Source organism: Mesoplodon bidens (genome assembly GCF_964165515.1).
Source record: "Mesoplodon bidens genome assembly, chromosome: 15".
In the NCBI taxonomy this organism is placed as follows: Eukaryota; Metazoa; Chordata; class Mammalia; order Artiodactyla; family Ziphiidae; genus Mesoplodon; species Mesoplodon bidens.
Window position 1 is genome coordinate 27,191,108 of NC_138171.1, and position 71,126 is coordinate 27,262,233.

A 71,126-nucleotide genomic window follows, 5' to 3' on the forward strand; every position below is an offset into this window, starting at 1 on the left:
AAAATAAATTAGAATAAGTCTCAGTATAGCTTTGTAACCCTTTTTTTTTACAAAGTGTTATGTTTTGAGCATTTTTCCCCATCTTTAAATATGTGTGAATTTAACCCATTTAAAGTATCACCCTATTTACTGAATCCTCAGTTTTAATTTTTCTTTCCTGTGTTATAAATAACCTAGTATAAACATCTCTGTGGATAAAATTTGGTTTCATTTCACTTCTTTTCTTAAATTCAATTCCAATCAAAGATTATTTTTCAATGATCTTTCCAGAGCTATTTTTAAGGCTCTTGATAAATATTGCAAAGTTCCCTTCCCCAAAGGCTCTATCTTCCCCAAATATAAATCTCTTCACGTCCTTTCTGTTCAAAAAGCCTGGTTGGCTCCTCCAGTGCCTATTTAGTGTCCTGCACACGCAGATACATGTTTACATTCAGTCTCCTTTGCTACCATTCCCTCTTAGCCATCCCATCTGGACTCTCCTGTTAACTCTCCATGCCTTTGCTGAGGCAGTGCCTTACACCTAAAATACCTCTCACACCTCTTCTCTCTCCTGGGCTCCCAAAGCACATCAGAGACTTCCATGATAAAAGTTTCCAGTGCTTCCCTGGTGGCATAGTGGTTAAGAATCTGCCTGCCAGTGCAAAGGACACAGGTTCGAGCCCTGGCCTGGGAAAATCCCACATGCTGTGGAGCAACTAAGCCTGTGCGCCACAACTACTGAGACTGAGCTCTAGAGCCCGCAAGCCACAACTATTGAGCCCATGTGCCACAACAACTGAAGGCTGAGCGCCTAGAGCCCGTGCTCCGCAACAAGAGAAGCCACAACAATGAGAAGCCTGCACACCACAATGAAGAGTAGCCCTGGCTCACTGCAACTAGAGAAAGCCCACGCACAGCAGCGACGACCCAACACAGTCAAAAGTAAATAAATAAATTTATTCTTTTTTAATTTCCACATTGAAGTGATTGTGACACCACAGGTTTTAAAAATGGAAATCAGGGCTTCCCTGGTGGCGCAGTGGTTGAGAGTCCGCCTGCCAATGCAGGGCACACGGGTTCGTGCCCCAGTCCGGGAGGATCCCGCGTGCCGCGGAGCGGCTGTGCCCGTGAGCCATGGCCGCTGAGCCTGCGCTTCCGGAGCCTGTGCTCCGCAGCGGGAGAGGCCACAACAGTGAGAGGCCCGCGTACCGAAAAAAAAAAAAAAAAAAAAATGGAAATCAGATCATGTCCTGTACCAGTTTAAAACCTTCCCATGGGGACTTCCCTGGTGGCACAGTGGTTAGGAATCCGCCTGCCAGTACAGGGGACACGGGTCCGAGCCCTGGCCCGGGAAGATCCCACATGCCACGGAGCAACTAAGCCCATGAGCCACAACTACTGAGCCTGCACTCTAGAGCCCGTGAGCCACAACTGCTGAGCCCACGTGCCACAACTACTGAAGCCCACACACCTAGAGCCCATGCTCCGCAACAAGAGAAGCCACCGCTATGAGAAGCCCGCGCACCACAATGAAGAGTAGCTCCTGCTCACCGCAACTAGAGAAAGCCTGCCTGCAGCAATGAAGACCTAACGCAGCCAAAAAAAAAAAAAAAAAAAAAGTTTCCATGGAACATAAAAAATTCAGAAATTGACACAAATATACTTGGGAATATAGATTATGGTAATGGAGACATTTCAAGTGAGTTGGAAAAGATGATGATATTGGGATAATTGGGTAGTTATTTAGAAAAAATTTATGGATTCTTGCCTCACATCTTACACTGAAGGGAATTTATGATGGAACAAAGATTGAAATGTAAAATATGAAACCAAGTAGAAGAAAACAGAGAATTATTTTTATGATATCAAACGGAGAAGGTCTTCATAAGAATGACATAGAACCTGGAAACCACAAAGGAAAAAGACTTATACATTAAAATACATAGAAAATAAAAGTTTTTCCATAATAATAAATAATAAGCTGGAAAACTATTTATGACTTATATGTAGAAAAAAAAGGATAAACATTCTACAAATCAATGAGAAAAAAGTTCAACAGAAAGACCAACTGAAAAAAGGGCAAATGAAATGAATAGAGAATTCATCAGAACAAGACTTTCCCCCCAGAAAAGACTCATAAATATGAAAAATTGCTCAACTTCACTCTTAATAAAAAGAAATCAAAATAAGAGTGTCTCTCAGTTTTTATCTGATTGGTGAGGATAAAAAGGTTTGATAACACACTGTGTAGCTCAGGATGTGAGGAAATAGGCAGTCTCATACTTTACTGATGGGAGGACAAACTGGTACAGCTGCTATGTAGAGCACATTGCCAGTATGCATTCAAATGAAACAAAAAACGGGGCTTCCCTGGTGGCGCAGTGGTTGAGAGTCTGCCTGCTGATGCAAGGGACACGGGTTCGTGCCCCGGTCCGGGAGGATCCCACATGCCGTGGAGCGGCTATGCCCGTGAGCCATGGCCGCTGGGCCTGCGTGTCCAGAGCCTGTGCTCTGCGATGGGAGAGGCCGCAGCAGTGAGAGGCCCGCGTACCGCAAAAAAAAAAAAAAAAGAAACAAAAAACAAATTCATATACTCAGTTACTGGTAATTCCACTTTCAGGAATTTACTTAACAGATAAACTCCCACATATGCAAAATAACAAATGGATAAGTTATAGTTTTATTTATAATAAGATAGGACTGGAAACTACCTAAGTGTTCTCAAATAGGGGATTGGGCAAGTAAATTATGGCATATCTTTATAAAGTTGTGTGTTAATTTAAAAAATGAAGGCCGACTAAAAACATAGAGCTCAGCAAAAAAAAGCAAGATGTAGAAGTGTCTATAGCAAGCGACTGGTTGTGTAAAAACATTTATACATATAAATTTGCTTGTGAATACAGTGACCATCTCTGAAAGACTACGGAGGAAAGGGCTTAAGAGTGATGACCTCTGTGAGGGGAACTAGGGGTTGGAAAGCAGGTGTGGGAAGAGGACTTAATTCTATGCTCTTTGGTGTATTTTTAATATCCTATTTTTTTTTTTTTTTTTTTTGCGGTATGCGGGCCTCTCACTGCTGTGGCCTCTCCCCATTGCGGAGCACAGGCTCCGGACGCGCAGGCTCAACGGCCATGGCCCACGGGCCCAGCCGCTCCGCGGCACGCGGGATCTTCCCAGACCGGGGCACGAACCCGCGTCCCCCGCAGCGGCAGGCGGACCCCCAACCACTGCGCCACCAGGGAAGCCCTAATATCCTATTTTTAATCAATTAAATTACCACAAAATAAAACACCTTTGAATGTTTAGAATCAAGTCTAACTCACTTCCATGGTCAACTTTTCAACCTCCTCTCAACCCACATTTGCCCTCCCTCAGTCACACTGCCTCTCCTTCAGTTTCTGGGACATGCCAAGATCTTACTGCCTCAGGACACTTGGCATAAGCCAGTCCCTCTGCCAAGGTTGATGTTCTCTAAACTCTTCCGATGAGTTGGCATCTTCCTACACTTCAGGTCTTGGGTCCTATGTCATCTCTTCAAAGAGGCCGTCTCTGGCACCCTACACAAACAATCGAAACAGTTGAAAAAATGCCTCTCTTCCTCACTGGGCAGGGAGGACTAGGCTTACATCTCTGACCACCCACTCTAAAGGAGCACCTCTTCCTTCACCCTCTTTATGACAATACCCTTATTTGCTTTCTTAAGAGCACTAGTCATTATTTGAAATTACCATGTTCGTTTTCTTAGTTGCTTACTGTCTCTCTTCATCTCAAGGGTTTAAGTCTCTATGAAAGCACGGACCATGTCTTGTCTTGTTCCTAACTCTAACTTCAGCAATCCAAACAATAAAAATTTGCTGAGAGAAATTATGCAGCGTATACTAGGGACTTCACAAATAACAACTTTTTTAATCATCACAATAACTCAATGAGGGAGGTTGGTTTTTACTCATTTTACAGTTAAGGATAATTGAGGCACGCAGCAGTTGAGTAACTTGCCCAACCGGCAAAGCTGGAATCCCAGACACAAGGTTCTTAGCCACAACGCGATGCTTTTTCGATATATAAATTGACGGGTGGATGTAACTGGCTAAATGAATGAATAATGGAAATGTGAACGTAAACATTGATTTTTTTTTCCTTGCGTCTCCGGGTTCCCCAGCTCTACCGCAAGGGGGCGCTCTCGCCCAGTTCTTGACGCCGGTCGTCAAGGCGCGCACTCCCCTTGCGTCTCGGGCTCGCGCGCGCTGCCGCGGCACCGGAAGTGACTGAGCTTGCAAGTTCTCCCGGTCTCTTCAGGGGAAACTGAGGCCGACTCGTTCGGAAGAGACAGCGCGAGCCTTCAGCCAGGTAGGCCGGCCCAGGTCCACGGCGCGGAACTTGGCCGCGAAGAGCGCTCGCGTCCGAAAACGACCTGGCCCATGAAGGGGGTATGTGGCCCCCCACGGTTCGCGGGGCTCGCAGGTGAGAGCGCCGCCTCCCCTGTGCGTGGCAGGCCCTGCGCCCAATGGGAGCCCTCGCCGTCCTGCTTGCGTGCTAGCTGGACTCGCTGATTGGTTACGCCGGGGCGGGCCGCCGGGGGGAGACCCCTCCTCCCAGAAAGGTCTAGGGGGCGCCCCTGAGGGAGAGCAGTTGCCTAGCAACGGGGCGGTGGCCGGGCGGGTACCCGGCCCAACGCGCGGAGGAAGCTGCGAGGCCGCAGCCCACCCACCCCGGGCTCCGGAGAGGTGCAGCCCCCGGCCCCCAAGCCCTCCCGGGGGCGCCAGGAAGCCGCCTGTCCCCAGGAAAACGTGGTCTCAGCTGTGGGGGGTCTCGAGCTGGCCTCGACCCCTCTCTCTGACACGAGAAGAGGCCCGGCGCCTCACCCTCGCCCGGTCTTTGTGCAGGGCGCCGGCGGCCATTGTGTCCGTGCGGGGAATGGAGGACCCGGCAATCCCGCACCGCCACCGCCACGTCCAGGGCCTTTGGGGAATTCAGAGAAAACCAGCGGCGTTTCTGGGGGGTCCCCGGCTTTCAGCCTCCCAGAAAGGCCCGGGGATGGCCTTTCCACAGTCAGAGCGCAGATCCGAGGCAGTTTTTCCCTCTCTCCGCCCCTCATCGAAACCTTGAGCCCCATTGAGAAGTCCCCTCAGGGTTTCTTCGGAAGCCTCACCTTGGGCTGGTACTTAAATAGAAAAAACCAAAAACTAAACCTCACACCAGCCATCTCCGAGAGAGTTCTCCTGGCTCCCAGTAGGAGGCGGAGAGCCAAGGGGCGTACAAGAGCGAGGGGGCTGGGCTCCCGGGTGGCTGGAGGCCGCGGCTGCTGAGCGGCCGCCCTCGATCTGGGCGATGGAGGAGGAAGCAAGCGAGGGGGCCGGTTCTTGAGCTTCGTAATTCCTGTGTCGCCTTCTGAGCTCTCAGTCCGCCGGGTCGCATGATCCCTCCAGCCGGAGCTGCTTTTATTGCCAGCCGCCGCGAGGCCGGTTGAGTTACCGGCATCCCGGCTGCCACCTCCTAGCCCGACCTATGATACAAAAGATTTTCCGGGGGCTGCACCTGCCTGCCGTTGCCCGAGACATTTGAATGTAGGTGGTGCGGGGGTGGGGTTGGGGGGCAGACTGCCCATTGGGGTGACTTTCTGAGGAAGACATTTTGGGGAAAATGGGATGGTTGAGGTAAAAAAAAAAAAAAAAAAAAGCCGGTGTGATGATTCAGAGCCCACTGGTGCTTTCAATTTGACTTCATTGAAGTCCCTTGGAAGCTAGACCCAGACCTTCATAAGAGCCGCAAAGAACCCAGTGCTGGTACCTGGAGGGGGAATGGGATGTTGTAGGGTAAATGGCATGCATATTAATTTTTTTTTCCTGAAGCTCTTTCTCTCCCTTCAGAACCTTATCTTGGCTTTGGATCTCAGAAGAGAACCACTAAGCAGAGACCAGACTCAGTGAGTGAGCAGGTGTTCTGGACAATGGACTGGTGGAGCCCATCCCTACTATAAAAATGTCTCAGAGCAATCGGGAGCTGGTGGTTGACTTTCTCTCGTACAAGCTTTCCCAGAAAGGATACAGCTGGAGTCAGTTTAGTGATGTGGACGAGAACAGAACTGAGGCCCCAGAAGGGACTGAATCAGACATGGAAACCCCCAGTGCCATCAATGGCAACCCATCCTGGCACCTGGCGGACAGCCCTGCGGTGAATGGAGCCACTGGCCACAGCAGCAGCTTGGATGCCCGGGAGGTGATCCCCATGGCAGCGGTGAAGCAAGCGCTGAGGGAGGCAGGCGATGAGTTTGAACTGAGGTACCGGCGGGCATTCAGCGACCTGACATCCCAGCTCCACATCACCCCAGGGACGGCATATCAGAGCTTTGAGCAGGTAGTGAACGAACTCTTCCGGGATGGGGTGAACTGGGGTCGCATTGTGGCCTTTTTCTCCTTCGGTGGGGCACTGTGCGTGGAAAGCGTAGACAAGGAGATGCAGGTATTGGTGAGTCGGATTGCAGCTTGGATGGCCACTTACCTGAATGACCACCTAGAGCCTTGGATCCAGGAGAACGGCGGCTGGGTAAGGACCACGCCCCTTGTGTGTCCCTTTTCCTTGGCCTCTGATCAGATTCCCAACAGCCTTTCCCCTATGTCTCTTTCTCTTGTGCTGGGTGATTATTGGAGACGTTTGCTAAGGAGATGTGACTGGCCTCATTGCACCACAAGAGGTTAACTGTTCTGAAATACAGATGACCTAGTTCTGCAAGGACCAGACATCTTCATTCTGGTCATCCTCATGACCATACTCTTTCATACTTGTGTTCCAGTTTCTCTGCAGAGGAAAACATAGCCTGTGTGTTCATTTGGCCCCAAACCCTTGAGAGTGGGAAGTTAGTCCAGTGTTCCCCTCACCCTGACATAATGGCTCACCATGCTAAGGGGTGATGAGTGTAATGCTTGGAGACGATAGTGAGTATCAGTGACCCACAAGCCCCTTCAATCTTACTCCCCTGGGATGTCAATCCTGCCCCGGGCCTCCCTCCCCCAAATCAAGTTCCCTTTATTTTAGAGTTTGCATGACCAGACTTTGCATCCCACTGGCTTGGATGGCTGAGGATTGTCTGATTTTAGGGTGTAAGCTGTGCCTGTGGGCCAATTGTGTTTGTGCTGCGCCCCTATGTTCGTTGGCTCTAAAGTGTGCAACTTTCTGTGTGGTTGGCCAGTTTGCGGAGCTCTTGCTGTGTCACTCATTAAGCCCAGGGACTTTGCACCTCACTGCCTGGGGTCGGTTGGGGAGCTCCAGCTGTTACGCCTGTTGCTTTCCGGCCGGGGCCCTGGGGCCTCTTCACTGAGCACTGTTTGCTGGCAAAGCAAGAACCTGGTCTGTGGGGCTCCTTGGAACACTGAGATTCAGTGACAGACTTCAGAATCAAACTGACACAGGTGTGAGTTCCAGCCCTGTCACGTAACTAGCCGTGTGACCTTGGACAGGCCAGTTTACCTTGAGCCTCAGCTTCTTCCACTAAAAGAATGTGGCAAGCCCTCCTTGCCTTGCAGTCCTTGGAGCTAATGTGAGCACAGTGATGGACACCAGCAAGTTTGCTGTAGTAGTTGTCGTTGGTCCCAGGTACACTTTCTGGGCCCAGCAGTTGTGCCTCGTTCCTTTGCCAGGAAAGAGAATTCCCTTGCCCGTCACCAAGTCAGGATGAGCTAGTGGTGAGAGATTCTTTACTGGTGGTCATTGTAGGCAGTTTTTGCTTTTCTGCAGTGAGCTCAGTTCTATCTCCTTGCTTATCTCCCTGCCTCGGGGAGGGGCAGGGCTTCTGAGAGGTATTTTGTCCCCTCAGGAAACCCAGAAAATCAAGCAACCTGTGGAAAATAAGTCATTGATTGAAGGAGCTGAGGTGGAAAGGGCCATGCATCATGGACACAGGAATGTTAAGAATGCAATTATCCAGAGGCTGGGCCTAGGGTGTGGTAGGCACTTCAGTTTACCACAGAGCAAGGGACCTCCTGGAACCCCACCCCCTGTCTTATTTCCCATTTCTTTGCAACTTCATCAACTCTTCCTAGTGCCAGTTCTTGTAAAAGGCAAAGGGGTCAAGTCAGTAGAGGTCCGAAGACTGGGGTGGGGTTGCGGAAGGTAAAGGTGGAGGGCTTTCTTTAGCTAAGGCTGACCAGACTTGAAAGCTTTTCTGTAAATGAACTCCCTGGGGGGATAAATGATTAAATAGTTCCTGTTGATTTGTGGGATGACCTCTCTTATTCCCTCCTGCTTTGATTCTCTTTGGGGGCAAGTATTTGTTTAACTTATTACAGGAGGGGCAGGATTCCAGCATTTCTGACACACCCTCTGAGGCATCTCCAAGTAGAGACTTGGGCCATTTGCCCACTTTGCCTGACTGTTGTCTTTGGCCGGTGGTCCTAATACAGGTGGGTTGTTGCCAGCTATTAACAAAAGGCAATGTGGTAGAGGTTCCTGGCCTGCCAGACAGCCTCTGAGAGGACCAGAGAATTGCTAGTCACCCAGTATTGCACGTAGAAAGAGGTTTTAGACACAGCAGCACTGGGCAAGTTCGTTAGATCACCACTGGATTGAAATTCCATCTTCTGTCTCTTTGCTCAAGAATTATCAGAGCCCGTTGGACAGCATACCATATGTTACTTCCTCTTGGTGAACAGAGGGGATGTGTGCAGAAGAGCCAGTTATGTCAGAACCATTTCTGGGCACGCATTCTCCCTGAGGCCAGGAGGTAAAGAACATGTGACATGGGATCCTTTGGGTAGAAGGTACCCGCCCACGCCCCTCTCAGGGACCATCCTGTTTGACTTACCGACTGGCTACTGCAGTGGCATCTCATAACCTTTCTGGAGGCTGTGGCTGGGGGATCCATGAGTGTAGGAGTTACGGGCCATTCCACCCTAGGATATGCTCTAAATTTAGCATCCCTACAGGAAAGGAAAAGGAAATGAGCCTTTACAGAGTACATTTTATGCATGAGGCATTATGTTAGGTGTTTTACTTATGCAACCAAAATTCACTGAGCATCTACTATGAGGCAGGCATGTGCTAGGTGCTGGCCATAAGCAAAACATGGTACTTTCTTTCATGGAAATGACATGCTATTTCATGTACTCCACACAGTAACCTTCTAAGGTAGGTGGGTTTATTCCCAGTTTACATAGGAAGCTCCTGGTAGCTAAGTGACTGGCCCCAGGTATTCCTCAGCCAGTTAAGTGACTGAGTGAGAACTTACACCTAGGTGGGCCTGACTCCAAAGCCTAAACTCTTTCCCTCCATTTCAGGTTGTCCTAGGAGTAATAATGTGAGCCAGAGGTGCTGTAGGGCCAAGCACAACATGCCTGTGGAGGTGCTCACTCAAGTCTGTGGTGCTGGCCTTGTTCAGGCGTTGCAGGAAGAACAGCACCTTTGTTGGCAGTAGCGGGCTGCCAAAGGCATGTGTGTAGCCTCCACACATTCTGGCACTGGTAAAACTCAAGTGGGTATCAGGGTTTTGCCCAGTGAGAGTGGGCTTCTTGTTAATTTTTCATTGTTAAAACTTTCTCAAGCCCTACCAGTAGGTAAGAATTGTGTGCATAAAGGGAGAAGATGGCCTGCTCCAGGTATGTCTACTTAATTGTGGGTGATGCTCCAAGGACTGGAATTCCACACATATAACCACACCACCGCCTACCTGGAGTCACCTGCCAAGATGCTGAACCTGTTTATCTCTCTTGTCCATCCATCTCTCCCACCTGTAAAATGAAATAATGATAGCCACCATAGCTTGACTCTAGTAAAGGATCTAGAACAAAGGCTGTCTTTGGGCCTTAATTGTAGGATGGAGGCACCTCTTTTAATGAATGGGCTATCTGCCTATGAAAACTGAACTTTGCCCCCAGAGTTTCTTGAGAAACAAAGCCAGCCGCTGAGATGTTCACTAGAATGATAGGGACAGAGTGTTTCTGGGGCTTTCCAATGGGAATGTGGACAGTTATGTGGTGGGGACCCAGGTGGGCCAGGCCATTTTGTTATCACTGTCCCTGGGAAACCCCTTAGCTTGATGGAAACACCATTGTTGAAAGCAATGAACAGTTGTTCGGGGCGGGGCGGGGGGAGCGGAGAAACCATAATTTGGCCTTTCCCAGGCTGCATAGCTCTGTGGTCTTCTAGTTTCTGTAGGTTTCTTCTTGCCTGTTCTGTCTTCTTTGGCACTGATGTATGCTTCGCTGAAGCACCTCAGCGACTTTTGCAGATCTCAGCAGCTGTTCACAATTCTGTGGTTTTCTTGGGGAAACCCCATTAGAAACCCCAAACGTGGAAATTTTTAGTAATCTCGTTCAGGTCCCAAAGTGAGGTAGAAATGTCTCAGGGGCTCCCCCTCAAAACACCCGGTTCTTCTGGATGTACATTTGAAGTTGCCCTTAAAACACCATCACCATCACAGGGTTTTCCAGGCTTCCTGAGACTGATTTCCCCAGTAGCCCCACAGAGCCCTTCAGCTTCTGGTAGAAAATACCCAAGTATTTTTTCAGGGGGCCCCAACGGAACCTAGAGGGTTTTCTTGGCTTTTGTGTGGGTAGTCACCAGATTTCTCTGGGCTACAGGAAGCAGCATTTGTTACTTGTCCCTTCCCCAGCAGGTATCTGTCCTGAGGTCAGTGGCTTGAGCGTCCTCCCTGGTTTTTCCAGTGCCCTCAGCCTTCCATTACAGGGCTTTATTTTAGCAGCCATGGTTTTGTCTGGGTTTAGCATGGATAGATTTAGGGGTAATTCCCAGTGAACTGCTCTTCTACAGAAACATAATCTCCTACTACCTAATGAGCAGGGCTCTGTCCCCACCCCCAACCTTCAACCTAATTCCATGGAGTTCCTCCCCAAGGACTCCCTCTCTTTTCTTTGAAGGAGCCACTCTGCTCCTGGATCCGCTTCTCTTCTGTCTCTCCAGCCGACAGTCTGTCTTCCCCGTTCCCAGTTGGCAGATCTGAGTCAGACAATCCCACTGGGTCTTTTTGTTTAGCCTGGGGAAGAGAAGACCCAGGAGACCACTGTCACTGGTTTCAAATATCTGCAGGAAGAGGGGCTAAGCCTTTTTATTGGTATAGTAGCCAGAAGAACTTGGATAGGTAAATCACAGTGGTAGAGTTTAAATTAGTATAAAGAAGACATCTAACACTACCATACCTCTACCAGGTTTAGGAACTTCCTGAGGGTGGAGTCTACATCTTGTCCATACTTGTTTAGTCAGCACTGAGCAGAGGTCTTAGGCGTAGCAGGTACCTAATGAAAGAGAAGCCTTCTAAATTTCTGAAGAAACAGACACTTATCAAACCAGAATAATAGTAATAGGAATTGCCCTTTATCTAATCATTCATTCATTTTTTTAAAAATTTATTTTTGGCTGCGTTGAGTCTTCATTGCTGCGCGTGGGCTTCTCTAGTTGTGGAGAGCAGGGGCTACTTTTCATTGGGTGTGCGGGCTTCTCACTATGGTGGCTCCTCTTGTTGCGGGGCACAGGCTCTAGGCGTGCGGGCTTCAGTAGTTGTGGCTCACGGGCTCTAGAGCACAGGCTCAATAGTTGTGGCACACGGGCTTACATGCTCCGTGGCACGTGGGATCTTCCTGGACCAAGGCTCGAACCCGTGTCCCCTGTATTGGCAGGCAGATTCTCAACCACTGTGCCACCAGGGAAGTCCCTAAACATTCATTCATTGATTCAGATAATATTAATTGAGCTCCTACTGTGTGTCAGGCTGTCCTAGGCACTAGCAGTACAGCATTAAATAAAATTAACTTTCTGCATTGTGGAGCTTACATTCTAGTGGGGAGAAACAGACAGCGTGTAATTACATATATACATAACGTGTATCAGGTGATACTAAGTGCTATGAAGAAAATGAAGCACATTGAGGCATAGGGCATGCCTAGCAAAGGAGGTAAGGCTGCAATTTTAAAAGAGTGCATAGAGAAGGCATCACCAGAAGGTAATATTTGAGCCAAGGCCTGAAGAAGGTAAGGTGGTGGTCGATGTGGGTACCTGTAGAAAGAGTGTTATAAGCAGAGGGATGGACTCAGGAGGGAGTGTGCTTGGCATGCTCAAGGATGAGCAAGAAGGTCAGTGTAGCTGGAGAAGAAACAGTAAGAGAGCGGTAGGAGGTGAGAGGGGAGAGTGGTTGGGATTGAGGGGGGAGAGGTAGCCAGGGGCCCAATCACATGGCCCTTTACAGGTGATGGTGAGGACTTGGCTTTGGTAGAATGAGAGAGAGGCCAGGAGAAGATTAGAAGCAGGGGTGAAATGATCTGAATTCTGCAAGGGTGGCAGCCAGGAGCCCAGTGAAGAGGCTGGTGAAAGCTGTCAAGTGAGAAAGAAGAGTGGCTTGGATCAGGAGGTAGAGGTGGAAATGGTGAAAAGGGACCAAGACCAGGCTTGCACATGGCATATTGATGGGTCTGGCCACCTTGAAAGCCACATTTTTTAACCACTTGGAGATCATAGAATCAGGGCTAAATAAGCTAGATATTCTTCTGGGATAGTCTCTTCAAATGTGGTGTCCTGAATGGTCCTCCTCCACTCTAGCGCTATTTCTGTGTGAATAACTGCACCATGTCTGGGTTGAGGTCCCACATCACCCATGTCTAGCTCTGTGACCTTGGGGGCAAGCTCCTTGAACTCTCTGAACCTTGGGGCAAATATTACCTGCCTCACAAGTCCATGGCGAAGACCTAACGAGATCTGCCGGAGATGCATAGAGCCCGGCATGGGTTGGTATCATAATTCTGATCATCTTTGCCACAGAACTCGTGTTGGAGACCCATTCACAGAATCTACAGCGTCTGTTCTCCCTTGTTTGGACTTCGTAGTAACCTTTGGGCACATCCTTAGGGCAGGCAGGCCCTAGCAGTGTTCCTGTCCTGCCAGGAGCTCCGTAGCGTTCCTCTGCATGGTCGTCAAGCACTGGTCTTAGTCAGGATCCCAGTTCTAGTCTCAAATCTGCCTTGACTCACTGTCTCACTTCGGCCAAGTCATTTTACCCCTAGGCCCCAGTTTCCCCATCTGTAAGATGGAGGATTGAAGTTGAGTCTAGGAATCCTGCTTCTCATGACCCTAGGCCTTGTGGATTCCATCATTATGGCATATTTCACGATAGTTATGCTTTAGGATGGCTCTTTCCTATCAACAGCTGCAGCACTTTAATTGCTAAAAATTAACTAATCCCAGTGTTAATGTAGGGTAGTTTATCACTGACCCCACAATATTTCTACTTCACGTTTATGTAGCACTTTACAGTTTAGAAAGCACTTTCATATCCACCTTGCCTTTAAAATTTTTTTTAAATTTTTTATTATTTTTTTTAATGGAGTGAGTTCTGCTCATTATTTCCCTGAGGGACTGTGGTTCCAGTGTTCCCAGATACTTTGTATTTTTTTGGCCGTGCAGCATGCAGGATCTTAGTTCCCTGATGAGGGATCGAACCTGTGCCCCTGCAGTGGGAGTCCTAACCACCGACTGCCAGGGAATTCCCCCTACCTTGCCTTTCTGATGCTTATAACCAACCACCCAGGGAGGTGAGCAGAGAGAAATCAGGCTGAGAAAGATGAAGTGACTTGCCCAAGGTTACATCAGGAGGAAGATGCAGGTTTTGGGCTTTCAAATCTGGACTAGACCACTTATGTCATGTGTGACCTTGGGCAAGTCTTTTAACTTGTAAATGGCTATAATAATAGCGCTTTGCTCTGAAGATTCAGTGAGTTAATTCATGTCGAAAGGCTCTCAGAATAGTGACTGTCAGTATCAGCAGCAACCAGCAGCCACAACCAAGGGCTCCTTCAGTCACATCATCTGGCTTCCCGTTTATTACATATTGATTTTTGTAAATAGTGTTTTTGCAGAAAGAAACTGCCTTTGGGACCTTCTGCTACTTGGTTTCATCCCTGATGAGACTCTCAGGCCAAGCCGGAGCCTTAAGGCTAGCTCCAAGCTACAGGGCTTTTTGGGCAGACTCCAGAGCTCCCCTCGGAACTAGAGGTTTTTCTCTCACTCTTCAGGAAATGCCATTGCAATGACTTCCATGGACTGCTTCCTGTCCCAGCCCTGCAGTCAGATTCTTGCTGGCTAGAGTGTGGAAATTGTAAAGTAATATCCCTAAAGGCTCCCCGCTCACACAAACTCCTTTTTTTGGCCATGTCTCTCCCTTTCCTCTTGTCAGTTACTTTCTTTGCTTCCTCCCCCTTCACCCTTCACCTAGCTTCTCTCTCCAGCCTGTGATCATCCCTTTAAGGTTTAGAAAATGCATTTCCACTGAGTTCTGTTCAGAGTTTTCCACCTACCCCACACTGGGGGTTGGTCAGAACTCCTGGGTTCTCTCCTGGCTCCACACTAAGTAGCAGTTTTAGTCTTGGACTCCCCCTAGAGGGACATTAAACCTGTCGCTTGCAGTGCCTTGTGTCATCCATTAACCCTGGGTTCCCCCGGGGTCCCCACCCCACACCCCGCACAGGCCTGGGACTCCTAAGAGAGGTCTTAGAGGTTGGCACGTAGAAATCCTGCCTCGTGGAGACCGATGACAGAGAGAAGAGTGAAGTGGAGCCTGCCACTCCCTCCCCGAGGTCACCTTTCAGGAGGAAGCTAGAAGGTTGAAAACCTTGTTGGACAATCATCTGAGGAATGGGAGCTAGCCTGGGAGGGGATTGGAACGCACTCAACTATGCCTCAGATCCTTTGTTCCGCTCTTGAAAGGGAAACATTCCCCTCCCTCCTCCCTGGCCACACACGTGCCTTTGTTCCCCTGAGTCAGGCGGGGCCAGGAACACTGTGTCCTTCCAAGGAGCCTGACTTGCCTCCCCAGAGACTGGCCTCCTGGTCATCGGGACTGAGATTTTTGCTCAGGAGCCCCCAGCTTCATGTCCTCTCCATAGAAGAGTCTTTCTCCCAGAGGCTGAGAACTTGGCTACAAACAGCTGCCCAGGGACTTCCCTAGAATTCTTCCATGGGATACCCATGTCCCAGGGTTACACAGTCCCTCCCTCTTATTCCACTTGGTGATTAATATCATTGTTAACGTTACTATTAATAGCACCTAACATTTATCAAGTGCTTATTCTATGCCAGGCGTTGTTCAAAATGCTTTACATGTATTAATTTATTCCATTCGCAGAGCAACACTCTGAAGTTGCTACTATTATTATCCCTATTTTACAAATGAGGAAACTGAGGTACAGAGATGTTAAGCAACTTATGAAGGGTAGCATGCTTAGTAAGTGGCAAAGCCTGTGAGGGTAGCTTCCAAGCTCCCACTTTTAAACACTACACCTTGCCCCCTCTCCTGACTGTACCAGTGTCTAAATGATTGTTGACATTTATTCAGTGCTCACTGTGTGACAGGGCTTTCACCAATTTAATCTCTGTGTTACTGTCCAGCAACCTCAGCATTACAGGACAGTGAGATGTGGGGGGACCCAGTTAGTGGGAAGCAGAGTCAGGATTTGAAACCAAGTTTGTCTAACTCCAAGCCTGTGTTCTTTATCTCTAAGCCATCTTTAAAAACCCTACAAGGTAGGTGGTGTCATCTTCATTTTATAGTTGAGAAGACTGAGACTCAGAGAAAAGTGACATGCTCAGGGCCACACAGGCTAGTGCCAGGACGACCCGGGCTTCAAACCTGAGGTGCTTGTCTTCACAAAACTTCATTGCCTTAGTGGTCTGTAGCCTGATGATAATTGCTTTTATATGCATGATAACACTTTATAACTTACCAGACTTCTTTGTATACATGATTTCACAGTGAGGTGGGTATGTTCAGTCCCATTTCAGGGAGGAAACTAAGGCAAGGGGCCTTAGTCCCACAGTAAATGGCTTAGAATTCTAGCTTTTAACTCAGTGTTATCGATGTTGCCTGCCTTCCCTAAAGTGGGATTCATTGCTTGGAGCTGTCTTCAGAGTTTTGTTGCATTTGTTAAATCAGCAAATACTGGTGAATACTTTATTTGCGCTAAGGGCTGGGGATACTGTGGGTACTGCAGTGAGGGGGACCGGGTCCCATCCCTCAATGGTCTGTTTCCATGCCCCACACCTTGGGCCTTGCTGGTGTCTTTCTGCCATCTGAGTCAGGCTGTGTGCATCACCCATCCGTTCCCTCAGCTCCCAGACACACGAGGCAAGGGTCATGGTAGTACGTATTGATCACTTTCTACATACCCATAGATAAAACTCTGCACTCAGATTTGAAACTTAGCTTAATTTCTTGCTGGTAGACAAATCAGCTTTAAATTCTCATCCATAAATCTGAGAGAATAGTACCAGCCTACCAGAGTAAGCGAGGCTCAACTGAGAAAGTGAAATGCAAAAGTGTTTTTTTAGTAATAATGACAGGTGCTATGTGTTGAGTGCTTGCTCTGTGCCAGGTGCTATGTTTATGCCCCTGACATAATCATCTTGTTTGGTCTTCACAACTGCTTTGGTGTGAAGATGGAGAATCCAGAGCTTCAAGAGGCTTTATAGCATTTCCACGGCACCACACCTTGTAAGAGGCAGAGCTGGGTCTTGCACCCAGCTGTATCTCATGCCAAAGCCTACCCTCAAGTCACAGCATCATTGCTTCTTTGCAGGCCTGGACTGGCTTACTTTACCCTGAGTACCTGGCACAGGACCTGGGGTTGGGCAAGGGCTCAGCCAGGATCTGCTCAATGAACATGAAGGGTTGTTATTATTAGATGCAGGTTAAGCTACAAAAATATCTCTGTCCTTAAGGAAGCAAACTCATTTAAAGCAGTAGGAATAGATTCACAGCCCTTGGTGAATGGCTCCAGGCAAACTGTGCCAAATCTGTATTGTAGACTCCAGAAATGGAAGAGGACAGACCCCCTGGCTGCATCCCACAGGTGCCCTGGACCCCTGCCAAACCAGCCCACTTCCACCATCAGCTAGCTACTCAATTGGTGGCTTGGTCCAGGGACCTCCACCCTCAGCCTGCATCACCCCATGTACCTTCTCCCTCACCAACTGCATTACCAGCCCAAACCCTAGTGTCAGGAAGGAGAAAGGTCACTAGAGCCTTGAATAATAGCTTCCTCAGCAGTGTGCCTTTGTGCAGTTCACACCGAGTCCTTAGTTTTCTCATCTGTAAGATGAAGGTAGTAATCATCCCTTAATGAAGATAGTGGTAGTAATCTCTTTGTCATAGGCTTGCCTGGATCACTCTTCCCCTAGATCTGATCAGGGCTGTCTTAGCATTTAGGTCACAACTCAAATATCACCTCTCCTAAAGAGTAAAGAGGCCACCTTTGTTTACCTCTTTACTGCCTGACTCCTCTTGTAAAAACTAAGCTCCTGGAGTGTAGGGGGTTTGTTTCAAGTTTCTTTCATCCCCAGCATCTAGCAGAGTGCTTGGCACATGGGATCCACTCGGTGAATACTTGCTGAATGAGTGAGTGACTCTGTAGCCTACCTAGCACAGTGCCTGAATACAGTATGCTCAGTCGGTGTCAGGCATCATTACTACCTACTAGGAAAATGTGGACCATGAAGGCTTTCAGTAGGTGAAACGAATGTGGCAAGGGCAGCCTTGATAGGTAAGAAAGATCCAGACAGAGCTGGAGGGTGGAGTGTGTATGAAGCATTTGGGAGACGGTGAAGAGGCAGTCTGGCAGCAGAGGGTCTGGGCTGTCAGTAAAGCTGGTCAGGGAGAAGGGAATGGTGACTGATGGTGGAGGCCCCTGGGCAGAGGGATGGGGATAGTTGCTGGTAGAGGTGGGCCCAATGGGGAGAGGCCCAACACCAGAGCCATGCAGCCAGGTCTCTAGTTATCGCTGGCAGAGAGAATCCCTTGCCAGCCAGGGCTCAGCAGGGAGAAAAAAGCCAGATGCACCTGCGACCTGTGGATCAGGTAGGCTGCCGTGGTTGTTATTTTGGGGCTCCAGGCCAGGTGCAGATTCAAAGGCTTGATTGAAGCCTTTTGGCAACTCTGGTCTCAGCAGGGGAAACATCATCTGTCTCCTGCCACCTGTGGCAACAATGCCAGGAAGGTACCCTGGGCAGGCCCAAAGGGACCCAGCTTTCTTGCTGCCCTCATGGAGTAAGAAATACCCCCCAGGAGAGGCCACTCCTTCCCTGCCCCACAGCTCCCTTTCCGAAGGGCTAAGGTGGCAATAAGGTACCTCCTGTCCAAGAGGCCCCCATAGTTCCGCCCCATGGAAGGCAGCGGTGGGGCATTGGGAGCCGTTGACAGCTGGGCCCAGCTAGGGGGAGGGGTCAGTTTGGGAGCAGGTGCAGATTTCGGGGAGGGCGGGGCCTGAAGGGAAGTAGGGATCTTGGTAAACTGCAAAATTTCCCTCCCCATCCCCCATCCCCAGACACAGCTGGCTTCTCCAGGAACCTGATGACCTAGTTACAATGCTTAGAAATTGTTAGCTCAGCTTGCAGTTCAGGGCTGTGCCAGTCTCTCCTCTCTGAGTCTTCTTGGGTCCAAAAGGTACCCTGGCATTCCCCTGTGGGGCTTCCATGTGCAGGACACACACCACGTCACATGTACGGGCTTCTTGTCCAAGAGAGGAAAGAAGCAGTCATGCTTTTTCCCTTCTTCCCTGGTGTGCCCCACCCCTCCCCAGCTCAGGGAAAAGACTCCCCTGCCCCTATCCCCTCCTTCCTTCTGTCTCTCTTATGGGGGGGGGTGGCAAATGAAGGTCACAGACTTCTCCCCTGGAGGTTCAGCAGAGAGGGAGAGAGTCCCGTTGCCCTAGGGATAGCTTGAGCTTACTTAACCTTTCCCTCTCTGTCTGATGTTCAGACCTGATAAAAGTGGGGGAGGAAGAATCTTTTGGGGGCTCTGGAGGTCCCAGTCCTCCCAGGAAGCAGCTGCTCTTGGTATTCTTGATGTTTGCATCTCCAGTGCCTCCCTGGGAGAAATGCCATTACTGTTCAGAGCCAGATACAAAATTTGACAAACCAGTGCTGAATCCTACTTGCTCTGTAGATAACCTTGGACAAATTGCTTAATCTCTCTCAGCCTTAGTTTCCTCATCTGTTAAAAGACGAAAATAATGCAGTACTTTTCTTGAAAGACTCTTTTGATCATAAAAATAAGTGGTAAGATACATGGAACATTTATCTTGGAGCCTGGCGTATGTAATTACTCAGTATGACAGCTACTATTACAGCTGTTATTAGCAGATTGCCTTCACAGGTGATCAAGAAGCTGTGATCACTATCGAGGCTACACTCCAAGAGCAGACTTTTAGGCTGACAGAGTATATGGATATCCTTTGAACCAAGAGCTTGGAGATTTTAAGACTCCTGAAGCTGGGGGCTGTAGCTCATAACCTTGTCCCCCACCTCCTCCACAAGGGCCCCAAATCATGCTGTACAGTGGGGGTTTGGCCATGGTTGCTGGCTGGGCATTTGGTGATGGGGCATATTTTCTTCGGCACTTTGCCAAGTGCCTCCAGGAAGGCAGGGATCTCCTCCTCTGCTTTATTCGCTGCTCTATCCCTAGATCCTGCCACAGAACCTGGAACATAGAAGACATTGAATCATTATTTGTTGACTGAGTGGAAGACTTAATGAGTTGAATATTTAAAGAGCGTAGGAGCATGCCTAGCATATAGTAGCTGCTTGACATGCATCTTAATGATTAAACAAGGTGCCGTGGGGACTCTGGAGTTTTCCAGGATGGCCCCACTCCTTGTTTGCTGTGTGGCTGTAAGCCTGTTGCCTCATCTGCTGAAGAAAGATAACACCCGCCTTGCCTCCCTCATGGGCTATCTGGGAGGCCCAAGGAGATGATAGATGAAAAAGCACTTTGAGAACTATAAATGTTTGGTCTTGTTGCTGCTCCTTGACTGAGGTCAGAACCCTATGTCTTTCATTCTTTCATTCATTCTTTTACTCATTAATTCATTCAACCAACAAGCACTTTTTGAGTGGAAGCAATATCCTAGCTCTCTCACTTAATCTAGCTTCATGAATTTGGACAGGTTACTTTACTTCTCTAAACCTGAACATCTATAAAATGGAAATAATAATCATTTCATAGGATTGTTGGGAGAAAGACTAAGCAAGGTGCTCTGAGCTTATTGAAGGTAGAAACTGCATCTCATTCACTGCCATCAGCTACTCTTGTGCCTAGCACTTGGTGGCTGAGTGTTTAGTGTCCAAGTTAATGAACATTATAATGATGAACGGTGTATGTAAAGTGCCCCAGCACAGAGCCTGGTATGGAGTAAAAGCTGGGTCCTTTACCAAATGCTGGGTCTTTCCCTTTCCTCTCACTGTGAGGTTTGGTCATTCATTAATTCAGCCATTGGATGCCTTTTGCAGTCTAATTACTCGGCAAGGCCAGATCTATGAGTAAGACTCAAATGGGAAGTAGAGATGACTATTAACTCCTCACCCCCGGATGTCCTCACCCACCTCTAGGCCCCACAGACTGCTGAGTGGGAGCTCTGACCGGCCAGAATCAGTGCTGCTTAAATATAAAACTGGGAGGCACAGTGGGCCTCACCCCACACTCACCTCTGATTCAAAACAAGAACAACCACCCCTTGTTCTACCCACTCTCCATCTACTACTCAGAAAAATTTCCCTTTGCTCACAGCACCCACATTCATATGGAACCCTAGGGGTTACCATATCAAGGAAGTCTCCAGGGAGTCGCTCAGAAATGGCCCTTTGGGCAGGGTCCCCTGGGACTGGGTCCAGCAGCAGGTGCAGGCAAGAGGCCCCAGGCTGGTGGCTAAGTGATGAAACTGAGAGATGTGTAGAGCCAGACAAGAAGTCAGCCCAGAGGAAACTGCCTGCCTGTCCATGCAGGTGTCCAGGCACCTGGGAGCAGTTTCTGGGTCTGATTTAGTGGTGGAAGGTAGGGTTCCAAATTAGTAGACCACGCTTCAGTGAGGAGAACCCATAGCAAAGCCTGCAGTTGGCACCCAGGTCAGTTTCCTTTGAGCCCTTCTCAGACCCCTTCAGGGTAAAAGAGGTGCTTCCTCTAGGCTCCACAGCACCTACTACTGGAAGATCTCCAGGAACAGTGGAATAATACCATAGCTCCCTTTACGGGGCCTCTGCTGTGTTTGGGGCACTGTGCTGTGAGCTTCTGAAGAGAATGGGATCATTTCATTATTGCAAGTACGGCCTCTGGAGTGGGACAGAGCTGAGTTTGAGTCTGTCTCCATCACATACCAGCTGTTTGATCTTGGGCTCATTCCTCCCCCTTTCTGAGCCTCAGCTCCCCTGTCTCAAAAATGGAGATGGTAATACCTGCCTTGTAGGGTTTTTGTAAGGATGAAATGAGATCATACATGTCGAGCTTGGCACAGATGTTATAGTAATTTTAATAATAGCTAACATTTATACAGCACTTACCCTTAAGTATTTCATATGTGTTAATTCATTGAATTCTCAAAACAGTACCATTGAGGTAGGCATTCTTACTATAATTCTCACTTTACAGGGGAGAAAAGTGAAGCATAGGGAAGTTAAGGAATTTGTACAAAGATGCTAGGTTGGTAAGTGGTGTAAAGTCGTGATTTGAACCTTAGTCTGGCTCTAAAGCCCACCGTGTTCTACCTGTGGATAAAGAGGGCCTGGTAAATGTTGCTGCTGTTTACTCTTATACCCAGCATTGTAGCTGTCTGTGGTTTTTGGTCTATCTGCTGACTTCTGAGCTCAGTGAAGGCAAGAAACCCATCTTAATCACCTTGTATCCCCAGAGACCAACATAGTACTCATAGTACTCATTAATATTTGCCTAATGGCTGAGAATATTCCCTCTCTTCATTAATCAGTCAGTAGCTCTTTATCGACCATTTCCTGTAGGCTAGATTTGAGCTAAATCCTGGGAGGAATGCAAAGTACAACTCTGCCTCTGTAAACGGAAGATTGGGTGTGTGGGGGGGGTGGGGAGAGCATTCCAGAGCACTGTGTCATGGCAGAAACTTCCACACAGGAGGCAGAAACAATACAGGTGGCTTGGGGATGTTTTCCAAGCTGGGATTCCCACCCCTCCCTGATGGGGCCACTCCCTCCATCTCCTGCAGAACAAGGTGACACAGATTCCTTGCCTCTTCCCCGGGGTAGAAACTTCTCCTTCTCTTTGCTCTCCTTATTGAGGAGGATGCATCTTTCTTGCTCTGGCAGCCAGTTTGTGGGAGCCTAGAATAATGACAGGAGGAAAAGTCAGCTATTTGGAGCTAAGAAGGGACCTTAAAAAATCACTTCTGCCCCAACACTGCAGACAGGGTGGTCTTTTGAAAACCAGTTCAGATCTTGGCACATTCTTGCTTACAACCCTCCACCCAATTGGAATAAAACCCAGTCCTTACCGAGGCCTCTAAGGCCTGCATGATCTGGTACTGGCTGCCTCTCCATCCTTCAGCACTCCCCCTTCCCCCTCTGCGCTCATGGCTCGGGGCTCCTGCTGTTCCTGGTTCCTGGCTCACTTGCCCCTGCCTGAGGGTCTGTGTAGTTGCCTGTTCCCTCTGCCTGGAGTGCTTTGCCCTCGGTGTTTGCCTTGCTGGTCCTTTCAGTTGACTCAGCTCCCAGGTCACCTTCTCTGAGAGGTTCTCTTTGACCTTTGGTCTAAAGTAGCCAAGGTACTTCTAAATCACTCTCTAGTCTTTTACTTTCTTGTATTTTTGTCACAGCACCAACCTCTATCTGAAATTTTCTTTTTGTTTGTTTATTTGGTTTTTGTCACTCTTCTACTAGAATATAAGCCCCATGATTAGAAGGACTTTAGATGGCTCATCATTTTATCTCTAATACCTAAAACTGTTCCTTATCATTCACATTCAGTGAATGATTTTGGAATGAATGATTGAACAAATGAATAAACCTAAGACGTTGTTTTTATTTTACACATGAGAAAACTGAGTCAGCCCAGAGAAGCTAGTAAGAATTGTGAGTGTTCTTTCAACTTACCTTTTGAATGCTAAGTGCCACCATGTACTATACTTAGTGATCCACATGCATTATTTCTGGCACTTATCTTTGTTATAATGAATTGTTTGGGACATCATTTTTGTACACCATTTGTAGCATTTAAAAGAGAACTGGACCAACCCATATTTTATTGGAGCCTCACTCTGTTTTACAAAGAGTTGGAGGCAACTTAGGAAAATTCATATGATCAAAAGGATAAAATAGCAGGGGGAGTCAAGGGAAAGGAAAGTACGGATAAGAAGATGATAAGATGGATAAGCTTAATTCACAGAAGCAAATAGCATGGAGGTCCCGTTGAACTGAGCAAAGCTTTTCTATCATTCTTTATGATTGATAAGTAAATTATGCCCAGATTCGTGAAAATGATGGAGTTTTAAAAAGCCAGTCACACACATGACCTTGGGATTGTCCTAGACTGCATGTGATAGTCCAGGATTTGTTGGCTCCCTCACTGCCTCATACCTGGGCTCCTGGGCTGAGACAGCATGATGATCTTCCTCCTCCTTCACCAGAGGGGCCAGTGCAGCAGGGAGGAGCCTGGCCCACCCCCGCAACCCTTTTGGGACACAGCCAACTTTGTTTCAAAGAGAGTCTTTTGGGAGCTTCCCTGGTGGCACGGTGGTTAAGAATCCACCTGCCAACGCAGGGGACACAGGTTCGAACCCTGGTTCAGGAAGATCCCACATGCTGCAGAGCAACTAAGCCGGTGCACCACTACTGAGCCTGCGCTCTAGAGCCCGCGAGCCACAACTATTGAGCCCGCACGCCTACAGCCTATGCCCCACAACAAGAGAAGCCACCGCAGTGAGAAGCCTGTGCACCGCAACAAAGAGTAGCCCCTGCTCGCCGCAACTAGAGAAAGCCCACGTGCAGCAACAAAGACCCAATGCAGCCATAAATAAATAAATAAATAAACTAATTAAAAAAGAGAGAGAGCCTTTTTTCCAGATTTATTAATTGAGATATCGCCATTTGAAGACCCAGTTCTATCCTTGAAATACTTCCAGTTGAATTAGAAAAGACGTAATGCACGTGAAAAGAGATCTTGTGAAAGCCAACAATAAATGCTAAATGCCAAATAAGAGCAGCACTTCACAGGAGAGGTGACTTTTGTGCTGGGACTTACCGCAGAGACAGGGAAAAGAGGAGCTGGTGCTCCATGTGAGCTAAGTTGTGCAGACTGGCATGGACTCTCAAGAAGAGACCCATAGGAGTGGCAGTCCATTTTGGAGTGTGTGTGAAAGGGTCACTTATTAGGTGATAAAGCCAGAAAGGTCAACTGGAGCCATATTTGTGGGAGCCTCAAGTGCCAGGGAGAGAGTCCGAGGCCCTCCTCAGCAGTCCTGGTATCCCAATATATATATCTCATTGCCAGGTACAGATGCCCATCCTGGCCACCTTCTGGTCCACTGATTCCCAGGTAGCAATGCCAGCATCTGGAATGAGAGTCAGGACCTAGAACTGACAGTGAGCAGAGGAGTAAGTGTAGGGTCCTTGTCAGTTCCGCCTGTGGCTGTCCCAGGTGCATTCATTCATTTGTTGATTCAGCAGATGTTTATTGAGCACCACCACATGCCAGGCCCTGTGCTAAGTGCTGGGGGTGCTGTGGTGAACTAGACAGTCAAGGACACTGCTTTCACGTACGTGAGCTGGGGAGGCAGCTAGCCTGAGAAACAAACAAATAAGATGATTTCGGACAGAGGGTTAAATAATTTAAAGAAAATGAAACTGAGTAATGCAGTATCTAGGGAACCAACTTTATACGAGGAGGTCAAGAGGGCCTCTCTGAGGAGGTGACTTTTGACCTGAGAGTAGATTAAGGAGCAAGCCGGCCTGGGAAGATTTGAAGCAAAGATTTTGCAAACAGAAAAGCAAGGCAGATTGAACTTGGCTCGTCCAGACTTTGGGCCCACGCAGATACTCGGCTCTGACACTGGTGGGCCCACTGCGGGCCTTGCTTTCCCTTTGTGTTATGGGTCTTTCACTCCTCCCTCCCAGGGATCCAAAGGGAGTAATGGCGACTACCACTTACTGAGCACCTTTCCCAAATCAGGCACTCTACATCCATTTTCTTGTTTATTCTCCCACCCAGCCTGTGTGATGAGTGGGCTATCGGCTCCAGTTTCTTTTCCATGAGGAAATTGAGATTGAGAGAGATGAAGTTCCATGCCCAGGGTCCTGCAGCTTGGACACAGTGGGACCTGGATTCAGACCCACATTGGTCTGGCTCCAAAAGCCAGGCTTCTTTCCAGTGCTCCACCCTCAAGTAAGCGAAGCATTGTTAGTTCAGGATGTGCAGAAAGCTGCTGAGCAAAAGGAGAGTTAGGGCAGCATCTTGGAATGAGGGTCTTCAAGGACACCTACTGTCCTCTCATCTGATAGGACTCTTTTTGCTAAACTTCAGGAGGATGCTCCCAGAGCCCGGGGTCACTATTGGCCTTTGCCAGAGGCATGTTCGGGCTTAGCCAGCTGAGTATCCCCCAGTTTCCTGCTTTTACCATCTCAGCTGCTGGTCAGGAGGTTTAAGAAGGTGACATCATCTAGCTGAATCAGCTGCTGCTTCTAGACACATTAACGGGAACTGAAAGTCATTGCCCCTTCCTTCCCGCTCTGCAAGTCTCTTCAGAACGAGGCTGGGGTACAGACATTCCACCTGTCTGCAGGGTCTTAGCTGGAACAGTGCTCCCCACTTTTAAGGAACTAGAAGGTGCATTTTCCTGGACAAAGGTGTCCTCAAGGCTTCTCAAGCTAAAAGGAACAGTGCCCTTGAGGGGTAGGATTCACAGGAGGGCCTCCGTCCCTCTCCTCCACCTTCATTTATCCCTGTGACTTTGACGAGAATTCCTGACCCTTCTGATCTCCTTTGCCCAAGTCCAAGGCTCAGGTCCAGCACTGTAGGATGGGCAAACAAATGTTATTTGTGGACTTTGACCTTAAGGCCTGTAGAGTCGGGTCAAGGGGAAAAAAAGACAGCTTATGTTTCAGAGCAGAGCATCCACCACACTATGACCTATTGGATATCCTCCCTTGACCCAGTGACTGAAAAGGAAAAAAATAAAGAAACAGAAAAGTAATAAGATGGCCCAGGGCCAGGTGACTAGGACAATAGACAGCTTACTTGCTCTGTGACTTTGCCTCTCTCAGCTTCACTGTTTTCATGTGTAAAATGGAAGTCACCAAGGTACGTGGCTCCTTTGATCATTGGAATATTACACAGCACATGTACAGCATTCAGCAGTGCACGCAGCACCCAGGGAGTACTCAGTGAATGGTAGCCCTGTAGATAGGTTCTCAAAAGAAGGCCATTGAGTAAGGGGAACTGGGCTTTGGAGTCTGGATAGGCTGTGGATGGATGCTGGCTGGAAGCAGCCTATTCAGATGAGAAGAGGACAGACTTTGGATGCTGACAGTCTGCTGTGAAGTCTTGACAGGTGACTCTACCTCTTAGAGCCTCCGTTTTCTTCTCTGTAAAACTTGGGTACTGCTAGAATCTGCTTCACAGGACTGTTGAGGGGGTTAGTGAGGTGCTATCTTGATAATAGAAGCTGCTGAGGGAGTCCCCAGCATGTGCTGTTGTTGTTTCTCATTTGGCAGGAGAACTAGCCTGCTTAACGGCTGGAAGCAGGGGCGGGGGGGGGTGGGGGGGGGACTTCCCTGGTGATCCAGTGGTTAAGAATCTGCCTTCCAATGAAGGGCACGCGGGTTTGATCCCTGGTCGGGGAACTAAGATCCCACATGCTGCGGGACAGCTAAGCCTGCACATCACAACTACTGAGCCCGCACGCCGCAACGAAAGATCCCACATGTCATGCCACAACTAAGACCCAGCGCAGCCAAAATTTTAAAAGTTAAAAAAAAAAAAGCTAGAAGTGGGATGTGAGAGGGCAGAGCTATTTTTTTTTAAACATCTTTATTGGAGTGTAATTGCTTTACAATGTTGTGTTAGTTTCTGCTGTATAACAAAGTGAATCAGTTATACATATACATATGTTCCCATATCCCCTCCCTCTTGCATCTCCCTCACACCCTCCCTATCCCACCCCTCTAGGTCGTCACAAAACACCGAGCTGATGGCCCCGTGCTATGCGGCTGCTTCCCACTAGCTATCTGTTTTAATTTGGTAGTGTATATATGTCATGGCCACTCTCTCGCTTCGTCCCAACTTACCCTTTCCCCTCCCCGTGTCCTCAAGTGCATTCTCTACATCTGCGTTTTTTTTCCTGTCCTGCCCCTAGGTTCTTCAGAACCATTTTTCTTTTTTAGATTCCATATATATGTTAGCATACGGTATTTGTTTTTCTCTTTTTGACTTACTTCACTTTGTATGACAGACTCTAGGTCCATCCACCTCACTACAAATAACTCAATTTCGTTTCTTTTTATGGCTGAGTAATATTCCATTGTATATATGTGCCACATCTTCTTTATCCATTCATCTGTCGATGGACACTTAGGTTGCTTCCATGTCCTGGCTGTTGTAAATAGTGCTGCAATGAACATTGTGGTACATGACTCTTTTTGAATTATGGTTTTCTCAGGGTATATGCCCAGTAGTGGGATTGCTGGGTCGTATGGTAGTTCTATTTTTAGTTTTTTAAGGAACCTCCATACTGTTCTCCATAGTGGCTGTATCAATTTACATTCCCACCAACAGTGCAAGAGGGTTCCCTTTTCTCCACACCCTCTCCAGCATTTATTGTTTGTAGATTTTTTGATGATGGCCATTCTGACCAGTGTGAGGTGATACATACCTCATGTAGTTTTGATTTGCATTTCTCTGATGATTAGTGATGTTGAGCATCCTTTCATGTGTTTGTTGGTAATCTGTATATCTTCTTTGGAGAAGTGTCTATTTAGGTCTTCTGCCCAATTTTGGATTAGGTTGTTTGTTTTTTTGATATTGACCTGCATGAGCTGCTTATATATTTTGCAGATTAATCCTTTGTCAGTTGCTTTGTTTGCAAATATTTTCTCCCATTCCGAGGGTTGTCTTTTAGTCTTGTTTATGGTTTCCTTCGCTGTGCAAAAGCTTTTAAGTTTCATTAGGTCCCATTTGTTTATTTTTGTTTTTATTTCCATTTCTCTAGGAGGTGGGTCAAAAAGGATCTTGCTGTGATTTATGTCATAGAGTGTTCTGCCTATGTTTTCCTCTAAGAGTTTGATAGTGTCTGGCCTTACATTTAGGTCTTTAATCCATTTTGAGTTTATTTTTGTGTACGGTGTTAGGGAACGTTCTAATTTTATTCTTTTACATGTAGCTGTCCAGTTTTCCCAGCCCCACTTATTGAAGAGGCTTTTTCTCCACTGTATATTCTTACCTCCTTTATCAAAGATATGGTGACCATATGTGCATGGGTTTATCTCTGGGCTTTCTATCCTGTGCCATTGATCTATCTTTCTGTTTTTGTGCCAGTACCATACTGTCTTGATTACTGTAGCTTTGTAGTATAGTCTGAAGTCAGGGCACCTGATTCCTCCAGCTCCATTTTTCTTTCTCAAGGTTGCTTTGGCTGAGGGCAGAACTATTGCTCATTCCCTCTCTCACCTGGACAACTCTACAGCCACCTCCGTGCTTCTGCCCTTGCACACCACTCCCCTCCCCAATCTGTTAGCCATATAGCAACCACTGATTCTTCTAAAGTAGAGGTCAGATCCTGTCATTCTTCAGTTCAGAACCCTCCAGTGACTCTTCATTCATGAGAATAAAAACCAACGTGTATACAGTGCAGGGACGGTCTGCTAGAAATAAGTGCCCTAGGCTCATTCCTAATCAGAAGCAGCCCTGTTCCAGCACCTTTGTCCCTGTGTGTGTGTGCATGTGTACAGGCACAAGTAGGTGACACAGTGGTAATGCTATACACCCAGGACATTTCATAATAGGGAAGGACACTGACCACTGCTTTGGGGTACCTAAGGTCATCTGGGCTGAGAAAGCTAAGGGCACTCAGGCAGGTCTTCCTCCCTTCTGAATCTGAGTCATTTCCTGAGAGATGTTGGTCATTCATTCATTTGTTCATTAACAAATAGTTATTGAGTACCTGCTGTGTGTTAGACACTGAGCCATAGGTTGGGCATACAGTGTAAACAAACCAGAGTCCCTGTATTCACTATATGAGCAAAGGTGGGAGCAAGAGACCAGTAAAAAGCTGGGCAGGTGATGACGGTGGTTTGTACGAGGGTGGAGATGTGGCCAAAGTGGTGAGCAGTGGTCAGAGCGTAGATATAATTTGAAGGTCAGGGCCACTGGATCTGCTAATGATTGGATAAGGGGTATGTGAGAGAAAAAGGAGTCCAGGTTTTTGGCCTGCGCAACAGGAAGGAGCTTGCTGCCGTTTAATGAGAAGGGGAAGACATCACGGCCAGTAGTTTCCTGCGAGGGCTCCTGCATGCAAGTCCTAGTTTGTTCACTCTTTGACTTTTGGGAAAGTGTTTAAGTATACCAAGCCTAGGTCTCCTCGAATGTAAACCTGCTGTCTAGGCCATAGGCAGTCTGGTGCTGTGAAAACTAAATGGGGGTAATTTGTGTGAAGGGCTTTTAGGACAGTGCCTGGCATATAGTAGGTCTCTGATTTACTATTGTGGAAGACAGGGAAGCCCAAGACCAAGCAGTCATCAGCTCCCACCCCACCTCCACCACCCTCTCAAGGAGGCAGCTCAGACACCATCTGTCCAGCAGAGAAAAGCTGTAGGGAGACAGCTTTTGGGGGGCATTAGATAGATGAGCCCTTCCCAAGAAACCTAATCTCATTCTCAGCAGGTGCTAATCCCAGCAGCCTCCCTTGGTATCTGAGCCCAGCCAACCCAGTTCCTTCCCCGACTCCACGCTGAGTTCCAGACCCTCTTCCCCCTTCTCACCATCTCTAAGCTGCCACCAGCACACTTTCTTACCAGATGGAGGGGCTCCTAAAGGAGGAGGCTGCCATCCATCTGACTGGGCCCAGTCCCTTACATGTGCAGGTCATCAGAGGCTTCAGGTGCCACCTGTCCAGAGGGCCCTGCCCCCACAGGTGCCAGTTCCTGGGCGTGGTGCTTGATCCAGACAGATCTAGGCTGGAGCCAGCTGGAGCCAGAGACTCCCACTGTGCCCCAGCTGCTGCCTGCCCTCCCACCCACAGGCTGAGAAACAGGCTTAACTCTTTGGACACCACACATGTACCCAGAGTTAGTGGTTGCAGTTCTGGCTCCAAGTATGCACTGTTCCAGTGTACCCTTTTTTCTTTTTTTAAGAAATTTATCATAAATACAACAGAGAATATCTTATGCGTATGTTAAGTTTCAAGACTAGGAAAATGATCACCTGTAAACTCATAACCCAGTTTATGAATACCTTAGAGCCCCCTGTGTGTCCCCTCCAGTTACAGCCACACCCTACCCATTCTCCGGAGATTTGTGTCTGTCGTTCCCTTGCCTTTAAAAAAAAGTTTTTGTGTGTGTGTGTGTGTGTATGCTTCTGCATGCTTTTAAATTTCATTTAAATATCATACTGTGTGTATTCATCTGCAGTCTTCTTTTTTCACTGAACATTGTGAGATCCCTTGATGTTACGTGTATAGTTGTAGTTCATTCATTTTCATATCCCTTTGTATGATTATGTCTCAGATTATGTATCCATTCTACTGTCAGTGATTATTGGGTTGTTCCCTTGTTTTTGCTATTTCAAACAATGTGGTTTTGAACATTCTGTGTGTCTCCCTCGCATGCACATGTTCAAGAGTCTCTCCTGGGCAGTGGTTCCGAGACTTCAGCTGCTTATCAGAATCACCTGGAGGGCTTGTTAAACCACAGATTACTGGGCTCCACCACCACAGTGTTTGATTCTGTATGTCTGGGGTTGGGGCCCTGAGAATTTGCATTTCTAACAAGTTCCCAGGTGATACCGCTACTTCGGGTCCAGGAACCACACTGTGGGAAACATTGCTGTAGGATATATACTCAGGAGTGGAATTGCTTGATGGAAGGTAATGCCCAAATGTTTGCCTATGTGTTTGTAAGAAGTTATGCTGGAAACAGCAGCATATGAATTTCCATTGCTTTACATCTTAATACTTGATATGGTCAGACTTTAAAATTTTTATATAGCTGGTGGGTGTGAGATGGTATCTTGGGGTTTTAATTTGCATTTCTCAGTGGAGTTGAGAATCTTCCCTTACATCTATTGACCATGTTTCTTCTTTTGTAAAATACCTGTAAAAGTCTTTGCTCTGTTTTCTTTTCATATGCCTTTTTCTTATGGATTTGTAGAAATTCTTTATATATTCTGAATACTAATCTTTTTTATATATAAATTTATTTATTTTTGGCTGTATTGGGTCTTCGTTGCTGCACGTGGGCTTTCTCTAGTTGTGGCGAACAGGGGCTACACTTTGTTGTGGTGTGCGGGCATCTCATTGTGGTGGCTTCTCTTGTTGCGGAGCACGGGCTCTAGGTGCACAGGCTTCAGTAGTTGTGGCACATGGGCTCAGTAGTTGTGGCTCATGGGCTCTAGAGTACAGGCTCAGTAGTTGTGGCGCACGGGCTTAGTTGCTCAGCGGCATGTGGGATCTTCCCGGACCAGGGATCAAACCCGTATCCCCTGCATTGGCAGGCGGATTCTTAACCACTGCGCCACCAGGGAAGTCCGTATTCTGAATACTAGTCTTGTCTGCATGTGTTATAAATATAGGCTCGCAGTTTGCCTTTTCACTTTATATATGATGTCTTCTGATAATTAGAATTTCTTAATTTTAATGTAGTTGAATCTTTTCTTCCACGATTTACACCCTTTATGTTATGTTGAAGAAATACTTCCTTAATCTCTAGTCCTAAAGACATTTGTATTTTCTTCTAAAAGTTTTAAAGTTTTTCCTCTCACGTTTAAGTTCTTAATAGATCTGGAATTGACTCTCGTGTCATCTTAGTAATTTTGTTGATGGAATACCTTTATTTCGATAGGTTTTAAACATCTACAGATCTGAATTATTTATAACTTGAGTTGTACCTAGAGCTTATTATATACACTGCATTAATATTTCATATTGAACAAAGGTGTCCTCTTTGGGAAAGAGTTTTGATCACATTTAAAAGCAGACTTTTGTTGTATTTTTCAAATTTAGATATGATAATGGTATTGTGATTATGGATTTTTTTTTCTCTTTTAGAAATACACGCTAAACTATGTCTAGAATTTTCTTCAGAATAATGCAGAGAGGTGAGGGAGAGTTGAAACACATGAAATCAGATTGATACTGAGTTGATAATTGTTGAAGCTGAGTGACGGTGGTTCATTTTATCATTCTGTCTACCTTTGTACATGTTTAAATATTCTCATAATAAAAAGTTAAAAATATCCAAGGACTATTTCCAGGGTTACTTATGAGGTAAAGCATCTTTTATTATATTTTATTAGAGCCAGCTGGGTCTCCATCGACTTCCAGGAGTCCCTGATAGAGTGTTCTTAGCATGCAGGCAGATTGTTAAGGAAAACAGGAGGAGAAGGAGTAGTAGGGGCCTTAGGGGAAGAAAGTGGGGCTTCCCTGGTGGCACAGTGGTTTAGAATCTGCCTGCCAATGCAGGGGACACGGGTTTGAGCCCTGGTCTGGGAAGATCCCACATGCCGCGGAGCAACTAAGCCACCTGCGTGCCACAACTACTGAGCCCATGTGCCACAACTACTGAGGCCCGTGCACCTAGAGCCCATGCTGCACAACAAGAGAAGCCACCGCAATGAGAAGCCGGTGCGCTGCAACGAATAGTAGCCCCCACTCACTCACTGCAACGAGAGAAAGCCTGTGCACAGCAACGAAGACCCAACGCAGCCAAAAATAAATAAATAAAATATAAAAAAAAAGATCCAATGCCTTCTTTAAAAAAAAAAAAAGAAAGAATGAATGAAAGAATGAAAGGTGGGAAGAGGGCTCCCCCCAGGACTAGGTTCCCTCCTTTCCCTTTTTTCTTCTGAGACTATCAGGGATAATTTTTACTTTAACCAGAACCTTCTTTCCCTGTTACTCTACCTGGACAGACTTAACCCAGAGGATAGAGGACCTCATCATGGATCCTGGTCCTCTCCTAGGGCCAAAGGATCAGAGATGTTGGTAACCCTAGTGCAGTTGGTCACACAGCAGTGGTGGTATTTTGCTGTCACAGGATGCAAATACCAGAGTCGTCTTTTTTTTTCTGATAGTGTGATAACTGGCCAAAGGGTCTGTCTTTGGGGAGTCCCAGCTGCTTCTCGTGGGAGAATTAATTTCTCTCTCTCTTCTCTGTCAAACCACCCCCCCTTTAACTTTTTATTAGTTTTCTTGGAATAGATAATATATTCATGGGGTTCAAATTTTGAAAGGAATAAATGTCTCCCTCCCATTTTTTTCTCCTAGCCACCCAGTTCCCTTCCTGGGAGAATGGACTGTGTAGACATAAGCAAACACATATGTTTCCCCTGGTTTTTATACAAATGGTTGTGTGCTGTAAATACTATTTGGTACCTTGATTTTCTCACTTAAGAGTGTCTCTTAGAGATCACTCTGTATCAGTCCTTCAAGAGCTTTCTCATTCTTAATAGCTACAGAGTATTCCATACATGGTACTGTCCTTTACTTTATTTAACCAGTTTCCAGTGGTAAACACTTTTTTGCAGTCTTTTGCCATTAGGATACTCAGTGAAGAGCCCGATATATTTGTCATTTGGCCCATGTATGACTACGGGGTATCTGTGGAGAATAAATCCCTAGATGTGGAATTGCAGGGTCAAAGGGCATGTGCACTTGTGATTTTGATAGATATCACCAACCTGGGCTGGTAGCAGCAAGTGCCAGTCTACAGGAGCATCTTTCCTCCCCACACCTCTTCCACTGGGCAGGGTTTGATTCAGCACATTTATTGAGTGCTTTCCAGTGCCAGGCTCTGGATACAAAGATAACACTTTCATGTATCAAGTGAAATTGTTACTGTGTGCCAGACACAAGCACATTATCTGGTAATACAGCCACCCAAGGAGGAAGGTTTTTAGATGAGAAAATTGAGGCTCAAGAAGGTTAAATAGTGTGCTGTGGTCACTCACCCAAGCTAGTAAGTTGTGGAGCTGGGATTTAAACCCAGGTCTGAATCCTCTAACACCTGTGCTCTGTGCTCTTAAAGAACACCCTGGCTCCCTCTTGGAAGGAGTAACACATGGTCTTAGAGTCTAACACAGATGAGGAATCAGACTCACAGTAACTGGCCAAAAGAACACATAGCCAGGAATCTATGGAGTCCCCGGGGGGACCCACATATGTCTGATCTGAGGCCTCTGGTCTGTACTGAGCTGCCTCCCTTCCTTCTATAGAAAGAGTTTCCAAATCTAATCAGGATTCTGTCAAGAGAACTTTCTCCATCCAGAGCTCCAGTTGCTATAGAGAGCCATAAGTCATACTGGTTCTTGGTGTGCAATCTATTGGCCGTCAGAGGGGCCCATAGACATAACCCCATTTATTGAGTACCTGTTATGTGCAAGGTGCTGTAAGGTGCACTATGTCGTATTTTTAACCCTTACAATAATCCTGCTTGGGAAACATATTATTGTCCCCGTTGTCCAGATTAGTGAACTGAGAGTAAGACAGGTCAAATGCTAATAAGGACAGAATCCAAATACAATCCGTTAGACTCAGACACACTCACTCGCTCCCTCTGGTGTCCATTGATTTCCCTTGGCTCTCTCTGCCTCTTCCACTTTTCTATATTGCTTGGCGCCCTCTCCAGATGGTGAATCTGGCTTCTCCACCTCACACTGACTGCTTCAGAGGAGAGGGCCTGTAGCTTCCATTTACCTCATACTCCCCACCCCTGTCCCCACTATTCAGCACAGGGTAGCAAACAAAGAGTATGCTGCAGTGTGATGCCCGAGGATTGGTTGGTGATCATTGGCGATGGCCCCCACTGATATTGCCTCAGAAAGAACCCATCTCCCAATGGTATAACAGGTGCTCTTTGCACACCTGTCATGTGCTCACTGCTCCCATGGGAGAGAAGAGACGTATAAAGTATGGGCCTAGCTCTCAACAACTTAGGTCATGAGACTGCAAGTACCAAAGTCAATGGAAACGACTACAGGATTAGAAGAGCTCAGAGGAGGGAGGAAGCGTAACATAATTAGAATCGTAGCAAACATTTATTGAGCCCTATGGGGTAGGTCTTATGCCCATCTTATAAACAAGGACCCTGAGACTCAGAGTTTAAGTGATCAGCCCAGAGTACACCGCAAATAAGTGTCAGATTTAGGACTCTGAGCCCCTCCACGGCCTCTCAGGGAGAGTACTGTGGGCTCTATGCTGGGTGACCTGGAGGCATTGACTAAGGTTTGTCCAGTGCTGCTTTGTGTCCATATATTATCTCATTGAGCCTCTGTTTATGCCAGGAGGTGTAGAGGAGGTCTTCCTCTTACCATGGAAGCTACTGAGGTCTTCTGACTCCAAATCCCAAGTCCTGTCCACCATCCGTACCACCTCCACATTTCTGTAGTGGGAGAACAGAGGCTCTGCGATCAGACAGAAGGGGGTTAGAAGGGGGATCTAACCCCCTTCCTCCATTTTGTGTCTCTAGGATCTTAAGATTTGCAGGTTGAGGCAATTGCAGGTGAAGAACATGCCCTTTGGGAGGCAGGCATACTCTAAGGGGTGAATGACATAAGGGAGGCATAATAATGCCAAAGTTCCTATAGTGCTTTTTTCAACGAACTTTCAAGTCTTTGGTTTACATATGCAGAAAGTGATGTGCCCCCAGAGGTAAAGTGACTTGCCCAAGACCACACAGTGAGTTAATAAACAGCAACACTGGGATTAGAACTCGGGTCTCTTGTCACCTAAGAGAGTTTACTTTTTCCCTATTCAATACTGCTCCCCCGCAGGGGTACGGGGGTGCTGGAGGAAGGCCTAGGGATGGGATCATAGCACTCTGGAGCTGGAGAGAGAGCCTTAGAGATCCTCTGGTCCATCCTCCACACTTGACAGATGAGAAGAGTGAGGCCAGGGTGATTAACTGACATGTCCAGGGCCAGACATGTCTCTGTCACCACAGAGCAGTAGTAAACCCAGCGTCCTGACACTAAGGTCCCAGGTCCTTTTCATACTACCTTGCAAAACTGGATTCCAAATTGCTTTTTTTCTATGCAAATCTAAACCTCACTCCAAATGCCAGCAGTTTACAATTAGAACAGCTGTTGAGTTTGGGGAGTTTTTTCCCAAATAGAATCTCATTCTCATTTTCTCTCTTTCTCTCAATTCTTATTAAGGATGATATACTAGAAGGGGGAGCAGGGGGAAGTTCAGTGGAAGACCTTGGTAGAAAAAAGGTAAAAATTTGATAGATTCTCTGAAATCTAGGGAGGTCCTCAAAGCCAGGAAATAATTTAGAGGCCAGCCCCCAGCCTATCCCAGCCAGCTCACCACTGGTCCCGCCCAACTCACAATAGGCCTTCAGAAGACCCAGCCTTCTCTTGGCAGCTGCATCTGGTGAACACCAACGGAAATCCCTGGTATTTTTCTTTGCATGCGACCAACCGTGGAGATGTAGGTCAGGCATTGCTGACCTGGCAGTTACAACAGCTCTGTCTCTACCCCTGCACCTGCAGCCATGTTTGCTAAGCCCTGTGGGGATGGGAAAAGGATGTTCCCCTCCAAACAGGGATCAAATCCTCAAGGGCCTATGTAGGCGGAGCTGGCTGGGACTTAGGAGGGTGCTGGAAGAGACCATGTGGAATGTGGGGACTAGGAGGGTGTCTGTCTCTTTCCCCCTTAATGTCTAATGCTTGCTGTGGTTAGTAGTAGCAGGGTTGGTGGTCCTCTGCTCAGCACAGCTTAGCATCATCATCACTGATGGAGGAGACTGGGAAGGTCTCAGCTTCGTGCTGGGCTCAGCTGGGCCCCTAGGCCTGCACCTGAACCCCCATGCCTGTCTGGTGTTTACGGGATTGAAGCTGCCACCCTTTGGGACCTAGCCTGTTTTCATTTCTGCTCTCAGCTGCCTGGTGTCCGCAGGCCTCACCTACAGGTTTATGCATGCCCGTCCCCCACGATGCAGCCCCACAAGGCTCCTTCTGCCTGGCATACTCCTCTTTGGCCTTTGTTCTCTTCAGCAGAGCTGCCAGTTCTGTGCCTGGCCAAGGGGAGAGCTTTCTTGTCCCCTCAGGTAGGCTCTGTTGGTCCATCCTAGCTATACCCGTCCCAAGATTCAATCTCTCTGCCTGCACTCTGGGGGCCGGGGCTGTGGTTCCGAGGCAGGGAAGGGGCACCTGTGTGGCTGCTCTGGACTGGCCTCTAATGGGCTGGCTGATTTTGTCCTGAGCTTTCTCCTGCCCTAGACTTCATGTATCTCCTTTGTAAAGATGTGGGACCAAGATCAGTACCTGTACCATTGATCTTTAAGGTAACTTATAGTTGATATGCAGATAAGCATTTAAGATTTTTAATAGTGTTTTTATTTTATGTTGATTTCCATCTGTGGCAAATGATACTGGTTTTCTATTTATAGTAGTATTCATAATAATATAAGTTGCCTTTTCATTCCATTTATTCATTTAATAAATACTTACTGAGTGTCTGCTCTGTGCCAAGCACCGTTCTAGCTACTGGGGATATCTGCCTTCATGGAGTTTACATTCTAAAAAGACAGGGAGGGCTTCCCTGGTGACACAGTGGTTGGGAGTCTGCCTGCTGATGCAGGGGACACAGGTTCGTGCCCCGGTCCGGGGGGATCCCACATGCCGCGGAGCGGCTGGGCCCGTGGGCCGTGGCCGCTGAGCCTGCGCGTCCGGAGCCTGTGCTCCGCAACGGGAGGGGCCACAGCGGTGAGAGGCCCACGTACTGCAAAAAAAAAAAAAAAAAAGACAGGGAATGATGGTGGGGGTGGAGGGTGGCTAGGTATCTTTTGGTATTTGTTTGTTTTAATAAAGAGTGATTGGGAAAGACTTCTCTGAGGAGGAGCCATGTGAGGAGAGATCTGCATGACCTGAAGGAGTAAACCATATAACAGTCTGTGGTAAGGACATTGTAGACAGAGGGTACAGGTACAGAGACCCCAAGGTGAGAAGGGTGTTTTTGGCATGTTTGAGGAAGAGCAGAGGAGACCACGGTGGCTAGAACAGAGTGGCAGAATGGTAGAAGACAGAGGTTTGTGTGAGCCGTGGTGAGACACTGTGGCTCTTCCTCTGGGTGAGATGGGAAGGTGGGGGAGTGGTTTGACCAGACAGGCTCGGGTCCAACTGCTTTTATTTATTTTTAAATTATTTATTTATTTATTTATGGCTGTGTTGGGTCTTTGTTGCTGCGTGCGGACTTTCTCTAGTTGCAGTGAGCGGGGGCTACTCTTCCTTGCGGTGCACGGGCTTCTCATTGTGGTGGCTTCTCTTGTTGTGGAGCACGGGCTCTAGGCACGTGGGCTTCAGTAGCTGTGGTACCTGGGCTCAGTAGTTGTGGCTTGCAGGCTCTAGATCACAGGCTCAGTAGTTGTGGTGCACGGGCTTAGTTGCTCTGCGGCCTGTGGGATCTTCCCGGACCAGGGCTTAAACCCGTGTCCCCTGTACTGGCTTATGGATTCTTAACCACTGTGCCACCAGGGAAGCCCTAATTTTTTTTTAATTTTTATTTTTTGGTCACGCTGTGTGGCACGTGGGATCCTAGTTCCCCAACCAGGGATTGAACCTGTGCCCCCTGCACTGGGAGCATGGAGTCTTAACCACCGGACCACCAGGGGAAGTCCCCCAACTGCTTTTAGAAGGACCCTTCTGGCTGCTGTGTGAGGGACCAGATAGGGAAGTAAGAAGCTGGGAGACCAGTAAGGAGGTTGTTATAACAATACAGGCAGAAGATGATGTTGGCTTGGACAGTGGGGGTGGTGAGAAGTGGTGGGATTTTGGATAAATTCTGAGTATGTATGCAGAGGAATTTGCTGACAGATCAGAGCTAGAGCGGACTTAAGGATCTTGACTCCAAGGTGTTCCAGGCTTCAGTACCTGGATGGATGAAGCTGCTACCATTCAGTAAAAGGGGGAAAGATGCAGAAAGAACAAATTGGGGGATGGGTTAAGGATTTTCAATACATTTAAGCGTTTAAAAAGTGAGTCAATTGATAGAAAAATGTTAATAATAATCATGACACATGGATAAGGCCAAAACAGTGACGGCTAAAATTGTGGATAGAGTGGGCCAGATGTGTCTGTGCTTCCTTCCGGTTCTAAAATTGTGCTTTGGTGATTTCAGACCTCTAAGTCTCCCATTCATGAAGAATGGGAACTTGACACTCAGCCTAGAATGTAATGGATGCAGAAGGAATGCCAGGAGAGGAATCCCTTAGGCTAGGCTTACCTGTTGTTAATTTGGAAGGACTTGGAAAGTTCTTGCACGCATCCTGGCCTCCTAACATTGCCTCATTCACTCACTCACTCACTGAGCATTTTCTGCCTAGCAGGCCCTGGACACACACAGCACAGCTCTAATGCCCCTTTCCTCCCCATAGAAATCAAGCTATCCCCACCCCTACCCTGGGCCTGGCTACGCCATGATCCTGCACATGCCAGGAGGTCAGGTGAGCAAATGGCTTTGATAGCAGGAATGGTTTTGTCTCTTTCTTCATGCCATAGGGTTCCCATAGTTATCAAGCTGGAAAGAAATCCCCTGCCTTTTGTAGATGAGAAACAAGGCCAGAGAAGAAAGCAACTCCCATAGTCCACATCCAATCCATTAGCAAATCCTTTCAGCTCTACTTTTTTTTAAAAAAATTATTTATTTATTTAATTTTGGCTGTGTTGGGTCTTCGTTGCTGCACGCAGGCTTTCTCTAGTTGTGGTGAGCAGGGGCTACTCTTCGTTGTGTTGCGCAGGCTTCTCATTGAGGTGGCTTCTCTTGTTGCGGAGCACGGGCTCTAGGCGTGCGGGCTTCAGTAGTTGTGGCGCACGGGCTTAGTTGCTCCGCGGCATGTGGGATCTTCCCGGACCAGGGCTCGAACCTGTGTCCCCTGCATTGGCAGACGGATTCTTAACCACTGAGCCACCAGGGAAGTCCTCAGCTCTACTTTTTTTTTTTTTTTTTTTTTTTTTTGGCTGTATGTGGGCCTCTCACTGTTGTGGCCTCTCCCGTTGCGGAGCACAGGCTCCGGACGCGCAGGCTCAGCGGCCATGGTTCATGGGCCCAGCCGCTCCACGGCGTGTGGGATCCTCCCGGACCGGGGCATGAACCCGTGTCCCCTGCATCGGCAGGCGGACTCTCAACCACTGCGCCACCAGGGAAGCCCCTCAGCTCTACTTTTAAAAATAAATTCTGAATCTGACTGCTTCTCTCCAGCTTCCCTGGCACCATCCTGGTTAGGCCATCCTCATATTTTTCCCAGATGACTGCATCAGCTCCTCACCAGACCTCTTGCTTCCACCCTTACCCCTGGAGATCTCCACCCAGCAACCAGAGGGGGTCTGGTAAAATCAAAGTCAGATCATGTCCCTCCCCTGCTCAGAACCCTGCATTGTTCCCATGTCACTCAAAGGACAGGCTCAAGTCTTTAAATGGTCTTACAGGCCCTGCACAATCTGGCCCTTGGCTACTGCCAGACCCCACGCTATCATTCTCCCCTCATTCACTCAGCTTCAGCCACGCTGACGTCTTTCCTGTTCCTGGAGCACCCCAGGTGTGTTCCTGCCTCAGGGCCTGGCACTTGCTCTTCCCTCTGCCTTTCCTCAGATCCTTGCAGTGCGGTTCCTCATTTCATTCAGGGCTCTGATCAGATGTCACCTCCTAAAGAAGCTTTCCCTGACCAGGGTTTTAATTCTGCCATCTTCCATGTTTCTCGCTAACCCCTTTCTCTCATTTAGTTTTCTCTTTAGCACTTATCGCCATCTGACATTTGTTTGTTGCCTGTCTCTTCCCATTAAATGATAAACTTATGCAGGTAGGAATTTTCTTCTAATTTAGTCACTGCTTTATCCCCAGCACTTAACGTGGTGCCTGGCATTTAGTGAGCTCTTAATATAGATTTATGTAATGAATGAGTGTCCAGAGTTAAGCAGGGAATCCTCCTACAACCCCACAGGTCAGCCCAGAAAGGGGTCATGGTCTGTCTTTAAAAACTCAGCTAACAACTCCACCAAAGCTTTTTGGCATGGCTTTTGTTTCCAAGATAATGACTAGGTGGAGGGAGGGACTCTGCAATGACTGGCCTTGCAGGGGCTGAGTTGGGGGGCAGTGGGGAAGCACAGAGCAGCCATCTGCATACCTCTGTCCTTCCCACCCGCAAGGCACCCGGGGGGAACCAAGAGATATGCCTCTGCCCTGTCCTCAAAGTCATCTCTGATGCAAGGCCCAAGATCCTCAGTAAGTAGTGGGCAGTGGGTGGGTGAAAGGGGAAGGAAGGAAGAGCTTAGTCACATCCTTCTGCATCTGTCCTATTGCGCTGGCAGATTTAACGAGCTGTGGAGTCAGACACCCTCACTTGGTAACCAGAGATCTCAGGCAAAGTCTCCTCACCTCTCTGAGCCTTAGTTTCCTCGTTGGTAAAATGGGGACAACACCTGCCTGGAAGATTTTGAGAATTCAAGCAGAGGCTGAGTCAGTATGAGCTGTTTTGGGGTTGTTTTTTTTGTTGTTTTTTTGGGTTTGTTTGTAGCTATAAATAATGAGATTACCACATGAGAAGCACAAATGGGGCCATTCATTTTTAGCTATAAAAAAAAACAGCTAACATTTATTGAGCACCTTCCATGGACCATTTAATTCTTGCTGCTAAGCCTGTGATGTAAGGACAGTGTTCTCACTTTGTAGACAGGCCCCTGGGCTTGGAAAGGTAAAGTCTTGCCCCAGGTCCCACAAGTAGGCAGTCACAGAGCTGGGGTTGGAACCCGCACTTTTGTGCTCCAGGGCTCAAGAGGCCTTGCGGGGGAGTCCCTTCACCTGGTTAGGTCTCAGTTTTCCATCTGTTTAGGGTGGGAATTGAACTAGACATCTCTGTGAACCACAGGTCATGCCACATCAGGTGGGACAGTGAGTTGCTTCTGGGCTTGTCTGGTGATGGTGGTGGTGACCTTCTGCAGTTTGTTGGTGCTGTGGGCACTGACCGTGAACAGCACACCTCCAGGTGGCCCCTCCTCAGCGTCACGGCTACAAGAGTACTTCAGCTCTCCTGGCACCATCTCAGGCATCTTGCTGTTCTGTACCTTGAGGGGGCTGGTGGACTGGGGTGAAGATGAAACGGGGAGACTAGAAGGAACCAGAATGAAGGAGATGCACCCTGAGGGAGCCTTCAGCTCTGAGGTTTTGGTTACAAGGGTGTGTGTGTGACCATTCGTATGTGGTGGGGGCTGCAGGGATTTGCTCCCGTCCCCAAATCCTCCAGAGCCGTTGCCTTCTGCTGTGGAATTCCAAACATTTCCCATCAGATAAAGGTGGCTGAAAATACCCGGGACTTGTCTGGACTAGTTGGAGGCGGTGCTGGGGTGAGGAGGTTGAGGCCACTGGGGCACAGCCTGGCAAGTTCTGGCCCTCTGAGGAGCTGGCCCTGGTCAAAGGCGTGCCCATTGCCCTTTTCCCCTGGAATCTGCAGGGTTGAGGGCAAGGCCCAGCAGGCTTTAAAGTGGAGGCAACAAGTTCTTCTACTCCAGAATGTTGCCTCTCACCTTCCGCACTAAATTATTGGGTCTTTTGGATACCCCTGAGAGAGAACACAGGTAGTCACTTATTTGCCTGTGTGTGAATTATTTTCATCCTCCTCATGCTGCAGCACTGGTAAGAGCCCTTTGAGATGATCCCCTTCATTTTACAGATGAGGAAAGTCCCAGGCTTTCCCAGCATCCCAGACAGCGGAATGGACTCACCCCAAGCAAGCCAGTGACAGAGTTGGGACACAAAACCCACACCTGCTGATACTCAGCCCGTTGCTCTTTTTCTCACAGCATGCAGCATTGATCAGCACCAGATGAGGGAATGGGGGCGGCTCTGGGCAGAAAGGAGGAGGGAGTGGCTGCTTTGGACCATGGAGTATTTAGAGGCACAGACCCCAGAAAGAAGCAGAGTTTTAGGGAGGGGGTTGACCCCAGAGACCAAGCCCCTGTTCCTTTTGTAGATTGCTGCCCTAGTCCCTCCTACCTGTTGCCTCAACACAATGCAGAAGTTGCCTTTTCCAGAACTTTCTCATGAGCCTGGGAGAACTTGGTGTCTGGGGAGCCCCAGGTACCCTGCCCAATCACCTGATGTCTTGGGGCCTCCTCCTAGTTTTGCCAGGCAATGTGGGTGGGGATGAAGAGAGAGGGAACTGGCCTTCTTCCCTTCCCACCAGTCAGCCGTACTCATCAGCACCTTCTCTGGGCCCAGCACTGGGCTAGGCCTGGGGGACAGAGCTCATGGTCAGAAATGAGCAGCTCAGCAAACTGGTGAGAGAGCCAAAGGAGACTTGGAAGGGGAGAGCAGGAGGCCTCCTTGAGGAAGTGGCCTGTAGGTTAAGACCTAAGAGATAAGCAGGAGAGAGTTCGGCATAGGGACCAACATGAGCAAAGGTCCTGAGGCCGAATAGAACATGGCATGTGAGGAATAAGCAGCCTGGCCCTCGACAAAGCTAAGGAAACCCTGCAGACCATGGAGAAAGCTCTAAGACTCAGGCTGAGCCTTGGTCTAATAATAAGAGCAGTATAATAGCTAACATTTACTTAAAGTCTACTATGTGTCACGTATAGTTCTAAGCCCTTTATATGTATTACTGTTGAAGTTTCACAATGTTCTTGTAAAATAAGTACATTTTTAATCCCCATGTTATAGATGAGGTCCAAAGCTAAATATCTTAGTCTATCTAATATCTAATTCCAAGACTTTTTGAGTACCTGCCTATTCTTTGCTCTGGCAGCCCAGTTTGGTGGAGAAAAAGAAGTTAATTTGTCACCAGCCTTGGCCTCATCCGGATAGCACTGCCATTTTACAAATGAGGAAGCTGATACTCAGAGAGCAGCAGGACCTGGTCCAGGGCCTTCGGCAAGGCTGGCATAGCTTCCTCTGCCAGCTCATGTTGCCTTCTTGGGTAGCCCTTGGGACAGAGTTGGAGGAGAGCAGCAGAGGAGAGAGAACCAGAACTAAGGCCCAGCCATGGCGGGAGGTAGAGGGAAAGAGGCAAAAGTTTTCCAGGAGAGCCGATCAAAGGGAAAAGTTTTCCAAAAGAGCTGTCCAAAGATGAAATGCTCCACACAGGAGGGAGGGAGCCCCTGCTCACAAGTGTGTAAGCAGAGAATGCCCTGGAGATACTCCATGAGTATGGACCATCTGGAGTGAAACAGACCTACTATGTGATCTGGATGTTCCACCTTTCTTTTTGTTTTTTTCCTTTCAGTTTTTTTTTTTTTTTTTTTTTTTTTTTTTTGCGGTACGTGGGCCTCTCACTGTCGTGGCTTCTCCCGTTGTGGAGCCCGTACGCACAGGCTCAGCAGCCATGGCTCACGGGCCCAGCCGCTCCGCGGCATGTGGGACCTTCCCAGACCGGGACACGAACCCGTGTCTCCTGCATCAGCAGGCAGACTCTCAACCACTGCGCCACCAGGGAAGCCCTTCCTTTCAGTTTTATTGAAATATATTTGACATACAGTACTGTATAAGTTTAAAAGGTTTATAGCATAAAGATTTGATTTACATACATCATAAAGTGCTTACCACAGTAAGTTTAGTGAACATGTCATCTCGTATAGGTACAAAATCAAATAGAAAAAAAATTGTTTTTCTTATGATGAGAACTCTTAGGATTTATTCCCTTAAAAACTTTAATATATAACATACAGCAGTGTTAATTACATTTATCATGTTGTACATTACATCCCTAGTACTAATTTATCTTATAATTGGAAGTTTGTACCTTTTGACCACCTTCTTCCTTTCCCCTCCCCTCACGACCCCCGCCCCCTGCCTCTGGTAACCACAAATCTGATCTCTTTTTCTATGAGTTTGTTTGTTTTTTAAGTACAATTGACCTACAACACTATATTAGTTCCTGCTATACAATGAAGTGATTAGGTATTTCTATACAATTCAAACTGATCACCACAGTAAGTCTAGTTAAGATAAGTCACCATACAAAGATACTACATAGTTATTGACTATATTCCCCACACTGTACATTTCATACCCGAGACTCATTTATTTTGCAACTGGAAATTTATATCTCTTAATCTCCCTCACCTATTTCTTTCCTCCCCCTAGCCCCCTCCCCTCTGTCAGACACCTGTTTGTTCTCTGTATCTATAACTCTATTTATGTTTTGATATGTTTGTTCATTTGTTTTGTTTTGATTGAGATTCCACATATAAGTGAAATCATATAGAATTTGCCTTTCTGTCTGACTTATTTCACTAAGCATAATACCCTCTAGGTCCCTCCATGTTGTCACAAATGGCAAGATTTCATTCTTTTTTATGGCTAATATTCCGTTGTGTGTGTGTGTGTGTGTGTGTGTGTGTGTGTGTATCATTTTCTTTATCCATTCATCTGTTGATGGGCACTTTGGTTGCTTCCATATCTTGGCTATTGCAAATAATGCTTCGGTGAACATAGGGGTGCATATATCTTTTCTAATTAGTGTTTTTGTTTTCTTCAGATAAATATGCAGGGAGTGGTATTGCTGGATCATATGGTAGTTCTAGTTTTAATTTTCTAAGGAATCTCCATACTGTTTTCCATAGTGGCTGCACCAGTTTACATTCCCACCAGCAGTGCATGAGGGTTCCCTTTTCTCCACGTCCCCACCAACACTTGTTATTTGTTGCCTTTTCAATAATAGCCATTCTGACAGGTGTGAAGTGATGTCTCATTGTGGTTTTGGTTTGCATTTCCCAATGTTTTGTGGTGTTGAGCATCTCTTCATGTGTCTGTTGGCCATCTGTATGTCTTCCTTGGAAAAATGTCTATTCAGATCCTCTGCCCATTTTGTAATCTGGTTATTTGTTTTTCTGAGTTGTATGAATTCTTTGTATATTTTGGATATTAACTGATTATCGGCTATATCATTTGCAGATATCATCTCCCATTCAATAGGTGGCCTTTTAGTTTTGTTGATAGTTTCTTTCACCATGCGAAAGCTTTTTAGTTTAATGTACTCCCATTTGTTTATTTCTGCTTTTGTTTCCCTTGCCTCAGGGGACATATCCATAAAACATTACAAATCAAAGAACATACCACCTATGTTTTTTTCTAAGAGTTTTATGGTTTCAGGTCTTACATTTAAGTCTTTAATCCATTTTGAATTTATTTTTGTGCATGGTGTGAGAAAATCATCCAGTTTGATTCTTTTGTATGTAGTTGTCCAGTTTTCCCAGCGGCATTTGTTGCAGAGGCTGTCTTTCCCTGTTGTATCTTCTTGCCTCCTTTGTCGTAGATTAACTGCCCATATAAGTGTGGGTTCATTTCTGGTCTCTCTGTTCTGTTCCATTGGTCTATGTGTCTGTTTCTGTGTTGGTACCATACTGTTTTGATTACTGTAGCTTTGTAGTATAGTTTGAAATCAGGGAGCATGATACCTCCAGCTTTGTTCTTCTTTCTCAAGATTGTTTTGGCTATTGGGGGTCTTTTTTGTTTCCATACCAATTTTATAATTATTTGTTTTGTTCTGTGAAAAAAATGCCATTAGTATTTTGATAGAGACTGCACTGAATCTGTAGATTTGTACTCCACCTTTCTGAACCTCATCTGGGAAGTGAGGATGAGTTAGGGGTGAGCTTGAGCATCACATGGAAGGTTGGATGGGTATCTTGTAAGGTCACTTTTGAGTCTCTGACTCTGTTTCAAGGGTGAGCCTTGGTCCTTCTCACCCTGGACACTGGGAGAGGAATGAAAGGCTGTGGCCATACTCATGAAAGAATAGGGAGTTGCTTACCAAGGATGAGATGAGAGAGGATTGAGATGAGGGGAGTTCTCAGACTGCTAGGGAATGAATGCTTATGAGCAGGTAGCAGCTGCCCAGGAGCCATTAAGCATTTGGGCTCTGGAGCCAGACTGCCTGAATATCAAATCCCTACTCTGCGATTTATTACTGTATGGCCTTGGGAGGTCACTTGACCTCTCCATGCCTGTTTCCTCATCTGTAACTTGGAGAGTAATGATAGCACTTACTTCATGGGGTTATTATGAGGATTAAGTGAATTTGCATACATGACGAAGCTCTTAGCACCATGCCTGGTGCATGGTAGGTGCTCAGTAAAGAGCAGCCATCACTCCCTGGGAAGGTGGTCAAGAGCCCCAAAATGAGCATCTGTGCCCCCAGTAAATGCTTTTCTGAATTATCTCTCTCTGCCTCCAAGACTAGCACTCCACTTCTGAGCTGAGGAGGTGGAGAGCCCACGCTCGCGCTGCTGGGCGCGATAGCTTTCTCAATTCCCCAGCGGAGGTGTTATCTCCTCCTGGCACAACCACTTCCTTTTCTGAGAAGTAAGCACATCTGTCAGGCTTAGCTTCTTAGAACTAATGGTGGGGGAGGAGGCGGGGGAGGAGAGGCTGGCAGCTGACGGGGCAGACTTAGAGAAAGATTAACATGAAGTTTGCTGTGAGGATGCTCCAAACATTACCTACAGCCCAGATGGCTTGGGCCCCGCATGCCACCCTCCTCAGCGAGTAACACCAAGGTCACCTTGCTTTACCAAGTGCTTTCATCCCCTGGTCTCACCATCACTGCCTTGTGAGGTCAAAGCAGGAGAAACTAAGGCTCAGAAGTAGAGCGGCCTGCTGTGCCGCCCACAGCTGGGCTGGCTAGACTGAGGTGTCGGCCCAGCAATCTGGCCCATCTCTTTGCCCTGCCCCACTGAGCCGCCTCTCTGAGTTGCCCACATCCAGGCCCGTGTTCCCCAGGGTAGAGGAGAGAGGCGGTGTTCCTCTCACATTGCTGAGGCCAACAGCTCCCCCAAGAAAGCCAAGGGAAGTGGATTCCAACCACAAACCTCACTTCTTCCGAGTCTCCGCCTGCTGCTCCCTGCCAAGAGAGTGATAAGACCTCTTCGTTTGCCCCACCACCCACCTTCCTGCCATCTCCTTGGGATCTCCTAGCAAGGCCTCATTTGTCTATTTAGCCGGCATTTATCAACCTCTGCCCCAGGGAAACTGAGGCCAGGAGCAGAAAGCGACTCCCGGCCTGCCCATGCAGGGCTGTGGTAAGGCCGGGTAAGGTACAGTCTTGCTGTTCCTGGCACTTTCCCTGGGCTGCTAGGAGCCCCTTCCTCTTCTCCACCTACCTCTTTCCTGAAATAACCAAGCAGGAAGGAAGCAGTGGGCCTGGGCCCTCCAGAGTCACCCTAAAGGAAGGAAGGGCCCGTCTGGCAGAGGTGCTTGTTCTCCACTGAAGGCAGGACGGAAGGGTTTCACTTTCTCTCCTGGCCTTCGTCACATCCTTTTCCTGTGGCACCCAGTTCCCCTCAGCTGGCTAGGGGCCAGAACTCATTCATTCAGCTGGTGGCCTCAGGCCACCTTCTTCCTCCTAGAGGGACTCAGGGCTATAGGCCTGGCCCAGAATATGAACTGGCCTCTCTACTTATCCACTTGGGACAGATCTCTCAGTATCTCTGAGCCTCGGCTTACCTGGGCTTAGAGTGAGGACCTCCTTCAGTAACAGAAGTGCATGCACCTGGCCCATGATGGGGCCTTGAGGCGAATTATCCTTTTGAAAGTGAGCAGAGTGCTGTGTAGAGGATAGGAGCAAAGGCACTGGAGCCAGATTGTTGGTGCAGGCAACCCAGCCATGTCACCAGGTCACTGTGTGACCTTGGGCAAGTCACAAATCATCTGTGGGCCTCGGGTCCATCAGCTGTATGCTGGGTTAATAGTAGTACCCACTGGCCGACAGAGCGTAGAGACAGTTAAATAAACTAATCCACAGAAAGGGCCAAGAAGAGTGTTTTGCAAGATAAGTGCTCGGGAAAAGTCAGCCACTGCTGCCGCCACTGAAGAGGCTAGTTCTCTGTGGGTGGAGACAGCAGGGACCCAAGATGGCAGGATTGGACATCAGAATGAGCAGGAGGCCAGAACTCAGACAAATCCCAGTCCTACCACTTCCTAGATAGAGCTTGTGGGGAAACGCTGAAGCCTCCATCTTCACGTCTGTAGAATGAGGCCCTGATAAATGTTCTGAGGATTAACTGAAAGTAGTCATTCATTTGTTCATCTCAAATAGGTTCATTTAGAGCGGCACCTGCTATGTTCCAGGTACAGCACCAGGTTCTTGAGGTAGAAGTGACAAAAACTACACGCAGTCTAGTGGGGGAGACAGGACAAAAAACAATCACTCAAGTGAATGTGATTGTGCAGTCACTCAAGTGAATGTGATTTTGATTGTGCAGGGAGTATGGCCTCCTTGGAGTAAAGCGCTTTAGCTCAATCCCTGGCACAGGTAAAACATTCAGCTGTGTGATAAAGGTCAGCTGCCATAATAACAGATATTTTATTGTTATTTAAAAAGTGAGGACACTACGGGCTGGAGAATCGAAGTAACCTGCTCAAAGTCACACTGCTAGGAAGAAGCATGGAGACGTGGGAGGTGAGAGAGGAGAAGGGTGGGGAGTGGAGGACTGACCGGATTCAAGCAGGAACTGCACTCCAGCCCCTGGCAGGGTGGGTGGTCCACTGGCACTTGGGCCACTGCCCCAGGGGCACTGCTGTGCCAGCCTTTCTCCTGACTTCTCCAGGGTTGCGGGGGGCTGCAGGATAACCTGCATTGTGCAGTTGGCTGTCTCTGGGCAGAGATCTAGCTGAAGCCAGTCTGTGCCTGTCTGGATGGACCCCTGGCTTCAGACACGGGTCCTTGGTCCCTGCCTGCACTGAGCCCCCAGACTGATGGGCGAGACCGACATACAGAGGGCCTCAACCTAGGGACGCCCCTGCCTCTCCTTCCCGCCTCAGGGCCTTTGCACTTGTTGCTTCTGGTGGAACATGCTCCTTTTCACCCGAGATTTTTAGTCCTCCCTTGGCCACTGCCACCTAGTCATTCAGGTCTCAGTTTAAACCTCGCTTCCCCAGAGAGGCCTTTTCTGGCCACTCCACCTACATCAGTCCCCTGGTATTCTTTATCACCTGCCCAGGACTTACTGTCTTCAAAACCTCATCATGTCTGAAATTGTCTTGCTTCTTATTCTCTCTGCTTCCCACTAGGACAGTGTTTCTCAACCTTTTTCTCTCTTCACCACTTCCCACGAAGGAGTCCTTTTAGACATGTTTGTCCTAATTGCCCTGCCATGACTTTGAATACCACAGCTGTACTGTGATCTCTTTCTGTGCTATGCCCCCCGCCCCCCACCAATGGAGAATGCATGGACTAGAATGTAAGCTCCGTGAAAGTGGGGACCTTATTTGTCTTGTTCACTGCTGTGTCTCCAGTACTGGGCCTGGAGCATGGTAGGCACTCAGTAGTTAACGGTGTGAACTAAGGTCCAAAAACTCTGGGAGCACAAAGGAGACATTCCTCGTGGAGTTGAAGAGGGATAAATAGGGAAGTCTTCTCGGAAGACAGGACTCCAAAGTGGAGTCGTGTAAGCTGAGTAGGGTTGGCTGACTGAGGAAGGGAGGTGTGGAGAGGGTGACCAGTTAAAGGACAATGCTGGCAAAGGCACAGGGGCATGAAACGCTCCAGAGTGTGGGGCTGGGCCATTCCACGCATGTGGCCAGGTCTGTTGGAGGGAGGACCTTGAAAGTGGCCCCCGCCTTAGCTTCTCCTGGGGACCCTGGTTCTTGTCTCGCCACTCTGAAGGGCCCCGATGCTAGAGGGTTGAGTCCAAGCTCTACCACAAACAGGCTATTTGAAACCGTAGAGTGCGCAAATGGGTTGGCCTTGTTGAGTTGGGGGTCTGCCAGCCTAGGAGTCCACGGTTCTCCCATGGAGGTCATTAGCCACTGCCTGTCCCCAGTGGTCCTGAAAACCCCACATGGATCCCATGGTAGTGGTCATAGTTACAAAGAGAAACTTGCCCCACTTTTGCCCTAACCCACGCTGAGGATGGGTCTCCTGAAAGCCTCTGTGACATCAGAGACCTCCCTACAGCCCACTCTTACGTCTGACCCCCTGTCCACCACGCCAGCTCTGGCTCGCAGCAGTGGGGGCTTATCTCTGCTTTTCCAGACCAGGGCAGCTCCGCAATCCTGTTTATTTATCCAGAGCAGGCGCCCGCTGAGAAAATGGCTGTGTTTGTTTCCAAGTGTGTCGTGTGAACCGTGGGCTAAATATACCCACACCACTGCCTCCCCGGCACCCGCCCTGGAACAGCACGCCCCGTTTTGCTCTTGCTCTCTCTGCAAAAGCAATTCCCAGAATCCTCTCTCCCCCCTCCCTAGGAGAAGGAGCTTCTGAAATGGAGATGAAGGTTGTCCAGCCGCGAATGCATGGGGTGGGGGTGGGGCTGGGCAGATCAGAGCCTTGTCTCTGTGGCACTGACAGGAGAATGTTTCCGCCACCCTAGAATAACTGTTCCTGGACAGTGAGTGCTTTGTGCCTTGCAGCAGGGCCTGTTTACTCCAGCTCAGCCTCAGAGCCGAAATTTTCCTGTGGCTGCCAGCCCTCTACTTCAGGAAAGTTCCCATCGAGGGAGCCAGGCCTCTCCCACTTTGGCTGCAACCCAACGTCCCTGGTTTCTTGTGGGGCATTTGGCCCCTTGGGATAACCCAGAGCCTTCTGGCCATGGCCTCCCTCTCCCATGCTCCCCACAGCCCGGGAGTCTCCCTCATCACAGATCAATCTTTTTTGTGACTTCACCTGGCCCTACTTCACTTGAGACCAGAAAAATTTTAATTCCTGTAAGAATTTTCTGGTCTGCCAACACCCATGGAGGCTAACCAGGATGAAGGCCAAAGAGTAGGGACGCTGGCTGCTGCCACTGCCCCTGCCCTTCTCTCCCCAGACCCAGGGCTCCACCTCCACTGCAGCCCCCCACATAGGGAAGTGTCCTGCTGTAGCAGCACTTGGGTTGGGGCCAGGCAGTCCTGGGTTTTGATCCTAGCTCCGCCACCTGTTAGCTGGGTGACCCCAGGCAAGGTCTTTCCGACTCTAAACCTCAGTTGTTTCACCTGTGAAATGGGGCTCAGATCGCTACATCTGGGGATTCTGATGAAGGTGAAGTGGGATGACAATGTCTGGCACTTAGAAGACATGTAAGACCTTTGTTCTACTCATGTATTTATTGAGCACCAACTATGTGCCATACACGGTTCTGGGTATATAGAAACAAGACAGGCTCTCTGCCTCATCGGGCCATGACTACTGCAGGAGACAAATCAAAACAAAGACCAAGGGTAGGCTCTGCTTCTGAAAAGTGCTGAGAAGGAAAATAAAGCCAGGTAAGGGGATAGGTAGAGAGAGATCAGGGTGGTGGGTACCATTTTAGACAGGGTGGCCAGGGAAGGCATCTCTGAGGAGATCACATCTGAGCAGAGTTAGGAGTGAAATGAGGGAGCCTGGGGTCAAGTGCTCCAGGCAGCAAGGGCAGCAGGTCCCGAGCTCAGCGGATGTTCAAGGAACAGCAGGGAGGCCAGTGCCACTAGAATGCAGTGTGCAGTGGGGAGGGGCCAAGTCCTATCTGACCTCGCTGGCCGTGGTGAGGACTTGATTCCGTGTGTGATGTGGAGCCTTGGAGAGCTCGAGATGGTGGAGTGACATGGTCTGAATGGTAGGGTTTTCCCCACCTGCCTGCCTTCCCCTCCCAACGCCTTTTCCCCAGTAGATGGTGAGCTTTCTGGAAGGGCTCTGGCTCATGCATCACTGCTACCTCCCTAATGGTTTAATAAATGTTACGGATTCTTTGAGCCAAGGTGGCAGCTCAGTGCGCGTGGCCCTCTGCTAGGTACCAGGGACATGAACAGACATGACTCTGACTTTCTAAGTGCAAGGGAAAGCTGTTGGTGTGCCACGATCTGACCTATGTTTTAAAAAATCTTCTTGGCGTGGAGTTAAGGGGATGTCATCAAGACTAGAAGTAGGGCCCAGCAGATATCACAGTGAGCAAACTGGCCGGGTGGGACCTGGGGCCAACCAGAAATGGCAGGCGCTGTCTGAGGGAGCCGCCTGGTGACTCAGCCACCAGTCGGCCCAGGTAGAGGTGTGGGCCCACGATGTGAGTTCTTGGTGGAGAGGCAAGAACACAGTCTCTGGAACCAGCCAGTGGTCTGTTCCCTCCCTAGGCACACAAAGCACACTGACTTCTAGGCACCAGGCACCAGGTTTGGATTCTGGTTCCACCACAGAGTTGGGTGACCTGATCAAGTCCCTCAGTGCTCAGAGGCCAGGCTTCCTGGTCTGTCAGTGGGGAGAGACAGCATTGCTGAGAGGATTAAAGGACAGATAGGGTGCGAAGCACACTCATTAAAGGGTGCTCCAAGCTCCCCTCTCCCTGTGCCACAGGCTGACTCAACCCCAGGCCTGGTCATTTAACCCACTGCCCCTCCTTCCCTGTATCACATGCTTCCCTCCTGACTGGCTTCAGGGAGAGGGCTATTGCTCACCTCCTCCTGGGCCCAGGGTCACACCCCCTGGGGTGGGGGACAGGACCTCATAGACCCCATCCCAGGCCTGCATTGTTGTTACCCGCTCTACTCTGCCCTGCCCTGCCCACCCATCAGCCTGCCCTGGTCAGAGGCTCCCTCCAGATCTGCCCTGCTCCTGAATCACTCTGGGAATTTAGCCCTGGCTCTTTTCTCTCCCTCCCTCCCTCTGTTGCAGCAGTGGAAAGGCTGCGGCCTGGTGGTCCTGCACCACCCTTGGGCTCAACTCCAGGCTCCTCCGAGGCTTCCAGACCACACGTGGTCCAGCTCTCACTCACCCCTGCACGCTCATCTCCCTTCTCCTCTCCACCCTGCTCCAGCCCCCTGACCTCCTGTCAGTTCCCTGCCCCTGCCCATCTCTTTCCCAGCTCAGGTTCTGAAGTACTACTTCCTAGCTGTCTGACCTTGGACAAAACTCTTTCCCCACTCTGCACCTATTTTCTCAGCAATAAAATGGGTTGGCTGTCCCCAGCTGAGGGTCAGGAAGAAGGGCAGCCCTTAACCCTTTATCTGGCCCAGAGTGGGCATGGACGGCTACAGTTTTTCATTTCACCAAGGCCATCGCATGCAGATGGTCCCCCTTTGTCCCAGCCACATTACTGTTGAGGACTCGAACAGCATGTTCCCTTCTCTTCTGTCTCCCTGCAGGACACTTTCGTGGAACTCTACGGGAACAATGCAGCAGCCGAGAGCCGGAAGGGCCAGGAGCGCTTCAACCGCTGGCTCCTGACGGGCATGACTGTGGCTGGCGTGGTTCTGCTGGGCTCACTCTTCAGTCGGAAATGACCAGACACTGACCACCCACTCACCCGCCCACCGCCATCCTGCCCTCACCACAGCCCTCCGTCCAGCCACCGTCGCCACCAGGAGAACCACTACATGCAGCCCACGGCCACCCACACATCACAGGGTTGGGCCTAGACCTGGTCCCCTCATTTAGTTTTCTATAATTTACCATGCTTCTGTGAAAGCCGCCTTCCCCGACACCACCTCAGTTCTCCCGGCCTCAAAACCCACAAAATTTCCCCAGAATCTGCCCCGTGGAAGCTGACAGGTTTGGGGGGATTGTGACTGGGGGCTGCAGTGCCCTGCCTGATTGGTGGAACCCCCTGCCCCCTTAGCCTCACTGAGGATGCTTTCCTGCCAGGGAGCTGGAAAATTTTCTGACCCTTTTCCCCAGAAAGAGAGACTAGATTGCCTTCATTTTGATGTTTGTGGCCTCAGAATTGATCATTTCCTGTCTCTCCCTCCTCCTGGACCTGGGCTCCCCTTCCATTGATCCCCACCCTCCAAGAGCCGCTTAGGGGCCACTTCTGACTAATTAGGGATTCAGGCTGCTTGGGATAAAGAAACAAAGACCAGGACCCCCTCCCCACCTCTGGCCTGGCCAAAGTCCCTACCCTCAATCCCAGTGTCCTCTAGAGGCCTCTGGCTAGAGGCCAGCCCCACCTGGGATGGGGGAGCTGTAGCTGCAGGAAGCACCCCATGCCAAAGCTCGGGTGGCCCTTGCAGTTGAGCACCACCCCAGTTCCCTTCCCCTTCCCCGGCTCCCATGAGCACGACTGAGGGACCGACTGGGCCCAAGATAGATGCCCCAGAGCTGTTTATGGCCTCAGCTGCCTCGCTTCCTGCAAGGAGATTGTCCTGTGGCACCTTTGCCTTGGGCTGCTGCCCATGGGGTTCAGGGGCCTCCGCCCAGAGGTGAGGGGGAGCCACAGGGAACAGCTGTGGGAGCCCTGGGGTCTTCCCTACCTCAGGCAGGAAGGGCAGGAGAGAGAGCCTTGTGCGTGGGGTGGAGGTAGGGCTGGCTGGAGGGGCCAGTCCTGCCTGGCCTGAACGATTTGTGCCCCACCCCCGTTCAGCCTGGGCAGCCGGGCTGCCAAGGTCAGGGTGGCCTGGCCAGGAGCTCTTCAGGCCTCCCTCTCTCCTCTGCTCCACCCATGGCCTGTCTCATCCCTGGGGGTCCTGGCCTGGCTCTGGCCACCCCGGGCTCTCTGCTGTACATATTTGAGACTAATTTTTATTCCTTGTGAAGATGATATACTATTTTTGTTAAGCGTGTCTGTATTTATGTGTGAGGAGCTGCTAGCTTGCTGTGCGTATGCACGTGGCGAGCTGGGGCCCGGAGACTGAACGGCTTGATGCTCCCTCCCCTGCCCTGGTCCGGGGAAGCCAGCCAGGGGTCCTGGCTCCTGGGGGGCACCTGTCCCTCCCCCAACCCCCACCCGACACTTGTTCCAGCTCTTTGAAATAGTCTGTGTGAAAGTGAAAGTGCAGTTCAGTAATAAACTGTGTTCACTCAGTGAACAATGGGCCTGGGCTCTTGTGTGCTCTGGGACAGGGAAAGGAGGGGATGCTTGGCTGGCAGAGGGGCTGCAGGAGAGCTGGGTACCGGTGCTGGCTCTGCTGCTCTCCGGGGAGGACCTTGGACAAGTCCCTTCCTCCCTCTGGGCCTGAATTTCTCCACCTGTACACTGGGTTTTTATTGAGCACCTGCTGTGTGCTGGGCATTGGGGCTGTGTATTAACAGGACAGACACAGTCCCAGCCCTCAGGAGCTGACATTCTAGTGGGAGAAACAGTCAAATGGCCACTTGGCAAGTGTTTACTGAGCCCTGCTCTGTGCAGGCACAGTCCTAGGCACTGGGGATCCTGCAGGGAACAAAGCCCTTGCCTTTACGGAGCTTCCATTCTGGTCAGGGAGACAGCCAGACGAATACAAGGGTGGCTGGCTGTTGCAGGGCAAAAGTGGAAACAGGATGACCCTGAGGAAGCATGGCAAGACATGAAGGACGTAGTGGGGAAGGAGGTAAGAAGGAGTCAAACTTGAGATAACATTTTAAAGATAATCCCACAAGATCAGCTGATGTATTGGAGAGAGCTCTAGGGAGAAAGAGGAACCAAGGGTGCTTTTGAGGTTTTGAAATAATGATATTATTATTATAATCACAAAATGAAGCACACATCTGAGGCCAGTGCAACACAAGAGGCTCATAGTGAGTGCTCTAACAGCATTTAATACGGAACCTGAGCCTGTCTGGGAGTCAGGGAGGGCTCCCTGGAGGAAGTGATATCAGAGCCAGGGCCTGAAGAATCTATAAGAGCTATCCAAAAGAAGCAGGGAGACAATAAGAGTGGTCCTGGTGAAGAAGAAGCAAATGCACAGGATGAGCAAGAGTTTTCTCCGGGTTGAAGAAAAGTTGGTGTGTCTGGGGGCTCCTGGGTCAATATGATGCCAGACAGGTGGGATGAGGGGACATACTTGGTCCTGAGGGCAGTGAGAGCCAGAGAGAGGTTGTCAGGGAGTGCTACACCACTAGAGCCCCCAAAGCACCCTCTGGCTGCTATGTGAAGAAGGTTCTGGAGGGGGAGCGGAGTGGAGAAGCCATGGCTTGGTTAACGCTCCAGTTCTGAGAGTGGACAGGCCAGGGGTGTATCCTGGGTCGCCATTCCTGGTCTTTGGGCAAGTTACCTAGCCTCTCTATGCCCTAGCTTTCCCATCTATGAAATGGGTAGGATAGCACTACCTATCTCAAGCGATTGTGATTAAAATTGAATAAGATAACCTAACGAAGACTGGAAGTTGAGGGGGTAGGCGTCGATGACCCCGCCATCAAGCGGACCCCCAAAAGGAAGAAGGAGGTGCTCCACACGGAGCTCCACGTGGCTGTAGCTGGAGGTCGGGGAAGGGCCTGGGAAAGGGAGCAGGACCAGAGGCGGGCGCTCCGGCCAGGGGGCGGGCCTGGAGGCGGGGGACCTGCCTCGGGTGCCCCTCCCTGCCCGCTTCCAGGAGCGAGCTTGACTGCCCCCTGGTGGCCGGGGGCTGCCAGCTGAAAGCCGCTCTCACCCCAGATGCCCTTGCGCGTGCCCACGACCTCTGTCTCCCGCCTGACCAGCTTTCCGTGGCGTCCTCCATCCTCTGTCCTGCTCACCAGAAGGAGGTCTACACTACCACCCCTTGGGTACCGGATTCACAGCTTGACACGGCTCTCTCGGGGCTCAAGGTCACCATTCTCCAAAGCCTCCAGGCTCCCGCCACCTCTAGGCCCACGACGCTGGCCCCCATCCCTTACCCTAGCCACTCAAGTCCCCTCCCCAGCTTCTTGAGATCCTTCCAGAAACGTCTTTTCACATAATACATAAATATAAATATATTCTGATCCTTTTCTTTTTTCAAAAATGGTAACAGATACACTGTGCCTTGCTTTTCCCACCTAAATATTGTATCTTACAGAAGTTTCCATGTTCATACACGAATCTCCCACTGTTGTGCAGCTTCAACAGTTAACTCATGGCAGATTCATTCTTTTTTCTAGCCATGTAATATTCCACTTTTTTTTTTTAACCAGACTTTGAACTCAGTGATTCCAACCTTAAACATGCCATGGCACACACATAAAATATTGGAAATGCACACTGAGGAAAAGCTGGAAGTGGTTTTGGACTGTCTGTATGGGTTCTGGGGAAAAATTCATTCCATTTCTATATATTTTTATGATGAGAGATGAAATACAACGTATTTCATGGGATATGAAGAATTAAGTTTGATTAATATATCTAAATACACTATTTAAATTTTTTTCCTTGAGACACTTGATCTTGTTCCTATGAACACAACTTTTTTATATGAGATTTTATGATCAAAATGGTTTACACAGTTCCTGATCAAAGTTTATTAACAATGATCTCTTCAAATTCTTGGTAGTCAACATTGACAAGACTTTGTAACCTCAAGTAGGTGACAAAAGAAAATGTTAAGCCATTCCAGAACTTACAGTTGAAATTATATTTTAATGTTTTAATAGTTTTTCCCTTTCTTTAATTGACAAATACAGTGTTGTAATCAAGTGGATTTTGAATCCAAATGAACTTTTTCATTTTGGGTATTTTAAAATAACTGTGAGTTCCAGAACACAGGAAATGACCTAGAGCTTTCAAACTCTTTTTTTTTTTTTTGAGAAAATTATATAACTGTTATTAAAACGGAGCAAGGCTGTATAGCGCAAAGGAAGAGAGGGAAGGCAGGAAGGCAAGGAAAGGAAAGCGCATTCTAGGCCAATTTACTTATGAACATGCAAGCCAAAGTTCTAAGTATAATATTAACAAATGGAATCTAACAACATATAAAAAGAATAATAGTTCATGACCTAGTAGGGTTTATTCCAGGTAAACAAGATTGACTCAATATAGGAAATCTTTCGATGTAATTCATTGTACCGAAACATTCACAAAGAAAATCCTTACGGTATTTCAGTAGATGTTAAAATAGTATTTTGTAAAATTCACACCTATTTATGATTTTTTAAAATTCTTTAAGCAAGCCAAGGGTTTAAAGTTAGCTTTCACCCTTCTGAATTCCATAAAAGTTTAAGATAATGATTGTGTGCATTGCTTGTGCAATTTTTATTTTTTTATTTTTTTATTTTTTTATTTTATTTTTTTTTAAAATACATATTTATTTATTTTGGCTGCGCTGGGTCTTAGTTGCGGCATGCATGTGGGATCTAGTTCCCTGACCAGGGATTGAACCTGGGCCCCTTGCATTGGGAGCATGGAGTCTTACCCACTGGACCACCAGGGAAGTCCCACTTGTGCAATTTTTAAAAATTAACAAGTTTTTCAGGAAAATCAGCAACTTATATCATGATCAAATTCATTACATAATATCCAGCTCTCCATTTTTCTATCTCCACCATCACAGCCTTTGTCGTGAGGTAAAAAAAAAAAAACAGAAAAACAAGAACTTTTTCTTAATATACAGACAATAATAGAAACGAACATATATGGTCCCTACAAATTTGTCCTCTTTGATGTTTAATAAATATCCATGCACTAATGTTAGAATTCAGGGCATATGGAGTATTAATTCCTTCCTAAATTATTATCCCATTTCAGTAGGTTCACACATGGATAATTAGCTTGAATAATTTCATGATAAAGAACCTTGCGAATTCTTATGACTTTAAATGGTCTTACTACAGAATTTTAACAAGTCAGTCTTAAAGTTTGAGGAAGTCAATCTTAAAACACTAAGGTACCGAGAATAGGGACATAAAGAAAACGGTCTTCTAAGAATAAAATTTTAAAATATATAACATAATGTAGTGGCCTGGCCTGCTACATTTGTCTTACATGTTTTATATGGTTTGTAAATTTGTTACTGAGTGGGAAATGACCAGTGCCCGCATCAGCTTGGCTTAAGTTGCACTGGTGTGAAAAATACTCCCCCCAAACCCCAACCCCCTACACCCCACCAAGCAAAACAAAACAATTGTGTCCTGTCCAATTGCACTGTAAAAACAATAACAATAAACAAAAACAATGATAAGGCCCTTATTTGCAAACTATTTATGTGTTGGGACATCCCGCAGCAGCTAGTTGGCCATCCCTTTTAGGAACATCAATCTCTCCTAGGCTTCGTGCCAAGCTCCCTGGGCACCTGGAAAGCAAACTCCTCCAGTGGCTCCATGGACTTTGTGGAGGGTCCTTGTGGAGGGTGGGTGGCCCTCCTAGATGGGTGGCCACATGCTGTGCAGGTGATCACTGCAGTTAGGTGTCCAGGAAGGAAGAGCCCGAACTTGGCCATACTCAACTCATCCTGGTGGGACAGTGGGGGCCGCAGGAAAGACAGGCTGTGTAGTGGTTAGTAGCTGGACTCTGAAACCAGACTTCCAGGGCTAGCTGGGTGCCTTGGGACAAGTGACTTAACCTCTCTGTGCCTGAGTTTCTTCACCTGTAGAATGGGAATGATAATTATACCTACCTGATGGGTGGTTATGCAGATTTAATGCTAATTTTATGCTTGTAAAGGGCTTAAGAAGGGTTTCTGGCACCATAAATATTATACAAACTTCATCAATCTATGCTGTCAGACCTCCCACCCCTCACCACCAGTGCTCTGGGGACCCCTGAGGTGGCTAGTCTGGGGGCTAATTCTAACCTTATTATGGATACCCCCCAAACGCAAAGCCTAAAATAAGGATTCAGGTATAAGTAGTTTAAAAGGTGATCCCAGGGTAGTGGGGACAGTGAGTCAGGGAAGGACAGGAAGTCAACAGAGGATGCAATGATGAGTAACCTGCCAACTCAGACAATGGGGCTCCTTCCCAGGGGATCCTTGAAAGACCCGTGGAACATTCTAGGGGAAAGAACACGAGGTATTTATACACTAACTCCCATCCCTCATCAGCTGAAGGCTGCTTCTAGGTCATTTCTCCTCAGTATTTGGCACTTCCTCCCTGCCAAGCATAAACCTATGGTGAAGGAGGCACAGGCACCTGTTTCTTGAGTGAGAACTGTCCACCCAAGCTGCACCTGACCTTCGAGGGTGTTCTGAAGGCACATGGCGGGGGTACCATCACATCTACCACAACTTATGAAACTTAGTAGCATATCAGTTGGGAAATTCTGCTTGAGGGAGGAACAGTTGGTAGTTAGCCACTTTCGTTAATCCAAACAATACGCAATAAACAACCTCACTGATCCATCATTTTGCACACGCATGTGTGTATCCACAGGATATTCATAGAAGTAGAATTGCTGGGTCATTTGTCATTTGGAAGGGGACACCCCAAACCAGAATCCTGTGAAACTGCCTGTCTCCTGCACACTTGCCAACATCCATGTTAACACTCTTTGACCTCTGACAATCTGGCTGATGAAAAAATAGTATCCCATGCTTTAAAATTTCATTTTCAAACCTCTAATTGAGGTTGGCATCTTTCAATAAATTGAAAGCTGTCTGTACCCCTAATAAGTTAATGAATCTACACAATGACCAACGAAGGCTGCCAATGGCACACAAGGACAGTGAGGCAGCACGTGCCTCCTGGCAAAAGAACACCCATGAAATACTCTTGCCAAAAAGTCAAATGTGCATCTCACCAAAGCCTCTAAATGTGACCATCACTGATGGAAAATGCAGGGGACAGAGGGACACAATAAATGATACATGGGAATGCAATCAGCAAAATGCAGACCGGGGGAAACTCCTCAGGACAGAGGACCCCCCTCTGTACTTCCATGTCTGGGAAGGTGGTGCAGGGGAGCTTTCCCCTATTTCTCCTGCTAAAGTAAAATGAAAATCCCTGGACATTGTATATGCAACAAGCATGAGAAAACTCTGAAAGGTAAAGAGAAGGCAGGCTGCGCGGGGACCTCAGGACCTGAGGAACAACACGATGGTGAGTTCCCTAGTTTTTCTCTCTGCCTCAGAGACCCCAGCCTACCCAAAAAAGCCAATGGGCACGGAAAAGAAAAAACAGCCCCGACCAAAGCCGGCTCTCTCTATTCAAAGGATTAGGAAAGGATCATCCTAGCAGGACAGAAAAGTTTTAGACAGTAACAGCTCTACTCCAGCCAAATACCACTAAAAAAACTATGAAGACTATGGCCAGCCACATCAGCGAAGGCTAAGTGGGGGGCCTAGGCTTCCACCCTGATTCAAGGTGCCCTGACCCCACTCCCACCAATGTGGGGTGTTGTGAGATAAGGCCAAGGGAGCCAGGACTTTCATCTCTGCTGGCCAGTGAATGAGCCCTCTCCTGCTACGCCTTTTCCCCACAATGTCAGTGGAGACCACATTGGGAGCCTGGAATTCCACCCCTAGCTGGCAATAATGAAAGTGGGTAAAGAGACATAAAGAAAGGTAAGCTTTCTACACTTCACTCAAATGGGGAAAATGATAACATCAGTAGACTGTGACAAATTATGTATATGTAATGTAATACCCACAGCAACCACTAAAAAAGCTGTACAGACATAGTTGAAAACACTATAGATAAATTAAAATGAAATTCTAAAAAGCAATCTTCAAATAACCCACAGGAAGGCAGAAAAAAGAAAACAGGGAAATAAATAACAAAGAGAACACACAGAAAGAAAATTAGGAGATATGTCTTAACGTATCAATAATTATGTTAAGTGTAATGGTCTAAATATACCAACTAAAAGACAGATATTGTCAGAGTAAATTTACAAAACAACTATACGTTGTCTATAAGAAATCCTTTTAAAATATATAGGCAGGGACTTCCCTGGTGGCGCAGTGGTTAAAAATCTCCCTGCCAATGCAGGGGACATGGGTTCGAGCCCTAGTCTGGGAAGATCCCACATGCTGTGGAGCAACTAAACCCGTGTGCCACAACTACTGAGCCTGTGCTCTAGAGTACGCATGCCACAACTACTGAAGCCTGCCCAGAGCCCATGCTCCACAGCAAAAGAAGCCACTACAATGAGAAGCCCGTGCACCGCAATGAAGAGTAACCGCTCGCCACAACTAGAGAAAACCCGCGTGCAGCAGTGAAGACCACAGCCAAAAATAAAGAAAATTAATCCTAAATATATATATAGATAGATAGATAGATAGATATCTAGATAGATAGATATAGGCAGGCTGAAAGAAAAAGGATAAAAAAATATATCATTCAATCAACAATCAAAGGACAGCAGCAAAACTGATGGAACTAAAAAGAGAAAGAGACAAATCACAATTAATACCCTTCTTGCAACAAGTGATAGTATAACTAGACAGAAAATGACCAAAAATATAAAGAGTTCAACAACACCATCAACCATCAGGATTCGATTGACATTTATAGAACACTTAACACATTCTTTCCAAGTGCCCATTAAATATATACCAAGATAGACCATAGTGTGGGCCATACAAAAACCTCAATAAGTTTAAAAGAATTGAAATCATACAAAGTGTGTTCTCTGACCACAGTGGAATCAAACTAGAAGTCAGTAACAGAAAGATAACATGAAAATGTCCACACACTTGGAAACTAAACAATATAATTCTAAATAACTCATTGGTCAAAGAGGAAGTCTCAAGGGAAATAAAAAAATACATTGAACTAAATGAAATGAAAATACAAGATATTAAAATTTGTGGGACAGAGTTAAAACGGTGCCAAGCGGGAAATTTAGGCAATAAGTGTGTACATCACAAAAGAGAAAAATTCTCAACTCATTAATCTAAGTTCTCACCTCAAGATGTAGAAAAAGAAGAGCAAAGTAAATTCAAAACAAACAGAAAGAAGGAAATAATAAAGATAAAAGCAGAAATCAGTGAAATTTGAAGAAATAAAGAACTCTGATAAAGACAACTACATAGGTAATATAAAAGGAGTATTAATGTATTTTTAGTTTGTAACTCTATTTCCTACATGATTTAAAACACAAATGAATAAAAAATTAGAAACCTATGTTATCAGGGCACACAATGTATAAAGATACAATTTTTGACAAATATAAAGGGAGAGGTACAGAGCTGTATAGGAGAAATTTTTATGTTATTGAAGCTAAGCTGGTAACAATTCAAACTAGATAGTTATAAATTTAAGATGTTAATTGTAATTAACAGTAACCATTAAGAAAATATCTTAAAAATATACACAAAAGGAAATGAGAAGAAATAGAGGACTTTGGGACCTCCCTGGTGGTCCAGTGGTTAAGACTCTGCGCTCCCAATGCAGGGGGCCCGGGTTCAATCCCTGGTCAGGGAACCATGCCACAACTAAGAGCCTGCATGCCACAACTGAAAAGATCCCACATGCCGCAACTAAGACCCAGCACAGCCAAATAGATAAATATTAAAAAAAAAAAAGAAAAGAAACAGAGGACTTAAGCAAACTACAAACCAATTAGACTTAACAAACATCTATAGGACGCTTTACCAGCAACAGCAGAATACACATTCTTCAGTGCATATGAAATTTTCTCCAGGATAGACTATACGTTAGATCGCAAAACAAGTCTCTATAAATTTAAAAGATTGAAATAATATAATGCATCTTCTCTGACCACATGAAATAAAACTAGAAATCATAACAGAAGGAAAATTGGAAAATATACAAATACATGGAAATTAAACAACACACTGTTAAATAACCAATTAGTCAAAGAAGAAATCACAAAGGAAATTAGAAAATACTCAGAGAGAGATGAAACATAACACACCAAAACTTATGGGATGCAGTAAAATCAGTGCTCACAGGGAAATTTATAGCAATAAATGCAACTTTGATGAATGGACCAATTTCTTGAAAAGTACAACCTACTGCAACTTACCCAAAATGAAATAGATAATTTGATGGCCTTTTAAAAACTAAGATAATTGAATTTGCAATATAAAAATTACCCCACCCCACCCCCAAATCTCCAGGCCCAGGTGATTTCACTGGAGAATTCTACCAAATGGTTAAAGAAAAAGTAACACTATTTCTAGATAATATTTTCCAGAAAATAGAGGGAAGGGAATTACCCTGATACCAAAACCAGACAAAGATTCAGATGACCACCTGAAATCTAGATTTAAGGTTGATCCTCATTCCAAGAAAATTCAAATAAATAAAAATGTTTGAGACAATCAGGGAAATCTGCATACTGAATGGATATTTGATATTAAGGAAATATTAAGATTTTTTCTGTCTAGACATAGTATTTTGGTTATGTATATTAAAACAGTCCTTATTGACATACTGAAATATTTATGAATGAAATGATATAATGCCTGGGATTTATTAAAATAATTCAGGGGCAGGGGTGGGAAAATGAGGACTACGAGCAGATAATTGTGTACTCCCGGGAGACACATGGAGGTTTATTAAACTAGTCTTTTTTATATGTTTGAACTTTTCCTTAAGAACTGTTTAGGGCATTTCTATTCTTTTTCTGTAATCTCCCTGGTCATGACTTTTGTTTACTTTCTACTGCATTCTTGGTTTTTTCTTACTGATTTGTTAGGTGGGTTTAAAAAAACCTTTTTTTAAAGGAAATTAGCCCTTTATCTGTCATACAGATAAACACTTTTTAGTTCCTCATTTGTCTCTTGAGTTTCTTTCTCATTTTTTCAGAAAATTTCAATATTACAGGATAATTTGACCCAAATGTTTTGACCTCGTATATGTGTTTACCCCAAGACTATTTTGACTATGAGTTTTGAATTCACTTATTTTTATCAGAATTACACTAATCCAATACATCAAGAAAGAGTTTTCTTGGTCAAGCTGAATGAAACAAATGTAATCCCTCCATCAGTATTTTATGACCAAAGTTAAATTCTTTCTAATGTTTCCCACTTTAAATTTAATTTTACGAAATTATTTTTTCATGAAAATCACTTAGTTTCAGGGGGTAAATGCCACCATGAAGATTTAATTCTTCTCTCAGTCATTTTTAGTCTATATCTGATTTCACCAGTTTCCTGCCATTGTGCGTTGTCTACTATGTCCATTATTTTTAATTGGTCCAATTTTTTCAGGTCACATTTGATTATCTAAATGTCAAAATTTTATTGCCTGTTTGAATTTTAGTCAATATCTAATTTAACATGTCAGTTTTCATTTCTGTCAACTTGATTTTGTTTTGGTTATTTCTATACATCTGTGGTAGTTTTTTTGGTATTTTTTGCGGTACGCAGGGCTCTCACTGTTGTGGCCTCTCCTGTTGTGGAGCACAGGCTCTGGACGCACAGGCTCACGGGCCCAGCCGCTCTGCGGCATGTGGGATCTTCCCAGACCGGGGCACGAACCCGTGTCCCCTGCATCGGCAAGCAGACTCTCAGCCACTGCGCCACCAGGGAAGCCCAGTTTGTATTATTTGCTCACAGTTCTGCCTTCCCTCCTTACGCTCTCCACATACCCTCTCCTGGAGGACATTTCTCTACTCATTGATGTTGAACTTGACTGTGGATGGCAGTCTATATTTTCCAAAGATGACCACACTGTATTTCCCATCTCACATTCATCTCTCAACATTTAAAAAAAATTTTATTGAAGTATAATTGACTTACAATGTGGTGTTAATTTCTGCTGTACAGCAGTGACTCAGTTATATATATATATATATATATATATATATATATATGTTCTTTTTCATATTCTTTTCCATTCTGGTTTATCACAGGATATTGAATATAGTTCCCTGTGCTGTACAGTAGGACCTTGTTGTTTCTTTCATCTCACATCTTACATTGACCTTGATGTCTTCCCATCAAGTAAGGGAGGTCTCTGTCCTCTCCTTCTTGAACCTGAGTGAATCTCTGTGAGAGCCTTGAGCAACAGGGTTCAGAAGTGATGTGTCTTCTGCGGCTGGATCATAAAAATACAATACACTTCCCCCTTGCTCTCTTGGAACCCACCCACCATGCTTTGAGGGAGCCCAAACTAGCCCGCACAGAGAGAACACCTGGGGAATACCACACAGAGGTGTTCTGGTTGACGGCTCCAACTGAGGTCCCAGCTGACAGCCAATGTTAACCACCAGATGTGTAAGTGAAAACACCTCCAGAAGATTCTGGCCACAGCCTTGAGTGTTTCCAGCTGGCGGCCCAGACAGTCTAGAGCAGAGGCAAGCAGTTCCCAGTGTGCCCTGCCTAAATTCCTCAACTACAGAATCAGTGAACATAAGGAAATGGCTGTTTCACGCCTTTAAGTTTAAGTTTTAAGGGGGGTTGTAATGTAGCAGTTGTAACCAGAGCACCACAGGACTTGCTTTGACTGGTGGAACGAGGTGCTGGTTCTGTGTGTGGTTCTGAGCCTGGGCTTTCAGAGCATCATGGGTCCCCACTGTCTCTCTGTCCCCTCAGGAGTCTCTGACTTCTGTCATGACAAAAACATGTGCCTGCTGGTCCCAGAAAAAGGAGATACATGAATAACCCTGAACCCAACTGTTATGGGCTGAATTGTGTCTCCTGCAAATTCCTGTGTTGAAGTCCTAACCCCTAATACCTCAGAATGCGACAGCACTTGGAAATAGGGCCTTTAAAAAGGTGACAAACTTAAATGAGGTCATCAGGGAAGGCCCTAACCTGATCTGCCTGGTGTCCTTATAAGAAGAGGAAATCTGGACACACATGGAGACACCAGGTATACAAACACAGAGGAGTGACCACATGAGGACACAGTGAGAAGGAGGCCATCTGCAAGCCAAGGAGTGAGGCATCAGAAGAAACCAATCCTACCAACACTTCAATCTTGGACTTCTAACCTCCAGAACTGTGAGAAAATACATTTCTGTTGTTTAAGCCACCCAGTCTGTGGTATTTTGTTATGGCTGCCCTAGGAAGCCAAAATACCAACCCAGAGCCTGGAACTAAACCTGGCGGATCCCAGCAGAGCCTCAGCCAACCCACAAGCCCATGAAAGATAGAAATAAATGCTCAAAGTTACAAGCCACCAAGTTTTGGGGTTGTTTGTTACACAGCATTATTGTAGGCGAAAAAATGACTAGTACAACATCAAATTTTCCCCAGGCCAATTTTGACAATTTTCTTTATTACCCACAACATAATTCCTTAGCAATTTATTAATCTAAACAAAGTTTATCACCTGCATAGTTCAACGTTTTCAGTTATGTCGAAACTGCTCCTGCTGCTAGCAAAGCATCAGGGCCTGGGTCAAAATAATGGGGTCAAAACATACTATCAAACATTTCTATAGCTCTCATCCCCCTTAGCCTCTGAGTGGCCATGTTCATGCCAGTCCTGCCCACAGGCCAGGAGACCCGAATGCCAGGGCTCCTTTCTGCTCCATCTCTGCATCCCCAGCATCTTTCATGCTAAGGCAGTGAAATGGATCCCTCAGGCCAGAGAGAAACTTGCACCAAGGCAGCTGTCTTTCTCAAATAAAAACTAAATGGATGTTCAAGGCTTCCCATCCTCTGGCCCCCACATACTCCCTCAGCTCCATCTTTCCCTGCTTTTCCCCAGACTTGTGTCTTCAGTAGAGGCAGTGGAGACTCCAAGGCCCTGTATGAGTCTCCCACTTCCCTGTCTCCCCTTGTTCATCTCTTCCTTCTCCTCTGACAACCCACTGGCTTCCTTTATTTCCTCTTTCATGCCATGGTCCTCACTACCACAGGGCCTTTGCACATGCTTTTCTTTCCCTAAAATGCTGTTCCACCACCCCTTTCATCTAGTTTACACCCAGTCATCCTTCATATTGTAACCAAGCAGGACCCTATGAGGCCTTCCCTGAATAGATCCCCACCCATGTCCTCCACCTGCTTTTTGTCTGTAGAAAAACTTTAGTCAAAGTTTTAAAGAATAAAGTTAATCAGAGAAGTGAGAAAATGCAGAAAGAAAGGGAAACAGTCAAGCAAGACAAAATAATAATACTTTCGCCGTTAAACAAAGTCAAGGACATTTAGTTCTTCCTCGAGGACAATAGATAACATTCTGAGCCATGTCCTTTGAGCTGTTTTGCAGATACTGAAACCCCCACCAGGTGGGAGAAGTTAACTGTAGGCTTCCCGCAAGCATGTAGACCCCAGGCCACTTGGAACCAGGAGGCTGATGATGCTGACTCCTGATTACCTCCCCACCAACCAGTCAGAACAATGTCCACGAGCTGATCACACCCTGCTCCTTGAATACTATAAGACTCCTCACTACCCCCTCCAGGGCAGGACACACATTCTTCAGGGCATTAGCCCACTGGGGCCCCCTTTGCCTGGCAAAGCAATAGAGCTATTTCTTTCTACTTCACTCAAAATTCTGTCTCTGAGGTTTAATCTGGCACCAGTGTACAGAGGATGAATTTCGGCAACAATATCTCAAATATGAAGACACTTCTTCAGGGAAGCCCACCCTGACTTCTCTAGATTAGGTCAGTCCAAGTACCATGTATCTCCCCTTCTTAGCACTCATCTGTTCTATAATGTATTAGGGTGACCATTACAGACTTTCAGATTCATGAGGACTGGAAATCATGACACTGGAATGAGGTCTCATTCACTCTGTCCCCAGAGTCTGGTACATAGTCGATGCACAATAAATATTTGTTGATTGAATGAACATTGTCCCAATTGCTCTGCTGAATCCCTCCACAGGCATCCAGGGTGTCCTTGGAGGTGTGCCGCTCAGATGTCTCTTCAAGAGGACCTTCTATGAAGAGGAGAGGTGTATGACCACCTCCAGCTGCTGCACTTTCAGAGCTGCTGCAGTGTTCATGCCAAGGCCACAGCCCCCCTAGGAAACCAAGGACTACAGAGGACTGAGCACAGTGGGTCTCTAGGGATGGGTCAATTTTGCCCAACACAGGACTCATCTAATGAGCTTTTTTTGCTCTAAGGCTCCCCATTGGCCTGGCCAAGACTTTCTCAAAGATGCTGTGCCAGTTATCAATGTATTGCCCTTCCAGCCCAAACTGACCCCTCAGTGCCTGCTCTAAGATAATGAGCAGGACTCTGGGCACCGCCCCCTTTACAGTGAGATGCTAAACTTCTCCAGTAGAGGGAGCTGGAGGAGACATGCCAAGAGGAAAGGAGGCTTCTCTTCTTGGTTCTGGGGTATGTGTGTGTGTATTCCTATATAATCTGCTTTCTGCCCCAAGACCAACCCTCTCCCACAACACACACCTTCCTACTATTCTCCAAGTCATTCTACTCCAGTCACTGTGGCCTCCTTGATGTTCCACATCCCACAAACTGACAAACTAAAATCCTGTCTCAGGATCTTTGCACTTGCTGTTTTGTCTTCTCATATGCCACCTCTTCTAAGAGGCTTCACCTACCACCCCCAAACCCCTTTTAGCTCTGTCCCTTTATCCTGTTCTGTTTTGTTCCTTCATAGCCTGATTACTGTGTAACATACTGTATATTATACTTACTTATTCCTTTTTCTGTCTCCCCCCCTACACACACACACACACACACACACACACACACACACACGTAAAAAAACACCTCCTCCTTGAGGCCAGACACTTTGTGTGTCTTGTTCACTGCTGCATCCTCAACCCCTAGATTAGTACGTGGCACACAGCAGATACTCAGTAAGTATTTGTTAGTTGACTGAATATAGGAGTGTCCTTACCTTTGCTCAAGCCATTCCCTCCACCTGGAATGCCTTCCCTCTCCTTCCTGCCTTTCCTAATCCCACCGATCATTTAAGGCTCAACCCCAACCTCTACTCCTCCAGGAAGCCCTCCCTGATAAGTGGGGCCCTGGAAAGTGGCTTACTGCCTCTCACTTACTGTCCTGCCCAATTTTAGGTATAATGTAGGCTTTATGGCAGGTAGAGGCTACGGCGGAGACTAAAGGCAGATGAGAGCAGGCCAGCTTTATTGGGGTTAAGTAGCGGGGAGGGGCCTCCATAGGCTCCGGGCCGGGGCAGGGCTGCAGCGCGAGCAGCTGGGATGCCACGTCACTTCTTCCACTCCTTCCTCTCATAGTCCCACCGGGAGGCCAGGCCTTGCACAGGGTTGCCCTTCATGTCCAGGATGCGCTGGAGCTGCTGGGCCTTCCACTCATCCATCAGGGTGATGGGTTTCTTAGGGAACACTGCAGGGAAGGAACCGGGTAGGGACAGGGTCGTGCAGGACCCTGCCAGGCCCACCCCCTCCCGCTGAGTCAGGGTCTCCAGGCACAAGGTCAGGGCGCCCTGCATGAGGACCCCTTGCCACCCTGTCCATCCCCCACCAGGCTCCCCACTAAAGCTGCACTCTGGGTACCTCTGAGTTATGATCCCCGCTCTGTCTTAGACTTGGTGTGGGAACTGGGCCAAGGTCCTTCCCCTTTCTGAGCCTCAGTTTCCTCACCTACTATGTGACTCAAGGGTAAGAGGAGCACTGGTTTGAAGTCTTTCTGGGCCCAAATCCCAGCTCCACCACTCCCTTGCTGTGTGACCTTGAACAAGTCACTTCATCTCTGAGCCCCAGTTTCCTTACCTGTCAAAAACAGGTCCTGTCCACTAGGGTTGTGGGGATTGAATGTGTTGGTATTTATAATGCAATTGGCAGAATGAGGGAAGATATGAAAACCCCTAATACATGATAGCTAC

The 71,126-nt window shown here is 47.4% G+C and overlaps 2 protein-coding genes across 7 annotated transcripts in view; one reads left to right on the forward strand and one right to left on the reverse strand.

The window, feature by feature from the left end:
• Window positions 1-4,201: 4,201 nt before the first annotated feature.
• On the forward strand, window positions 4,202-54,542 carry BCL2L1 (BCL2 like 1). Of its 5 annotated transcripts, none has more exons than XM_081255608.1 (3): window positions 4,202-4,326; window positions 5,847-6,522; window positions 53,988-54,542. In XM_081255608.1, the coding sequence occupies exons 2-3, from the start codon at window positions 5,959-5,961 to the stop codon at window positions 54,123-54,125; spliced, it is 702 nt and encodes a 233-aa protein (XP_081111734.1). In that variant the 5' UTR covers window positions 4,202-4,326; window positions 5,847-5,958; the 3' UTR covers window positions 54,126-54,542. The 5 variants fall into 5 exon arrangements, with proteins under 5 accessions (XP_081111734.1, XP_081111735.1, XP_081111737.1 ...); XM_081255609.1 differs by lacking the exon at window positions 4,202-4,326 and adding an exon at window positions 4,330-4,440; XM_081255611.1 differs by lacking the exon at window positions 4,202-4,326 and adding an exon at window positions 4,613-5,543 and having other exon boundaries at window positions 5,847-6,333.
• Window positions 54,543-70,391: 15,849 nt separating this feature from the next.
• The window catches only part of COX4I2 (cytochrome c oxidase subunit 4I2), a 9,235-nt gene continuing 8,500 nt past the window's right edge, over window positions 70,392-71,126 (reverse strand). For both annotated transcript variants that reach the window (XM_081256457.1, XM_081256458.1), the window contains one exon: window positions 70,392-70,627. In XM_081256457.1, the coding sequence (XP_081112583.1) occupies window positions 70,491-70,627 (137 nt within the window). In that variant the 3' untranslated portion in view covers window positions 70,392-70,490. The remainder of the gene's footprint in view (window positions 70,628-71,126) is intronic.

What these genes read in the sequence shown, in the direction of transcription:
- BCL2L1 (XM_081255608.1), top strand. Translation starts at nt 5,959, where the DNA reads ATGTCTCAGAGCAATCGGGAGCTGGTGGTTGACTTTCTCTCGTACAAG. An exon ending in TCCAGGAGAACGGCGGCTGG is followed by an intron (nt 6,523 to 53,987) that starts GTAAGGACCACG and finishes GTCTCCCTGCAG; the next exon opens with GACACTTTCGTGGAACTCTA.